The sequence below is a fragment of the Gracilinanus agilis genome, chromosome 1 (genome assembly GCF_016433145.1).
Source record: "Gracilinanus agilis isolate LMUSP501 chromosome 1, AgileGrace, whole genome shotgun sequence".
Taxonomy (NCBI): Eukaryota; Metazoa; Chordata; class Mammalia; order Didelphimorphia; family Didelphidae; genus Gracilinanus; species Gracilinanus agilis.
The window spans coordinates 511,288,221-511,360,309 of NC_058130.1; the positions used below are offsets into that span (position 1 = coordinate 511,288,221).

The following is a 72,089-nucleotide window of genomic DNA, read 5'->3' on the forward strand; positions in this document are numbered from 1 at the left end:
GAAATAAGTTTTGGGAACAGGAGGGCCAAGACAAGTTGTTTGCAAATCAAGGCAAAGTTTATTGATCGCAAGTTCTATTTTATAGAGAGATTTAAACAGGCTAAGGGATTAGGTAAACTTTTCATATACACAATGGATGGTAATGATTTACAAGAATGGTACAATGGATTTAGCTTACCTCATCAAATCTAGACAAGAGTTTTCTATAGGCTAATAAATCAATATGTTAATGTGTAACCATCTAACCCAGATTCCCAGAGAAGGTATACATCAGTAGGTTTGGTAGGAATATACAGTTTTAGCAAAGGTGAAGGAGTAGGAGGGGTTTGAAGCCTCAGGTGAGGAGTGAGCTACATGCCTGACTTTAGTTGAACTATGGCTACCCCAGAGCTTTGATGCTGGGGGCTTTTAGGCTTTCCAGAGCTTTGATCAATGGAGGTCTCTGGCTGTCCTCACACATATTAATAATGGCTTTGGTTTTTCTTGCCTTTTCAAGAGGTAGAAAATGGGAAAGAGGAGGAATTTGGAACTGAGAACAAAATAGAATTTTTTAAAAATGATGATAGTAGGGAGATATGCAGGGAGACTAACTAGAAGACTATTTCAGTTGTCTGGGGGAGAGGTGATGAGGGCTTTATTCATAATAAATAGGTATCAGGCTTCTGAGCAATCTGAAAGCCTTTCGCCTTTAAAAAATTTCTTAATTTACAATCATATTTTATATACATATATGTGGCAGACACATGTAGATACATGTGTATGCAAATCTCTCTCTCTATTCTCATTCCTAATTTCAAATTGAAGCGAACAAGTTAGCATGCTATATATTTGATTTGTCATGGAGGATCATGCATTTAGGCTTCAAAGGACCTTTGAATCTATCAAGTCCAGCTTTCTTATTTTATAGAAACTTAAATCCAGAGGAGTGAAGTGTCTTCACAGTTACTAATAGGAGAGATAGAGTTAAAACTCAGGACCTCTAACTTTCTATGTACCACAATGCACTTTAATAATTCAGTTTCTTTACTTCATCTTCTTCAACAAAAGTTGTGTTAGATATAATTATCTTCATGATGGTCTTTATTTATGTATGCTCATCCTGGGCACTGACTGGAAAGGCAAGTTGACCAAAGATACCATGAAATGTGGTTCCATTTGAATGGTCAACGAAATGAATTTGTCCAACTCTTACTTTTTTCATCCAAGTGAACTTGTGAGCTCCCCTTCCATTCAGTTGCAATTTTTAAAAATGTTATCTTATTTCTAGTAAGCATATAAGTATTGATGAATGAATAAATTAAAAGAGCATTTATGAAATATTTAAAGCAAATATTAAATACTTACAAATATTTGCCGGGCACTGCTTATCTCTGGGTCAATAAATACAAAGCAAGACAGTCCCTGCCTTCAAGGCACGTGCATTCTAATAGAGGAGAACAACACATAATGGAGTGGTGTCTAGGGAAGAATACTTTGGCTTGGAAGGTTACTGAATTGGTTTGTGGCACAATGAGGTAGTCAACCAACAAGTACTTAACAGAATCAATGGTAGTGTTCACTTAATTTCAATTTGCAGAGCAAGGAAAAAAGAGGGAGGACAGCCTCATATAGATAAAGGTTGGAGGGATAAAAAATAGCTGAAGTAAAAAAAGTCTGGTTGGATCTGAGCTCACTAGATAACCAACAGGATACCCTCACTCCCAACTGTGCACAACTTCATAAAGCTACTCTAAACTGTGTCAACTCAATCCAGGTTTTATATTTGGAATATCTATAGCTAAATTAATGTTTCTATGTTGTTGGCTGATGTCCAGATTGTTTTATTTTTTGGATACTTTATACCCTTTTTCACCATTGTTATTATTAGTACTACAGAAATAGAATGGGACTTCCAAGAACAAAAGGACATTTTTTTACTTTTTTCTGTTTGTTTTATGAGCTGCAGTGGCTAAATAACTCATCATTAGTATCCACAAGTGATTACTCTATATGATATTTTCTAGGATTTTAGTGTCTGGACATCAGGCTGAGTCAGGCACCCAGACCATTTTCAAATTCTTTCCTCTTTGACAGAGTCTGACAGATCTTATGTAGACACTGGATCTAATACAATAGGCATCAAAGCAGGGCCTTTGCTAAAGAAAGTCATCATCTATATTTAAAAAGCTACATACAGTATATATATACCTACATACTGTAAAAATAACATACTAAATGAATTGATTATGGATATTAACTGATTAGATACTCTGCTTGCTGTGCTTACAAAGTATCTTCAGTTTATATAAGTAAAATGAAGCTCATAAGTGAACTTCTCTTCAGGGCCAGGCTCACAGATGCTAAGGAGACTCTTGTTATACAAAAACAAACTATTTATTGAGAATATAAGGATATAAAAGGATTTCTAACTTTAAGGGATTCTAACTCCACCCAAATAAATCTCCCTGGTTCTGCAAGGAACCACTTCTCCTGTTTCCACAGGCTATACTGATCTTTCCTGATCTGACTAACCCAAATTTTCCCTATTCTACAATTAACTAACACTATTATCCTTATAAGAAGTATATAATTCTTAACTTTGTCTCCAAGTCATAAAAATAACAAAGGCCAGTTGGTTGAGCCTCAGCAAGAACCAAGTTAGGACTCTAAGGCTTAGCAGACTGGGTCTTTCTTTGGTCTTCTCAGAGATAAAACAATCTATGAAACAGCAATAGACAATCACTAGTGTTTCCCAAGTTGGAAAAGGAAATCACTTAGCTCCTTCAGGCTTTCCCTTTCTTTCCTTCTACCTTCAGACAGTGAGGAGAGAGAGAAAAGAAGATGTCACCTGCTCTCAGCACTCCAAGAGAGCCACTGCCACTCCCCAAGAGCAACTGCTAACTCCCAGAGAGTAATTGCCACAGAAAAACCATTACACCTTCCCTACACACTGTCAGCATTTGAAACTGACACTCTGTCTCAGCTCTGTTTCAAACTCCAATTATTTCTCAAGCCAGCTTCTCCACTTTTTACCTTTAAACAAATATAACAAGACTTAATTTCAAATATCATCCTTATACTACACATTTGCTCAAACTATTCAAATAAAAATATAGATTAAAGAAACTTTGAATACGAAAAACCAGTAAATTTGTCAAGTACAAACTTCTTTATTGGCTAGCATAAAATGAAAAACATTGCTTACACAATCATGCAAAACAAATATGGCCTACTTTTTGAGGTCAAAATTTTTAAATAAATTATATGAACTCAATAAATAAAAGGTCTTTCAGGAAAATAGCATTCAGTAAAGTATTACTAAATACTTGTTAAAGTGATGTTATCTCTTTCAAGGATTTAATTTTATCTTCTTACATGGGTCCAAATATTTTGGAAGACAGTAATGCACAAACATGATAGCCAATTTTATACATGCAACTATGGCAACTATCTTATCAAATGTAGAAGGAAATTCACAAGAATGAAATTTCAAAGAGGGTTTGAACTAAATTTCTTTGCAATTTTCATTTGCTTATGACCAAATAATAGTTTCAAACTACTGGTAAGTGGCAGCATTCTCAGTGTAATTTGGGAATTGGGGAGAATTCTTTCAATGGGAAAGATGAGCAATTTCATTATAAAAACTGCTAGATGAGGCAAGCTCAATCTACATCTGAGGGGAGAAAAAGCAAACTGTTTTCCTAAGAGCTTTGTAAAGTTCAGTTGCCCCAGTGCTATAGATTTTGCAAAATGGCAGTGACAAAGCAGAGATACATTCCTAAGTGTCCTCGTCAAATAAACTGCTGGAGGAAAGCCACATAAGAAAAAAATGGTGATTTGGGAAGAAAGAGAAATGAATTCTCCCAACACTTCTGATGATGCCATTTATATTGTCACTCATCTCTCCAGTATCATGGTTCTAGTAACAATTTCAAATATCTATGTGCACAGTTTTTCAGGTGAGAAATATTTGAAAAGTACCACTACCAGTAAATTTTAATTTTCCTGGAGGTTCTGCTGGGGAGTGGGGTAGGGTGGTGGGTTAAGGTGTCCTAAGTTTGAATACAATTAAAGATGACTCTAGGAAATAGCACAGAGTTCTACTAGTTGACAGATTTGCCTACATCACTACTTCTAGTACTGCTGAGATTTATGTGTTTTTGTTTGGTGTCTAAAATGTAGAATCATAATGGGGAAAAACTATATTTGCTTGAAGGTTAAACTAAATTATTTAATATCATTAATAAACCCAATGCAATTTGTGGAAATGCATATGTAAAAACTTAATGTATTAAAAATGGCTTTTGCATAATCAATCTGCTTCTAAATCAGAATATAGGTATATTTTCATTATATAAATTATAGTAAAAGAAAAATTTCAGTTAAGCTGATCAGAAATTTTTAAATGGCTATTTGTCAACATAGCATCAAAATACCTTAGTGCAAATCTTACCAAATATAATATATATTCAAAAAGGTGGTTTTATTTTGCAAGGGTTGCACACATTTTTAAAAATTGATATGTCACTGGGAGTAACTAATTTTTTATCCAGGAATATGGAACTTATAAACATAAGAAGGCTCAGTTATAAAAAAGTCTAAAAATCCAAATGAACAATTACTGTATTGGACCAAATATTGGCTACTCCTGGATACAGGTTGTATCCCTCCTTTTTTTTTTTTCTTTTCAAAGAAATCTATAGTTGAACATTGGGGGGGAAAGTTACTGGCTGCACTCAGGTTTATATAAGCCATATTTGGAGGGAAAGTGTGGCCTACATTTGGACCAACACAGAATACAAAAAATCCATTCAAAAAAATGGATTTAGGTACGCTGGAGCTGGAAGACAGAACAATAAAACCAAGATTGATCTGGGAAAAAATACTTGTGGTAATTACTATTTTTTTCTGAAGTGCTTTTTTTCTTTTTAAAAATTATGGCACATTATTTATCCCACATTCTACTGCAGAGATAAGAGCAAGATTACTTTAGTTGTTGAAGAATCACAGTGTTAAGTATATCTGCTTCTTGAAGTGTCAAACTTTCATCCGTTAGCTCTTTGTTTGGAAATGTTGTCACAAGAACAAAGCCAAGAGATGCAAATTCAGGGCGAGACTGTATAATAAATTCCCGTATATCCATGATCCTGAAGAAAGGATAAGTTATGATTGAAAAGATTTGTTTATTCTAAAAAGGGTGAGACTACTTGAAAATAGTTATAAACATTCCCCAATAATTTTGTTTATATCACTAATTTTTACCATGTAGATTTTGCTTTTTAAAAAAAAAGCAATTTTCAAACAAGTCTCTTTTAAGTTGATTATAAATTCCCAACTAGTAAAGTTCAAAATTAATAATAAGGGTCATCTTAAGTGATTTTCAGAAAAATTTAGATATTTATCATTCTTATACATTCACTTATCAATAATACCCCTATGTATTCTGGCTCTCAGGGCTTTTTAGAACCAATGGGAAAACATATTTTCTGCCTTGCTCTAGTTTTGTATCAGTATTGAGATGCAGAAAGAAACTTGTCATGTGAAACCTTTTACTTCTTATAATCTTAAGAGCACCTTTATTTTTCATTTTTTCTACTAATACTTATTTCAAAGGTAATATCCAAATTATTTACATTTCTATGTTACTAAAGTAATTTATTATTTTGTATAATTTTAACAAGATAGCATACTATGTGCTTATGTAACTGATGGTCTGATAGTCCTGTATTAGCTTACCTATGGGTGTGGTTGAATCTCTGTATCAAGCGGCTTCCATCTGCTAGTCTGATTTGGATTTTTGTTGTTGGCACTGAATCATCAACGAGAACAACTGCACTGACTATCGACTTTTCTTCCTCTTCTGGGGAAGAAGGTGTACTGACTATTTCAGGTGTAAGACTAGAATAAGGCAGAAAATACAAAGAATTCCAAACCAAATTAGAAGTGGAAACATTTTAAGCTAAAATATAGTTAAATAAAACACTAAAATAATAATAGATAATTCTCAACTTTCCCCTCAACTAATATAGTAACTGATGATTCTCAACATTTTTTCCCCAGTAGAAACTTGTTAGGGACACTGCAACTTTTGAGTTTTTCTCTTTAATTATTCCCAGGGTTTTAAACATGCTTTATGTTAATTGTGAAATTTGGGGTATTTATTTACTTGCTGTCAAAATACTTTTCTTCCTGACTTACTAATCTGAATGTTATCTGAGCAAAGAGAGAAATAATCAGCTATATAAAAAAGCTTCAGAGCTATAAACATCCTTGCCTTATTCTGTTATTTGTATAAACCTTCTAATAACATTTAAAATATACATCTATTATCCAAGTCTATTGCCTCATTATGCTATGTAGATGATCATGAATTTTCAAGCTAATAAGCACAGGCTCTAATACATTTTGTCAGTTGGGAAAATCTTAGTATGGGTCCCATAGCAGCCTCTTCAGAGGAGTTGTCAAGCTAGGCATAGAAAGGTGCAGAAGGGATGATTTTCTTTTTTTGGCCATGGCAACCCATAGAAGAAAAGATAATATGTAATCTAGATGATCCACCAAGTGATGATGGAAGAATGAAAGAAAAGAGGACAGAGGGTGTCTAGGAATTAAAAAGTTCTTAAGACCCTCTCCAAACATTAAATTATTAATTTCTTATGGGATCTTTGTCCTATGAAATTAAGAATTTATAGTTGGAACTGAAATACATTTATATTGATTATTTTTCATATAAAATTTTAAGATTAAACAATTTAGTTACTTAGGACAGTTTAAAACTTCTTAGAAAGGTGAGTAAATGAATTAGTTGATATTGAATTGCTATTCTAATTGGAAAATTGGGGAGTAGATAATAAATTTTGTTCTCCTAATTGCCTGCTTACTTTAATTTGTATATATATGAAGACAACTCTCAGTATAAAGGCACAGCTGGGCAGATATAATGCATAGCAGAAACATTGGTTGAATATAGGGGAAAACAGCAATATTGCTTCATTTGATTTGTCAAATAAAAAAATTTAAACTACAAGTAACCCTTCCACATCTCAGGCATTGGGGGCATGGCACCCTGTGACCTGAAAAATAAAATTTTATGGCCCTCCCTTTGTACCAAAGAAGTCTGATTTTTTTCTTTTTCTTTTATGGGATGTTTACAATACCTTATTATAAAATTTGGGTTAAATATGCATTTCTGAATTTCTAAACTTTTTATGTTTTCTGAGGCTTCTGCAAAACTCCCCCAAGAATCCCATTTAATTTCTTCTCTGGAACCACAATGGGGAAACTGGAGATGGGAAAAGAACAACTATATAACCAAATTCCTTTTATGAAGAAGCTTCATTTCTAGAAGATCTTATTGAGGTATAACTATAGCATAATAGTCATTATTTTTAACTATACTTTTGACTTGGGAGAGTCAATACCTTGAGCCTGGCTAGAAAATTGTTGCATGGTTCAACTTGTGTCATCAGTTTTATAATTAACTAATTTTATTAGGCTTATGTAAATAGGAACATAGGGCAGACATAGTTAAAAATGAGTAAAGGCCTAGAACACTTGGAGGGAGCCAAACCTAGTAGGACTCAATCCAAATACCCTTGATCTTGACTGAAGCCTCGCCTACCTAATTTGTAAAGTCGATGGTGCTTTGGTACACTCTGTCTCTCAATCTTTATGTTTTTAAAGGAATGGCTTTCATTATTCAAGAATGATTTCTCATCACTAATATTTTTATTTTTCCTTTTCATATTCCTTTCCCTCCCAACGTGATGCTAAATATAGAAAAAGTATTTTCTTCTTTCATGTTTTACCTTCCAAGTTTTTGCCCTTCTCCACTAAAAGCCTTGAATCGTAATCTAGGTTTTATGTATTCTTGCTCCTGGTGATCTTCCATATCCAAATTCACCTGTCCACCATGGACTAGTCGCTGAAGCTCCAGAGGAATTTCACTTTGAGGGGGAGGAAAAATGTAACTGATTGTTATTATAACCAAAGTGGGGATGAAGAAGAGGGGAGAAATTTATCTATACAATAACATTAAGTAGAATTTTTCCATAAGGTCGATTATGTATTTATTTCCTAAAGGTAAGTTGATTCGTTACATCATCTTAGATACTACCTTTAATTTTCTGATTTGAAGAACCTTGAACAAGTCACATTTGAATTTTTCATTGATGAGAAAAAAATTATGGTGACATTCCAATTGTTTTAAAAAATTTTGTGATAAAAATAACTTACATGTCACATGTGAGGTCACTTACATTTACACAATGCTCTACTGACCTATGTTTCCCTTTCTCTCACCATTCCTCTCCCCGATTTCTAATGTAGCAGGAAAGGCAATGCTTTTGCTATTCACTTAGCAGTTGAGTAGCTGAATACTGGCAATGACTTGTCTCCACTGCCTGGCTCTGCCCCAGGCCACTACTGCTCCGGATGAGTCTCAGCATCCAAAAGGCTAAAGAACAACCCCCAGCCTTGATTTGATCCCTGCTAGCATCTGAGTGGCTTGTTGATTATTCCAACTTGATAATGGCAGGATTTGTTTGGACTTAGAAAAGTAAGGACTCCTTGCAGCTGTTACATAAGTATTTAAGTACAAGTAAGTAGAATGAGTAAAAAAAAATCAAAAGATCAATTTAAACAGGCAGTACATTGCACTCCATTCACTTCAGTTCATAAGCTTTGGATTCTCGATTTGAATTCCCTTCTAATACTCATAAGTCAAACTTACCTTATGTTTCATTGACAGTACTAACAAAGAGATTATTATTATATTAATATTTATAAAACATCAAATAAATTAATAAATTTTAAAATATAAGAACAGTGTAAATTGTAGATATATTCAGGGCTGATTATAGTACAAATGCAGATCACAGAAAGTTCCTGATAATTTATGGGAAAAGAATATTTCTACTGTTTGAGATCTATTGATAAAATTGTTTTAAAACAATGGCAAGACTTTAACACACATAAAATAAACTTGACTAACAAATTATGAACTCAACTAAGTACTCAATCTAAAAAATTATTTTAAAATATGAAATATTTACTAATGTATACTGATGCTTTTTCAGACTTTCTCATCTTTACCTAACACACTCTTCACTGCCAACATCAGTTAACAACCTGCTGTCTTGTCTGTGATGGCAAGGACATGTTTTATTTTAACTTTCTATCACCTTTAACACCTACCATAGTGCTGTATCTATACTTGGGGCTTAATGATTGTTGAGAAGCATCATGGTGTAATGGAAAGTGTGGTAAGCATCAAGTCAGGAGGGACCTAAGATCATATTCCGCCTCTAACTTTTCCACATTACATGACCACAGGCAAGATACCTAACTTTTCTGTACCTCAGTTTCCTCATCTGTAAAATAGGGATAATCATGCCTACATCACTTTTTTCATGGGATTATAAACTTCGAGTGAGAAAACATATGTAAAATACTTTGTGAACTTTAAGATAATCCATCAGTTATTTTTTTTTACTACATATTCTCCTCAATTACTTTTTCAGTTACTTTAGATTGGGAGTTACAATTTTCTTCTTCAACTGATCATACACTATGATTAATATTTAACACCACATTTACAATCCTAATACCTTAAAATCAAGATTTCTCCATCTCAAACTTTATTAGCTTTTACGTCCATTTTATTTTAGACACCTATGAACACAACTGTACCTCAAATGGCATCATCACTCAAACTGTACTGAATGCTAGGAATATAAAGGCAAAAGTATAGTCTCTCCTCTCAAGGAATTCACATTATTTTTTAACCCTCACCTTCCTTTTTAGAATCAGTACTGTGTATTCATTCCAAGGCTGGAGAGTGGTAAGGGGTAGGCAATGGGGGTTAAGTGACTTGCCCAGGGTCACACAGGAAGTGTCTGAAGTCATATTTGAACCCAGGACCTCCCCTCTCCAGGCCTCCTTCTCAATTTACTAAGCTACCCAGCTGCCCCAACGAGTTCACATTCTAATAAGTTCAATATCTGACAGTAGTTCATTGGAGAGAATGGAAGGAGATATTTTGCACGATTATAGCTAGGAAGAGAATTCTTAATCAAATAAGGCATACAGAGAAATGGTTATAAGAAGCAAACTAGACAATTCTGATTACAAAAATGAAAAAGCTTTTACATGACAAAAAAGCAATTTAATTAGAATAAAAAGGAAAACTGCTAATTGTGGTATAAGTCTTCAAAGCACATATCTTTGATAAAGACTAAACATTAAAACCCCAGGGAGCTGAACCACATATATAAAAATATGAACCATTACCCAAAACATAAAGTGGCCAAAGGATTTAAGAAGGCACACTACCAACAACCATATGAAAGAATGCTCCAAATCACTAAAAATAAGTAAAATACAAACTAAAACAATTCTGGGTTTCACTTTATACCTCTCAGATTAGCCAAGGGAACAAAAAATGAAAATGGTAAATGTTAGAGGGGCTATAGAAGACAGGATCTATGGATTGGTTCAACCATTTTGAAAAAAAAAATTGGAAGTATACTGGAAGTCACTGAACTACATACCATTTAACCTAATGATATCACTATTGGGCACATAGGCCATGAAGGTCAATGACAAGAGAAAATGAAAAAAATATTTAAAAACATCATAATTCTGATCTGTGTAGCTTTTAATTTTGACTTCAAAAGGAATGAGTTATGACTCCTCAAGAAAGACTGAATAGGTTCTGTAAGTGTGGAATGAAATGCACATTAGATGTGGGCAATGTCTTGATTTATTCTGCATAACTATTCTTTGAAAAAAGGGAAGATTCAGAGTGGGAAGGGGTGATGGCATCACTAGGAAGTGACAGATGTTTTTCAAAAGAACATAAAATCATCAGTTAAATTAATATTTTTAGAAAAGTATATACTATCTCCATTTCAAAATTTCACTATATCTTCACACATATTTTCTTCCCTCTTGTCTTAGAGAAGAATCATCCCTTACATTATATATATATTTCCCCTTCTTCACTCAAACCAGGTCAGCTAAGTGGTGCAGTGTGATAGAGTGCTTGGTCTGGACTTAGGAAGACTCCTCTTCCTGGGTTTAAATTTGGTCTCAGACACTTATCAGCTGTGTGCCTGGGAAAATCACTTAACTCTGTTTGCCTCGGGTTCCTCATCTGTAAAACTGAATTGGAGAAGGGAATGGCAAATATTGCAGTATCATTGCCAAGAAAAGACCAAAAAGAATAAAAAAAGAGTCAGACACAACTGAAACAAATGAACAAACAAATCAAACCCTCCCCACCCCCGACCTTTCCATTCCCAATTCAGAATGAAAGAAAAACAAAATTTCAGTTATAAATATATGTAGTCAATCAAAATATATTGATGTAGCAATGCTAAAAAACATGCCTCTTTCTGCACTCTGAAACCTTCACACCTATTAGGAAGTGAACGGTATGTTTTAACATTAGACTTCTGAAGTCATGGCTGGTCACTATGCTGAATTCCTAATTCTTTCAAAGTTGTTTGTCTTTACCATATTTTTTGTTGCTGCTTTTTTATTTGTTTTTTTTAAAATTGTTTTCCTGCTCCTGTTTATTTCACGCTGTACCAGTTCATATAGTTGTTCTCAAGTTTCTCTGAAACCATTTTCTATTTTATTTCTTAGCATACAATAATGTTTCATTACATTTCTATACCATAACTTGTCTGGTCATTCTCCAATTGATGGGTACCCTTCAGATTTCCATTTTTGCCACCTCAAAAAGATGTTTTTTTGTTTGTTTAATGTTTATTGACTGACCATTACCTACAGAATATGTGAAGGACAGTAATGTGTAATCACCTTGAAAAGGCAGGGGTGAAGCCAAGATGGCAGAACAGAGGCAGGGACTCACCTGAGCTCTCTCAAAATCCCTCTTGTTGCCTTAGGAAATTATAAGCTTTTCCTTGTCCAATTCCAGTTCTTAATACATTATTTTCATCTGTGAGTTTCTATATATCTTTTCCCATTTCAGTGATCTTTCTTTTATAATTTTCTCAATTTTCTTGTACTGCTTTTTAATTTTTTTTCCCTAATATTTCCTCAGTCTTTCTCAATTGGTTTTTGAGGTCTTTAAAAAGTTCTTCTAAAAGCTCTTTTTAATCTTGTGGCCATTTACTATTTCTTTGCTGTTTCTGAAGCAGGTGTTTTTACTTTATTGTCCTCTTGAATTTGAGTTGTGATCTTCTCTGTCTCCCATAATAGTTATCAATAGTTAAGATTCTCCTTTGCTTGCTCTTATTTATTTATGTTTAAAATTTTAGCAGCCAGGCCAAAAGATTTAATGACTGGCTTTTTACTGTATTCTCAGTATTCCTACTGTGCTGAGATATCTTATTTTGGGTTTCATGATTTTTTTTTGTGTTTGTTTTACCTGGGTCCTTCCTAGTTTCTTCAGTTTTTATAATCTAGGGTCTGATATAGTCTTGATCCCCTGCTCAAGCTCTAGTCTGTGACTGACCTCAAGTATTCCACCCAGAGCCAGTGTGCAGTTCTGCCACTGTTGCTGCCAGAAGCCAGTCCATGGACCTTTGTGGTGGTGTCCAGGGACTCCACTCTCCTGGGAGGGACCACAGCTGATAAGACCTCCGTCCCTCAGTAACCACTCTCACCAATGCATTGTCCTTCCTCACTCCTCTCCTGCAGCTCTAACCTTGGACAGAGCAAGTATCCAGTCTGTGTTCCTGGGCCTCCAAAATCCCTTGTCCCCTAGCAATGATGCCTGAGCTCTTGCTCTCAGGGCCTAGCACTCCTAGACTTTCATAAAACCATTCCTTCAATTCTCAGCTGTGGGCCAGTGGAGGTCTCCAAATTTTGCAGGTAACAACTGAGATACAGGCAGACACAGGGAGGTTGCTAATCCTGCCCCAGCATTACCTTGTTGATTCCACTCTTTTAGCTTTCTTCCTGTCCCCAAGGCCTAAGGTAGTCAGAAACTTTCCTCCCTAACTGTATAGCTTCACTCCAGACTCCAGGCTGTTTTTGCCACTTTTTGTTTTCATTCTGTGGGATTATTATTATTATTTTTGTGGAGAGTAATACGAGGGCAAGAAAGCTTCATGCCCCACTCCACCATTTTCCCATAATGCATCTTTGGGCCCCTGCCACTATTCTATCCTGTGGAATAGGGGCCAAATTTTTTTGACCTGGCATTACTTCAACTGTGCCAGGGATTTCTTTAGTAGCTCAGTGTTCTCACTTTTTAGGGTAAAGAAAATTTAGTTAAGATTCTCTTGTAGGTTCTCAACCTCTTTGATATAGTGGCTTTGATATACTAGTGGCATCCCAAGGGACATGATAAAAGCTATTGGGCAATAGAAATTCATTCTTGTTTCAGGGGAATATTTTAAACCACTTTAGCCTCTAAAAAAGTGTTTAGTTCTGATATTTTTCCTAAGGCTAAGTATAATTTTTTGCTTTCACAGCACTGTAAAAGCCAGAGTAAAAATCTTACATATGAAATGTTTGATAGTGTGCAACATAACCAAAAGAGTTTCATAAGAGATAAAAACAAATAATTTTGATTATATAAAATTAAAAATTATTTCACAAATGAAACCAAAGCAGCTAAAATTAGTAGAAAGACAAGAATCTGATAAGCCAAATTTATAAGAGTAAGAGCCATTCTCCAATGGCCAAAGGATCTGGACAGGAAGTTTTCAGAGGGTGAAATGAAATCAAAGCTATCAATAGTCCTAAGAAAAACTACTCTAAATCACCAAGAATTAAAGAAATGTAAATTAAAACAACTCTTAGGTACCACTTCATGTCAATCAGATTGCCAAAATGATAGAAAAGGAAAATGACAAATACTAGAGGGGATATAGGACAACAGGTATTCTAATGCACTGTGGTGGAGCTGAGAAAGAATCTAGCTATTCTGTAAAGCAATTTTGAACTCTGTCCAATAAGCAATCACATTTCTCATAGCCTTTGATCCAAGAATACTGCCAAAGAGAAAGAAAAATAATGAAAAGGACCCATTGTTTTTTGTTTTTGTTTATTAAAACTAACCCTTATCTTCTGCCTTAGAATTGATACTAAGTATTGGTTCCAAGGCAGAAGAGCAGTAAGGGCTATGCAACTGGGCTTGTCTAGGACCCATCTATACAAAAATAAAATTTATAACAGCTCTTTTAGATGTGGCAAAGGCCTGGAAACTGAGAGGATGCCCATTAATTGGGGAATGGCTGATCAAGTAATGGTATATTATGTGATGGAATAATACTACACTTTAAAAAATAATAAAGGTCATGGTTTCAGAAAAAAATTGGGAAAACTTAAATGTATTTACAGAAAGTGAAGTGAGCAGAACCAAGAGAAGAATCTACATAGTAACAGCAATTTAGCAAAGATAATCAATTATGAAAGACTTAGTAACTCTAATCAGTACAATGACCTACCATAGCTCCAAAGCACTCACAATGAAAAATACTATCCACTTCCACATAGAGAACTGATGTACTCACAGTGCAGACTGAAGCATATTTTTTTCTCTTTCTTTCTTGGAAAATGGCTAATGTGGAAATCTGTTTTGCAAGACTTTGTATTTGCAATGAGTTTTCTATTTCTTGCCTTCAAAAGGTATGGGGAAGGTTGTGGGGAAGAGGGAAATAATTTGAAACTGAAAACAAAACAAAATAAAATTGAAGGAAAAAATAGGATGTAACACAAATTATATTGCTATCAATAATTAATATTTGATAAGGTCTTTAAAATAACCCCTTTACAAAGTCCCTGACTGCAGAGTATCTGAGTATAGTTTGATTATTTACATTTTTTTTAAAAACTGAAAATACCTAGAGTTTATCCTCTTCTCGCACTAACCTTTTGAAATCTTCTGCCAGTAGTAAATGCCACTTAATAGATTTCTAACATAAGTTGCTGAATTTCAGGCATACATGCACTGAGAGTCACCCTGTCAACAGTAAGCAGGACAGTGGCTTAGTGGATGGGAAGCTACATACTAATCCATTTAGTGAATAGTACTAAATAATGAAGATCAAACACATTTGGCACAAAAGAAACAAAAGTTTCTCTCTTAAAAACAAACCACTTCTTATGAAATAATTTATTGTGAATTTTCAGGAAATGGCAATGATTCTCCCTCCTACTTCCCAAAAGTATTTCTAATAACTCTGGTAGAATTTCTACAGTACATAAGTATTTGAAACACTGACAGCTTTGTAGTGGATAAATTAAGGAGACTAAAATGGACTACGCATTTAGGAATAACTACTGATTAGGGAGAAAAATATGATAATTTTTCTTAGTGTATCAAATGCTTGACATTTCAGTAGCCACTTCTTGAAAACTCTTAAGTACACAACCAAATCACAACGGTATAATTGAAAAAAAAGTCCACATTTTTTCCAATATTGCATAATAGAATATTAATAACAAATATCTTACCCTCTTTTAACAGATTCCAGAAACTGTGCATTTGTTGGATCAGTGTAAGATCTTAATTCTCCATCATCTAAACTGAAGCCATTGCTCCAAAGTTTGAGCAAAATTTGAACCTATAAAGCAAAACTAAATAATTAAACATGTAAAAATAATGCATTTTGACCAAATAACCATTTACATTTCAATTATAGTCATTCTTTTAATCTAAGATAGGACATACTATGATTTATCTCATAATAAAAAGAACATATCAGAAACCTTGCTTTTGCTTGGCAGATTATATAATTAGATTACAGAATGGATACAACCTGCCAAAATCACTTATGGGTCAAAGATCTTGATAAAGTCTTTAGAAGTAAAACTACATAATACTAATAAATTTCTTCAGAAGATTAACATCAACTTTAGTCTTACTAAAAACTTGGATGAGTTATCTAAGAAGGGAAGATATTATTAAAAATGTGTGCTATGTCAAATAAGTGACGCTTTTTAAAACTACTGTACTTTCATCTAATCTGTGCTAAAAGAAACACATACTTTCAAATTCATATACTCATCCCAGGATATCAGAGTTGGAAGGGAACTCAGTATCCATGTAGTATGAGACCAATTTGAAAAAGAATTCCCTATACAATATAACAGGACAGTGGTCATTCAGCCTCTGCTTCAAAATTCCTAGTAATCATTAATCTACACAACTTGAGTGGTCTTATTCCTTTCTTTGATTTTTTTCTTCAAAGAAATTCTTAAAAAACAACAACAAAACAATTAAACCAAAATACATCCCACTCCCAAAAGAAAAAAAAAAACAACCCAAACAATCATTTTGTTGTCCTTTGTTTTCTCCAACAGTCACAGTTCATTCTGAGCTTTAGCATTCCTGACACTATTATCATAGTATAAGACCATGCATTCATGCTTATGCATTACCTTCCACATAAAGCCTTTCCTGATTCCCCAAACTACTGATGCCTTCACTCCTTAACTACCACATATTTGTTCTCCTTATATTTATTCTGCACATGTTGACATACATAGTTGTTCTCTCTCCCGTTGGAATGTTTATTCTATGAACATAGGGATTGTTTCATTTTTAGCAATTGTATCCTTAGTGCCTGGGATAGGACCTGGCATGAAGCAGAAATTTATTAGTTAAGGCACAATACCAGTAGACAGGCCACCTGGTAATGAATTTGTTTGGCCTAGCAACCAATGAAATAAACAAAAAGTGGCTCTTAAAGTTGCCTTTTCTGTAGCCTTTTCCCACATCTTCACTGTTGGCGGCAGAGAGGAAAAAGATGGTAGAGGGTGCTAAAAATCAGTTTTCAGTTTGTCAATAAACTTTATTTTGTCTTTTGGTATTTTGAATGTGAGATGCTTGTCTAATGACCAATAAGGACATATTACTGAAAAAAATCAAATTAAGTTAATCAAGACATTCTTGTTATAAATGAAACCAGAAGAAAGGAGGAAAGTATGGAAAAATAGGACATGTCTCATTGATATAATTTTTTGAAGAGGCATAGATAGGAGTTGATGGAGTGGATTTAACTGTTTTGTCATTCATATATTGCAGCATTATTGATAATATTTACAAAAAGATAACCATGAAAATAACTGCAGCTTACCTAACAAAATAAACATGAAGGATGAAGTTCTAGATTAATTTTGCAAAGAAGGATGATGGACATGGAAGATGAAGAACAATAATGAACATATGAATCATATCATAAAACAAAGAAATGTAGTGTAGAGTAAAAACCAGTTTAATAAAAGCTTGGCGAGATATTCAATTAATCAAAATCATCCCAATGGCATTCAAGGGATGAAAACAGAAGGAAGACCACAAACTAGAAGACTAGAAGTAGAAAAGACTTGCAGAAATCATTTAAGTTTTCCTTATGAAATAGAATTAAAGAGAACAAAAGAAAAGCAAATGGAATGGATCAAATTATACAGGGGAGATACATGCTGAAGGGGATGCAATTATGAGTGTAATGAAGAACCTATATACTAGAAAACAAAAAAGACAGGAGAAATCTTAGACTTTGTTCATACTAAAAAAAGTCAATAGAGAGAATATTAATAACTATTAGACCACATGTCTACTTTCCTTTCTCAAAATCCTTATGGTAGTTATCTATACACAACTGAAGGTATCCTGGGTATTAGTAGGGAACAAGCAAGTTTAAGGAAGTGATAATTCAACAACACACCACATTTATATCCTTGTATTTACTGAATGTTGATAATGAAAAAGTATTTGCATCAGCAGAACAAAATGCTTCATCATAGGGTCATTATAAGAAAAAACAAGTTTTTTTCCCTTTCATATATCAGAATCATTCAAGACTTTTGGAAGATAGAATAAAGGAAATAACTTTCTTCAATGATCATGTGATAATAAACATTTCTTTGTTTTATGACATGATTCATATATTCTTTATTGTTCTTCATCTTCCATGTCTTCATCCTTAGTGTTTGTTAGGTAAGCTGCAGTTATTTTCATGGTTATCTTTTTGTAAATATTATCAATAATGCTGCAATATATGGATGACAAAACAGTTAAATCCACTCCATCAAGTCCTTTCTATGCCTTTCAAAAAAGTATATCAATGAGCCATCTCTCCATTTTGCCATACTTTCCTCCTTTCTTCTGGTTTCATTTATAACAAGAATGTCTCGATTAACTTGATTTGATTTTTTCAGTATTCACTACTGTGAAGGAAGAGATTTAGTGCAAGGTCTGGGTCAAAGAGGGATTCCTTAATGATGGTAAGTTCCTCCACATCCTCCTCTCTGCAGACTTACACAGTACTTATTGTATCAAGCCCCAAAATATTATAGAGCCTCCTAGAAGAGATCTATAATCACTCAAAAGAATTTGGTTTGACCATGTAGGTAAAACCAAGCTGATGAAGAATCTCTTTTTCTCAGGTTACAAAACATATTTGAACAAACAATTTGCAGAGCTTGTTCATCAATATCTACAACTGGAACAGACAGTACAGATACACAATGAATTTGGCTCAGATTTGAACAAGAAGAGAAGAGCCAATTTGGATGGCATTCAGAAAATTTGCAAAGTTCCTTTATTGACTCCAGTTTTTATGTAAGCAAAGGCCCATCTTTTTAATATCTATTGTGATAATTAGATTAAGTCTACACTGCCCATCTTTAGATTTAATTACCAAAGGTGGAAGGTAATAATCCACATGTGCTAGAGTGAGTGACGAATCAGAATCGACTGACAGCCCCCTAGGCGGTCTATGAGAAGCATCTATTGTGATTGGACATGCACATTAGGAGGGAGGCACAGGAAGTGACGCATAAGTGGCCCCTTTAAAAGGAGAAGGTCCTCAGTCAGCTGGGAGCTTCTGGTGAGGAGCTTGGCTGATGAAGGAGCTCTTCTGGTCCGTGAAGGAATGTTGGCTGGAATGTTGAGACCTTGGTGAAACTACTTTAAATATCTTCTTTTGAATTCCACGTGGTGAGTTTAAAGACTGAATCTTCCTGAACCTCTCTTAAGAAACTTCTTTTAATAGACTCTGTGAATGAATTTTTTCTTCATTCACTTCTGGGTCTCTGGTCCTCTAACTCTCAGCTGAGGGTTAATTAGATCTACCTGGATTAATTAGAGGATCGTAGTAAATTACCTACTGGATTAGATTCTTATTTCCTTATTTCCTTTCTCTCTTCTCAATTGTAAACAAACTTCTATAAAAGTCAATTTTGACTTGAGATTATTCTTAATTGAGGATTGATAATAGTTCAATCCTCTGGTGACCATCTTTTAATATATTAAACCCAAAAAACACCCTTTTTCCTCCTTACACTACATTCTACCTAGTGTGGCTTTATGGAAACAAGACAGAGAATAAGATGGTCTCCAGTGAATTAAATGAATAGTATACAAAGGTCAATGATAGGTCTATAGAGACCACCACACATATCCAATTTAGAACTCAAGGAGAATAAGAGTAAAGGAAATCATTGAAGAATAGTTTGACAGAAAAAAAAGAGGATCTGGTCATATAGCAAGAGCAAGGAACGGCAGGTGGTCAAAAAAATGCTTTACTGCTATCCTCACACTGTCAAGAGAATGTAAGCAAAATTACTTGAACACTGAGTGGACTCCCAGTGACAAACTTAATGTGAAAACATGGACAAAGCTTGAACAAGATGGGGTGGTATATATGGGAAGCAATCTGTTTCACTAGAGGGGACTTCCAAATGAGTGTGATCAAAGATTTAATTTTTTAAAACTAGTTTGAATAGAGTTCCTTATGCAAACACACTGTATTCTTTGGATGATCCCCCCCATTTATTCCTTTTTTTTTTTTAAATCCTTACCTTCTGTCTTGGAGTCACTACTGTGTATTGGCTCCAAGGCAGAAGAGTGGTAAGGGTAGGCAATGGGGGTCAAGTGACTTGCCCAGGGTCACATGGCTGGGAAGTGTCTGAGGCCAGATTTGAACCTAGGACCTCCCGTCTCTAGACCTGACTCTCAATCCACTGAGCTACCCAGCTGCCCTCCCCCCATTTATTCCTAATTAGAATTGTTTCTTTTTCTGTCTAGAGTATTTCATTCTTTAGAGTTCCTTATCCCTCCTAAGATGAAATTGCTTAAAGTATTTTAGGTCATCAGATTACACCAATCCCAATTGAGGGGTTGTCCATCAAGTGGGGAATGGGTAAACAAGATGTGGTATATGATAATTATGGAATACTATTGAGCTATTAGAAATGACAAGCAGGATGATTGAAGAAAAATCTGGAAAGACTTTAATGAACTGATACAAAGTGAGCACAACCAGAACATTGTACACAGTGACAGCAATATTTTTTGATGAACAACTGTGAATGACCTAGTTATTTTAAGTAATGCTGGGATCCAAGACAATTCCAGAGATTCAGGGTGAAAAATGCCATATGCCTTCAAAGAAAAAACTGATAGAGGCTGAATGCAGAGTGAAACATAGTATATTTCATTTTCTTTTTTTCTCATTTGAGATCTCTTCCACAAAATGACTAACAGAAAAATGTTTTACATGACTATGCATGTAAAATCTATATTAGATTACTTATTGTCTCAAGGAGGGGGAAGGACAGGAAGGGAAGGAGGGTCAGAAGAAGGGTGAGAATTTGGAACTTGAAAATTAAAAAAAAATTTTTTTTAATTGTTTTTAAATGTAATAGGAGAAAAATATTTAGAAAAAAGATTGCATCAGTTCTTTCTCTGAAACCTTTAAAATATGATCTCCAAAATGTAGGTGAATATCAATCAGACTATTTCCTTTCCTTTTCTCTCACAAACTTTAAGATGAAGTCAATCTCCAAACAAGGGTCTTTTCATTTCATCTGAGCAAACAGTTCTTCCCCGTTAGTGAGACAGCTCCAAGAGATATCTGTGTTTGTTATTCAACTTTTTAGTAGGATGAGGTAATCATCAAGGTAAATAATCACTCTACTTTTGGCAGAGGGCAGTCTAGCAGATGCGCTTGAAAGATGAAACATAAAATATGGATGATCTGGCCCACAGAAGCTATTCTTTGTAGCACCTATAGAAATTCCCTGCTTTGGTCCAATTTACCACATGAAACTCTGGGGGCCTGCTTCTAGTAATTTGTGACTGAAAGACTTATACTATGAGGTGATGGAGAATTTCATAATTTGACTGCTGAGCTAAAAAAGGCAGATGACTGGAGTTTGAAGTGGGATATGTTGAAGAGCCAGAACTTATCAATGAGCCAGAATTCAAGAGATACACTACAGAAGCAGCTTGTCTCTCCATAGTATTTTTTTCTTCATTACTTTGAGGACTGGTTTGAGCTACTTCTGAGGAACTAGGTAGGGGGAGGGATAATGAGCTTCATGCCTTCATCTGACCATGGAAGCCACAATCATGTTACTGCCTCTCTGTATCTGTGCTTTTCTGCATTTTGGTGAACAAGTATCTCAAATTAAAAGTGTCCAGGCAACCTTGAAAATTTGGAAACTTGAAAAGCCTGGAAGAATTGTGGTGCAGCAGCTGTGGTATACAATGTCCAGCATTGGCAATAGCTGATGAAAAGAGAAATGTATGTTTTGAAAGTAAAGAGACATAATGAAGTCAGAAGGGTACAGGAAGAAGTTACTCAAAGAAAGGAAACTGTTGCAGGGAATGTAATACCTCAGAGTAAAGAAAAATAGTGGTTATAGACTTGAGAAAGGAATTGATCCTTGGGGCTCAGATGAGTGGTTTCCCCATAAGAGAGCTCCACTCAAAGAGAATTATGTGAGGATTCTATGAAGGGAGAAAGACCTGCCAGAAATACCAGGAGTTGTGATTTACTCCTCCGTCACATGTATTCCCCACAGAATGCATTCACTGCCATTATACTCTAAGTCTGAATCCACTCTTCTCATGGATGCAGTGTGTATTTGTGGAATAGTAAGGCCTAGATTTATTCAAAGGGAAATGTTCTATGTCAAATATTCTTACTATGTCATTTTAGTAAATACTTTTACTAAGTGCTAATTAAGTTTACTGATTATTTGTTAATGGAAAGCATGCCAGTGAGGGCTCAGATGCTACAGGGTGAGAAGTACAACCCCATGAAAGCATTCTGAGAACTTGAGGATAGTAGATGACCTCTTGGGTTCCAGCTTCAGTGGAAACTGGGGAAATAATGGAGGGGAGGGTATTATAAAAGGAAGTATGTATAAAATTTGTGAAATACAGTATTACCTTAGGAAAATCATTAATATTCCTGAGCCTCAATCTCCTCATTTGTAAAATTAAGGAATTAAACTAGGTTAGTTTTGTTACGATTAAAAATGATAAAGACATATAGTATAAGAGAAATTAATATTTTAATAGCCATGGCCTTGTTGGTGAAATATCTATGACCACACTTGACTACCTTTAAATTTACCACTGGTGCCCATCCTCTTTCTCTCATATGCTAGCCAGCTAACCAGGAAACCCAAGAGAGCTTCTCTAGGCCCTCCTCTGAATTTAAGCTGCCCTATGCATGGAGACTTTGACGTCCCCACGCCCAAAAACCAGAAACCGGAAACCCATTGGAATCACGGGAAATGTAGTCTCACAGTCCCCACGTGTCCATAGGGAATTTGTAACATACTTTTAGATGTCATCTCCCCAATTCCAAACATATACCTTTGAGGTCCTTTTCAGTTCTAGATCTATGACCCAAAGTTGGGAAGTTCATAACCTAATGAGAGCCAACTCCATTTCTGGATAGTGTTGTGAGGATTATTTAGGTATTAGTTTATATATATAGTTAATGTGGACCTAGTGGAAAGGGCTGGAGAATTTTTTTTTATTTGTACAGTCTTCCTTATTTCTGCCTCTGTTATTTTTACCTATTAGCTTTAGTTTTATACTCTGCAGCTACATAAAATATTTAATCCTTTTTGAGGATGACAGTCCTTCACATAATTTTCCCATGATAAGATTAACATTCCAATAACAGCTGGTATTCAAGGCTGTGGAATGATAGCTTAAAAAATAAAGGAGGGGGCAGCACCTGAATTGAGAGTCAGGCCTAGAGACGGGAGGTCCTAGGTTCAAATTTGATCTCAGACACTTCCCAGCCGTGTGACCCTGGGCAAGTCACTTGATCCCCATTTCCTAGACCTTATCACTCTTCTGCCTTGGAACCAATACACAGTATTGATTCCAAGACAGAAAGTAAGGGTTTAAAAAATAAATAAATAAAATAAAGGACCCCCAAATCAATAGATACCCTAAGATTATGAAGTAGTTTAAGCCTTTAGCTTTACAAATGGATTCAATCAATAATGAATAAATAAATAACATAAAACTTAGATAATATAGGGGTAACAAATAATTTTAAATTATAAATATTTGAAAAATTTGAAAAAGAATAAGAAGACTGAGTTGGAGGTAAGGATTAAAAATAAAGTTTCTTGGAAGAGTGTGGTACAATGTAAAGTTTACTATGTTTGTAGTTAAAGTACCTAAATTCTAGTTCTGACTTTTCTACTTATTCCCCTTTACTTTGAGCACTGATCCTCGGTGGCCTAAGTTTCCTTATCTGTAAAACAAAGGAGCATAAGATGATCTAGTGACTAGAAGACCATTAAAACTTCTTCCAGTTCTAAGCTATGATTCTAAGAAAAATTATAAGTACTATAAATATTTAAAAATATATAGAACCAACCAAAAAACCAACCAAAATGAAACAAAATCTTTCACCTAAAGTAACACCATGATTTTCCTTAATATCATAAACTACTGTTAACTAGAAGTAAATTAAATTTTTAAAAATAAATTTAAAATATTTCACTTACATCTTGTAGCTGATTTTCTCCATAGACATATTCTGATCTCTTTCGAGAGGAGTCACCCAATCGATATCCACCACCCAAAAATGACTAAAAAATTAAATTTACACGTAAGCTAAAACTTTATTTAGTTTCAATGTTAATTAACATAATTTTAAACACCATTTAAGAATTAGATTAATAAATTAATGTGATGAGGCAAAAGTTAATTTTTCTGTGGAGAAAAACCAAGAGACTTTCAGTTTAAGTGATCTTGAACATAGAAAAGGAAAAAGTAATGACTTTATAATGAATATATACCTCAAAATTTTAAATAGATATCACAGAAAAACTCCAATTTTACATGTGGTTTTACATGTTATATTGGGGAATAGGCACTGAATTTATCTTTAAAAAATACTTTTATTTGAATGTGATGGTTCAGCTGTATCTGTAGTTTTTTCTAATATAAGGCAATTTAATTTATGAGTTAAAAATTCATCTACTTTATATTCATAATTCATATTCATAAAGATTGTTACTGATGAATACTAAATACTCTCTTCTCCAGACCACATAGTTCCACTTATAGTTATACTCAATACTGACGAAAAGTTATTTAAAATTCTTAATAGAATATGTTTCATTGTGATCTTTAGTAGTAGTGAACTGAAAACTAGGTTAACCATCATTTAGAGTTATAAGTTATACATACAAAAAGATAATAAGCAACCTTCTTCAAAATGCCCAGAATGTCCCACTCTTAATCATTATGAAATCTCCGTAGACAATTGGACAGAATAAAAAATCTTTAAGACTAAAAAAGGTCAATTCTGGGCAGCTGGGTAGCTCAGTGGAGTGAGAGTCAGGCCTAGAGACAGGAGGTCCTAGGTTCAAACCCGGCCTCAGCCACTTCCCAGCTGTGTGACCCTGGGCAAGTCACTTGATCCCCATTGCCCACCCTTACCAATCTTCCACCTATGAGACAATACACCGAAGTACAAGGGTTAAAAAAAAAAAAAAAAAAAAAAAGGTCAATTCTATTTTATCCTAAAGAATAAAGAAATTAAGGTCTAATTAAAAATGTGCTATTTGCCACTTACTTTTGATTTATTACCATCACCTGAAGCTCTTGTGGTTTCATTCAGAGGAACTGCTCCATGTTCTTTTGCTTCTTTGAAAAGTTCATTCACAATTTTTCCAGTTGTCTTGGAAGGTCCTGATATATGTAGCCCACTGTAATCATGTTCACCTGAGTATAACCTTTAAATATTATTCATGAATAGAAACTATTAACAACAGAAGTAAATTACTTTTTAATGAAAAATATTTAATTTTCATTATATTATCACATGTTAAGTTATAACCAATCAGGATGCCTCTGTAAAATAAGAGCAACTTCATCTTGGAATCTTATAAAGCATAATAATATTTATCAAAGCTTGTGAGGAAAATAACAAGAACAATGAATTCTTTTCTGAGTTTACTAAATAGTTAGAGAGCTGGCAAAGGACACAAATTTATAGAGAATAGAACATACTAACAGAAAAGGTAAAATTGTGGAATCTTTGGTATTGTACCTGTTTTTTTGCTTTTATCCAGATCTTTGTTGTCAAGCTTGGGTAGGAGACTATGTATGCATGCAGACGTGTAAAAATATAAGAAAGTTATGAGAGCCAAAGCAAAAATTCAGATTATCAGAAATAAGCCAAATACTAAGGCAAGATTAAATGAAGATTTAAAGATTAAAGTTAATTCATGATTAAACCCAATATGAGGAACTACAGAAAGCATTAAATTTCAAAAAGGCCAATATTCTATTGAATAGCTAAGAAACATAATATTTACAACTCTCCAAAATATATATACTATCTGTGGGAAGAGTGGACAAAGGATACAATGGTAGTATGATGTACATACAGAATACATGAGATCAAGGCAATTCATAATTCTAATACTAGAAGGCCTTGCTGTACCTTTCTTACCTTGTTTAGTCCTCATGCTGTTTAACTCTCAATTACCAGGGTTAATTCTTCTCTTTCAGGTCCTTAGCTACCACTTATCTTTGCTTCAGAGGTTCTGTTTACTGAAAGTTAAAAGCTGCTTTCTCATTCAGATTACTGCCTTTCTATATCTATGGCTGTCTGAAGAGCATGTCTCTGCCTCAAATTTTTTCAAGATAACTCTTCATCTGTCAGACAGCGAAATAACTTTTGGACTAGACAAAGACTACAGCCAGTGGGAGAATTTCTGAGGGATGGGAGGGAAGAAAAGAAATCTCTTCCTCCCACCTCAGAGACTAGATTCTGTCTTGACAGATGACTCTTGCAAAACTACTCAGACTGCCCCATCTCCAGCTGGCCCTTTTGACTCAATTAGAAAGAATTTTTATTGGTGCTAATGCCTTGTTACAACATTAATATCTTGTCATTTGTGATTATATCAATTAAGCAGTAATAGGAGACTGAAACTACAAAATCTTTTGTGCTTTAGGCTTGACAAAATATTGATTCACTAGTGAGGAAATTTAGCTTCTGGTTCAAGAAGTATAAATGAAATTCTTCCTTTCTTCTCTATTTTCTTCTCTCTTAGAAGCTTGTTTAGATATTATTTCTGTTTTATAATTTCCCTTAAACTATGAAAAGTTTTAAAAATAGTCCTCAAACATTGACTTCATCATGTATTTTGAAACTATATTTTTTTATTATATTATTATAGTTTTTCTTTTTGGTGGTTGTTTGATGAATTTGTATGGCAAAAGCTTTGTTCAATCAAGTCAGTATTTTTTCTAAAGAAAAGACTCAAACACCTCTTTTCTTGAATATCCAGCTTTTTTCTTTGATAATTAAGTTTAGATTTGTAGCCTATGTTATTTGGGGATGAAACTGCTCTTTGCTTTTCAGAATACAGTAGGATCTCATTTTACCCAACTAATATGTTCCAAACCCTTTATGTAAGCTGAAAATCACACATAATAGGGAGCCCCATTATTTAATAAGTATTTCTTATACAAACGCATCTAGGTATTTTGAAACTGTTCTTAAGCTTATCAGAGTTACCAACATCACTACTCTTGTACCTTGGAGCCATTATTAATAACTAAATATCGTTAACAAAACAAAGAAAAGCATTGCTCTGAGGCAGATGTGAGGACTTGGGAAAGAGACTGCTGCAATGTTTGACACAAAACAATGTAATGAAATACATGAAGGCTTCTAAGAGTGAGAATGAGTGAGATTGGGCTAATTTATGCCACTTGGAAAAATGGCTTGGATTTAGTGCATAATTAAGAATTTTTATTTTGTGTATTTTTCTGCCTTTTTTGAAACTGTCAGTTGTATATACCTGAATTGAATTTGTGTAAAAAAAGGTCCTATTTTATATAAAATTTTTAAATGTGATTTCTGGCAAATGAGTAATCATTTTGTATGACTTGACCTAATTTTCCTTAATGTTTAAAGGGCTTCCTGGCTGCCAATAACATTTGTTGTTTGACACTGTATTTCTGAAATTTAACCCTGTATTTCTTAAGTTTGACCCCACTATTTCTTATATCATACAATTTTCCCTTGTATTATAGGATATTATCAGTCAACATTTATTAAAAGCCTACTATGTGTCAGGCACTGGGCTAAGCACAGGGGATAAAAAAAAGGCAAAAGAAAGTTCCTGCTCACATGGAGCTTACACTCTAATAGAGACAACATCCAAACAAATATATACAGAGCAAAGTATAGACAAAATAAATAGGAAATAACAGAATGAAAGTAATGAAATTAAAAGCTAATGGGGAAGCCTTCCTCTAGAAAGTGGGATTTTAGTTGAGACTTAGAAGAAGCCAGGGAAGTCAACAGTTGGAGTAGAAGGAGTGTTCTAAGCATGTGAGACAGCCAGAGAAAATGATTGGGCTGAGAGATGGAGTGTCTTGTATACAGAAAGTTTGGGAGGCCACTGTCACTGGATTGAAGAGAACCTCTTTTAGAGTAAGGTATAAGAAGATTGGAAAGATAAATAGGAGCTGTTCTACAAAGGGCTTTGAATAACAAATAGAGCACTCTATATTTGCTCCTGGAAGCAACAGGAAACCACTGCAGTTTATGGAGTAGAACTCTTTATTCTGGAGGATGGATTGGAGTGGGAAGAGGTTGTAGGCAGACAGACCCACCAGTAGGTTATTTTGATTATTTAGGAGTGAAGTGTTGAGGGCCTGTACTAGAGTGGTATCAGTGAAGGAGAGAAGGGGACATATTGGAGAAATGTTGCAAGGGTGAAATTCATAGACTGAATCAGGGGACAGAGTGGGATTGAGAAGTCTGGGTGAATCACTTTTCATGCAGCATGGTATATCAGATAAGGGCTAGACTTAGAATCAGAAGTGAGGAATCCAGGATGACTTAGGTTGCAAGCATGAGAGACTGAGGGGATAGTGGTGCCCTCTACAGTCATGTGTTCTTCCAATGGTATCTTTCAGTTTTGTTCCTCCGATTTTCTTTCTATTTCTCTATTTTTAAAATTTCAAATCTAGGGTTTTCTTCAGGAAATCTGCTATTTTGAAAAGGTTCTCTCTTGTTTACTTTAAATCTACTATCTTCTTTGACTTTTTTGTTTCTTCTTTGAGATAGATCATTAATTTCTTCTTTCCTGATAGCCATAATTTGTTGTAAAATTTCCCTTGCATAAGAGATTTCTTGAACTTATTCTTTCATACTATAATATTTATTTATTGTACACAATTATTTTCTAATTTATTTACTATTTTCCTTCTTTATCAATTTGTTTATTCTTTTTTCCCCCTATGGGCTCCCTAATAAGTTCCTTGCTTTTTGCTACTAATGCTTTTTTTTCTATTTGGCCCAAAATATACAAAATTACCAATTTTGAAAAACAGAGAAAGGAGGAAAATTCAAGAATTATGGAGCCTCTTAGGAAAAAAATAATTAGCTCCTGACATTTATATAACAGCACTTTAAAGCCTGAAAAACATTTTGTATACATTGTCTTATTTTTTAGAAGAGTATGTTAATTGTTTATGCAGCCCACAAAACAAGTTGTTTACAAACCAATAACAGCCTTATTGTTGTTTCCATATACAGAGATTTCTTTATTGCATCTCTAGTGTAAAATATAGACTCTCACTACTAAAAGGACCTAATGGAAGACACAGTACAAAGGGAAGAAATAAGATGTGGCTGGGCCCTGGGAATACTACTTCATAAAGATCTTCAGATGAAGATGGGAAGGTGGGGAATGGTAAGGTGAGGTACAGAAATAGCTCAGCCTATGAGGTCCTGTGTCTGAACAAACCTCATAATTCTGGAAGGCCTATCAAGGTAGAGGCAGGCCTGGGTTCCTCTCCATTCAAATCTTTAAGATCCCCATGTTCTTAGGATCATATAATAAATAAATATTTCCAAGACAGGGAAGGAAGTAGTAGTGTAGGAGAACCTGGACTGTGATCATAGCCTGAGAAGTATACATTTGGTCCTCATACAACTCTCTGCCTGCCTTGAATTGTTAAGAAGAGGACATGGTTATTGTCACCTCATCTCTTAAATGAGAAACAGCCAGAAGATTCCATACTTTCTATGCCACAGATGGTCAAAGGAGAATCCATAGCTTCTACATCTATGAGTCCATCTATGCTATAACAAAGGAATTATGCAACTCAGAAAAGAGATTCCCAATCAATTTAAAGGTAGAAGGAATGACTTGTATTTGTGAGGCATCCAGAGAGGAACTCTAATGGGTCAGAAAAATGAAAGGTTGAGTTGCTCTTTTACAGTTTAGAGTCACAGTATGACAGACTGGACTATCTCTACCCTCTTAACAGTTCAAAAATGAGACTATGAAAACTGAATATAGGCCTGCAGTGATAATGGGCTTCATTTATGCATTTCCAACTCATACAGAGTTAACTGGTTTACTTTTCTCACCCTTCTTACATATTCTCCATTCTTAGAAATAAACAGTTATAGACTCATAAATGGTCTATATCTAAATTTATTTTTTTAATAATATAATTTAAATTAAATTGCCTGGGCAGGGAACTAAAACTACCATCTAACTATCCTCATCCAAATTCTTCTGGAAGACCCATCCAGTGTCAAATATTTGGCTGTTCCTGTCCCTGTGACTAAGGAGACCAAGACTATTTGGGCTGATGAACAAATAAGGTTCTCATCTAGCTTTGGTATTTTGGTTCCCTCCATAGTTCCTGCTGTGAAAGTTAAGCCAGTTTACAAGTAACAAGGCCAAGATGTCTTCTCATTCACTGCAGCCCAATTCTATTTCTAATTCAATCACACTTCTATAGTCCATTATTCTAAAAGACAGTCCCAGATAGGTAAGTATATGACACTACTACCAATTCAGAGGCTATTCTCCTCTGATATTTAAGGGAAGACCTCTCTTTTCATCTGCTTAGATTTTTGATTTTTTTTTGAGGGGGGATTAGGGCTTCAGAAGCTGTCGCTTCTATGGAGGAAATGTTTTACCTTGAGGAGCAACATGAAATTAAAAGCTATTTCTAGAATTACTATAGTCCTGCTTCCTCTTCAGTACTGAAAAGATAGCAAAAGAGTTCATACTGAAATTATGGTGGGATGAGGTTTTCAGAGCTTCTCAGTAAGGTAAGATATCTTGCTGCGAATTTTTATTTATGCTTGTTCACAAAACCTCTGTCAAGTATGATTGTGATATTCCATAATGCAGGTGGATGGATCCCTAGACATCCCTTCTCAATTGCATCGATTTATACTTTTTTACCTGGCTTTGTTTCCTCCGTATTGCCTGTTCAGAGATTCTCAAAAGGATTAAGAGTCCACTATAGTCTAGCACTGTCTAATTATAAATTTTCAGAGGGTGTTGGGTTTCATCTACTTCATCAGAATAACTTGGTACTATGAAACCACTCAGTAGAACTCCACATTTCCTAGAAAGGGGGTATAGTTGACAAAGGAAAAGACAGACTCAGTATAGATACCAGAAATGTCATATAAACTGAGCCCAAAAGAGTCCCATATAATGTAAGAACACGGATGGATTTTCCCAGTAAAATATTCAGAGGGCTGCTTCACAGCTTAAGAAACCATCCAACAGGATCATGAAGCTTTCTACAATGACATTACAAATTCCCATTACAAATAGGATAAAGTTGAAGAGGCCAAATTCTGGAGTTTTGGTGGAGAGGGTAGGTATCAGGTATTGCAGAGTAAGTACTCGGTGGTTCACACCCGTTTGCCTGCATCTCTCCATGGGACTAGATGACCTTTTTATAACTCATAAGACCAGCATCAGGGCCAAGCTCAAGTCTTGTTGGGGCAGCCAGTCCTCAGTACTTTACCAAAGGCTCAGGATTTCTCCTCTAGAACTTACATATTTTCATATGATGTCTCATTACAACAACCTTTAGAAGATAATATCTTCACTTGAGAGATTAAGAAACTGAATGTCAGAGAGGTTAAAGGGTTAAAACTAGATCCCACTCCTCATTCCAAATCGAATATTCACTCTGTAGCACTATGCTATAATGAAAAGAAGGCATTTCAGGAAATTAGATTGAAAAATTTCCTGAAAATACTGATTGGAAGGGGTAGACAATAAATTGACGGAAATCATACCTTGGAAGGGATAGAGTAGAAATAAGGTGAGTGGTCTGGAAGGTGTTGATGTTCTCAGGGCTTTGGGGCTCACTTGCTCATTGTGGCAGTTGACTGGACACTGTTGTTGGTACAGGAAGAGATGTTTAGTGCCTCCTCCAAAGAGTAGCTTTCTTTATACATCTTCAAAGGTCAAGTGTGGAAGCAGGGTTGGTGGCTTCAGGACGGGGCACTGCTATTTATGAGGCTCTTGGACTTAGTATCCCACATTATCTTCATCAGATTCTGAGAAGAGGTAGAAGTCAAGATTGTTTGATCCATCTGGCACATGGCACCTCCAGAGTGTCCGCTTCAGGGTGCCTTACTGCTTTGATTAGACTAATTTGCCTGGCATGTTGGTGGTAGCTCGTCACTGGTTGTTGTTGGTGAGGATGGTAGGTTCCTTCTTCACAGGGTCACAATCCTGGTTAATGCTGGAAGGACCAGGTTGGAAGCAGGGCCAGCAGATTGGAAAAACTGCTGTTGCTGAGGATTTGGCAACCACTTATCTCTTTGTAGCCCTTGACTGCTGGTGTAGTATGGGTAATAAATGCTTTAATTGATAGATATACTTTATGAATATGGAAAGAAATTATTCTCTCAATTAAATTACTGCAGGGGAATTAAAACAGTAATAATTTTTGGTTAATTACTAAATGAAGCTTTTGGAGAATATATTAATTTGGGTAACACATATCAAGTGACAAAAAAACAAAATCAGCACAATAAGAAGGGAACAATCCCCAAGTAAGAATGATATCTGGAATGAGAAGGAAGGCAAAGGAGTCAAATTTTTATAATACTTATAGTGCCTGGCACACAACAAGTGCTTAATAAATGTTGTTGACTGATTGACATAAAAAAGAAAAGGGGCTATTGAATGTACTAAAAAACAATTTAATAATATATTTCCTTTAGGAAGCAATGCTAAAAAACAACTGAAAATTTCAGGTAATAGAATGACTCACATGTATCATACTTAAATGAAAAATTACTTGGAATTTACTTTTTTAGTCTAGATTTCTAAAATTTTTACAAACCAAAGATTAATAATAGAAGATTGCAGAACTTAAAGAACACTTACCTTTGAGGTGGTGTTCTTGGGCTTTTAAATACTTTAGCTTTGGGTTTGTCAGATTGAAATGATGATCTGCACTTAACTTCATCTTCGTATAACTCTGCTAAGGCCAACTAGAAGAAAGAAAAAGGTTGCTGTGAAAATAAGTAAAATTAAAAATAAACTTTTCTGGTCACATAAAAAGTCAGACACACATACGAAATATAGCTATTACTAATGAAGTGGTAAAGATTCTTTCTTAATCAGAATATGAGTAACTGATATTACTTATAAAGAAGGAGGGGGACATTTTTCTTTAATATAATAAATTTAAATATATATGTACATATGTATATAAGGGCTTTAAAACCAAATTGAGGAGTTTAAATTTCAATTTAGAGGTAATAGGGAACTACTGGAGTTTTACTAAGTAAAGGAGTGATCAAAACTGTGCTATTTGAAAGATAAATTGAAATGGAGACACACTTGAGACAGGAAGACCACATAGAAGGCTATTACAATAGTAGAGGGGAAAGGCAAGCATACTGTGTTCTATTTGGACTAGACTAAGTGTTCCCCAAACCTGACAAGTCACCTCCTACTTCATGCATTCATGAATTCACTCTTTCCTCATCACATTTTTCAAAATGGTTCTCACTTTAGCTCTGGTGCCACCATCATTTTGTCTTTATCTTTCCTATGTCCCTACCATTCCCAACACCTTGCATAATATTTATTGATGTATATATCTTCCTTCTTTTCCAACCAAACAGCAAACAAGCTCTTTGAGGGGAGAAACTGTCACTTTAAAAAATAATTATAGCTCTAGCATTTGTACTTATATTTAACTTGCTTAACAAATATTTGTAGAGTGGATGGATCCAAATATTTACAAATGGAAGTAAAGATAAATTTGTTTTTGAAATTGAAATTCAAAGAGAGATTTTATACACAGACACATACATACGTGTATATATAAAGTAAAAACTGAAAATAGAACTCTGGTGCTGGAAGAAACCTTTGAGATTATCTAGTTTAACTTTTTCCTTACTTGAAGAAAACGAATGCCCAAAGAAATGAAGAGATTTGCCCAAATTCATACACCTAGTTAGTTAGAAAGAAAGGCTGTATTTAAACATCTTCAATCTCTTATTCCTTTGCCTGGTTGGAAACACCAGGAGTAACCTTATCCCAGATATGCTTCATCATCCTAGCCTAGGAAATGCATTCCCTTCCTCTACCCAATCAAATTAAGCATGATTACTTGGTGGTAGGGGGAAGACAAGATTTAGGTATCCAAGGGTTCTTTCCAAAGATAAAAACCTTCTCTAGGAAGGGCTCAGGTAAGATTCCAAAATCCTTTTAGTAACCTTTTCCTTTATATACTCTCTACCTCAGCTACATATTGGGATGGTCACTTTAGAGCTTGCCTTTAAACAACAGAGTTTTACTTCCCTAATTATAAACTTTGACATTTCCCTATTGGACCATAATTTCCTATCATTTCACTTCTTTTGCTTTACCTTTTCTTCACCTCTTTGCCTACATCAAAACTTCCATTACCTCTACTTCTCAGTACTTTCTCTGTTCATTGCCCTTCCTCTGACTTTACTCCCTATCTAACCTGAACTGAATGGATAGCCATTCCAACTATGCACTGTCCAGTACTTTTTTTTGTAAACATTTATTAATATTTGTTTTCATCATGGTTACATGATTCATGCTCCTACTTTCCCCTTCACCCCCTGCACCCCCCACCCATGGCTGACGCACATTTCCACTGGTTTTATCATGTGTCATTGATCAAGACCTATTACCAAATTGTTGATAGTTGCATTGGTGTGGTAGTTTCGAGTCTACATCCTCAATCATGTCCATCTCAACCCATGCGTTCAAGCAATTGTTTTTCTTATGTTTCCTCTCCTGCAGTCCTTCCTCTGAATGTGGGTAGCGTTCTTTACCATAAATCCCTCAGAGCTGTCCTGTGTCATCACATTGCTGCTAGTACAGAAGTCCATTGCATTCGATTTTACCATAGTATATCAGTCTCTGTGTACAGTGTTCTTCTGGCTCTGCTCCTTTTGCTCTGCATCAATTCCTGGAGGTCTTTCCAGTTCACCTGGAACTCCTCCAGTTTATTATTCCTTTGAGGGCAATAGTATTCCATCACCAGCATATACCACAATTTGTTCAGCCATTCCCCAATTGAAGGGCATACCCTCCTTTTCCAGTTTTTTGCCACCACAAAAAGCACAGCTATAAATATCTTTGTACATGTCTGTTTATCTATGATCTCTTTGGGGTACAGACCCAACAATGGTATGGTTGGATCAAAGGGCAGGCATTTTTTTATAGCCCTTTGAGCATAGTTCCAAATTGCCAGCCAGAATGGTTGGATCAGTTCACAACTCCACCAGCAATGCATTAATGTCCTAATTTTGCCACATCTCCTCCAGCATTCATTACTCTCCCCTGTTATCATTTTAGCCAATCTGCTAGGTGTAAGGTGATGCCTCAGAGTTGTTTTGATTTGCATTTCTCTAATTATTAGAGATTTAGATGGCAGCAGAGTAAAAAGCAGCTCTTAACCTCTCCTAACCGAAACATACAGCACTCCTCAAGGGTACATAAAAACAAATCCAGACAAACAGAGGGACCCCACAACAGGGCGCAGCATGGAAGGTATATGGAATCGGGGCATTTTCATGCAATAAAGGAGTGAAACAGCTCTCACTAAATCGCAGGCTGAGCAACCCCAACCCCCCCCCCACACCACCTACAATGCCAAAGCCAGTGCAAAAGAAATAGCGCAAGTTTGGGGCACCCATTGAGTCATTGGCAGCTCCAGGGCCTGTTCCTGAGAGCAGCAAGACTTAGGACCCCAAAAGGCTAAAGAACGCACATGGACTTTGAACATGGATACGGAGCACAGGCGCAGGTGGAGGCAGACACAGGTGTGAGCAAAGGCTCTGAAACCCTGAGTGGAGAACCAGTGCAGACGGGTATACGACTGTGGAAGCAGCGCCCTGAGACCTGTAAAGGAACCTCCTGCAGAGGATCAAGCAAGGGGGTCCACCAGGGGGCTTGACCTTGAGAACAACCAGACCTGAGACCTCAGGAGCCTAAAGAACACAGACAGACACTAAGCGCGAGGATAAAGCTGAGAAGGGGCTGGGCTAACAATGGCAACCCAGAATCAGGAAGCCCAGAAGAGAAAGATTAACAATAATAAGAAGAAATCTTTAACACTCGATGACTTTTACACAGAGAAAATCCAGACAACTGAGCAAACAGAAGAGGAGAACAAACAAGCAATCACATCCAAACCCTCCCAAAATAATGAAAACTGGTCACAAGCTCTTGAAGAGTTCAAATCTGAGATGACGAGAAAGTTGGAAAAGATTTGGCTAGAGAAATGGGAAATAGCTCAAAAGGAAATCAGGCAAGAAAATAATAGTTTAAAAGGCAGAATTTTGCATTTGGAAAGTGAGGCTCAGAAATCAAATGAACTGATAAGCAAATTGAACAAATAAAACAAAGTCAAAAGACTGAAAAAATAGAAGGAAACATGAAATATCTCAATGAGAAAGTGACAGACCAAGAAAACTGGTCTAGAAGAGACAATTTGAGAATCATTGGTCTCCCTGAAAAAGCAGAAATTAATAGAAATTTGGACTTCATACTAAAAGAAATTATTCAGCAAAATTGCCCTGAAGTTCTACAACAAGAGGGCAATATAGACATTGAAAGGATCCATAGATCACCCTCTACACTAGACCCAGAAAAGACAACGCCCAGGAATATAATAGCCAAATTCAAGAGCTTCCAAGTAAAAGAAAAAGTCTTACAAGAAGCCAGAAAGAGACAATTCAAATATCAAGGAGCACCAATCAGGATCACACAGGATCTGGCAGCCTCAACGCTAAAAGACCGCAAGGCTTGGAATATGATATTCAGAAAGGCAAGAGAGCTGGGCCTTCAAGCACGGATCAACTACCCATCAAAATTGACTATATACTTCCAGGGGAAAGTATGGACATTCAACAATCTAATGTCCAATACTTTTTAATCCATTGTCTTCTTGTCCTATCACCTTCTGTTCAGTTGTTCATCAGTGGTGTCCAACTTTTTGTAATCCCATTTGGAGTTTTCTTGGCAAAGATACTGGAATGGTTTGCCATTTCCTTCTCCAGCTCATTTTACAGATGAAGAAATAGGCAAAAAAGATAAAATAACTTGCCCAAGGACCATCTGGCTAGTATGTGTCTGAGGCCAGATATGAACTCAGGAAGATAAGTCTTTCTAATTCCAGGTCTGGCACTCTATCCACTGTACCACCTAGATTACCTATCAATCATTCCTGTCTTTTAAAACCCCAATCAAGGATTATTCCCACCAGCCACCTCTTTAACTCAGACTCTCAAAGTACAGAATGAAGCTGGAAGAAACCTCACAGTTGTGCTGACTGAATTCATTATAAATTGAAACTTGATCCAATCTTAACTGGATCCTCACTATAGCAAGGCAATTCTGTCATTCCTCCCTAAATGAATTCCTATCTCACACCCCACAGAAACTCTACCAAACCTTTTCTTTCTTCCTTAAGCTTTCACAAACCCACCTAGTTGAGATTTATGCCTCTTATTTTACTGAAAAAAAAAATAAAAACAAAAAACAACTGAGGCCATTTGGCAGAGTTCCTTCTTCTCCCACTTTCTTCACCTCAAAGTCCCTTGGTATCATCTTCACTCTCTCCTGTTTTTCTCCAGTCGCAAAGAAATGGCTCTTCCTCTTGCTAAGGACAATACCTCTACATGGACACTTAAATCCATCCCCTCCCTACTTTTCTAGCAGTCTGCCTCTTCAATCACTGGCTCCTACCCAAATAGTCATTCTAACCTTTTCAACAAAATTCTTCCTATTGCCTTCAAACATTCTCAAGCCTCCCAGATCCTTAAAAAGATCTTCACTAAACCTGATCTTTCTCCTGAAACTATCATCCTGTGTCTTTTCTACACTTTTCAGTCAAGCTATGTGAAAAAGTTGCTTAGGCTTGCTGCCTCTACTTCCTCTCCTTTCAATTATTCCTCTGCAATCTTGGCTTTCAATCAAAATGGCCCATCTCTGACTTACCAAATTTGATGACTTTATTTTAGTCCTAATTCTTCTCAATGTATCTATCAAATTTGACCCTGGAAACCATTTTCTCTTATTTATCTTTCTTCTCTGGATTTTTGTGACTATTTTTTTCTCATGAGCACTTTTATCTTGTTTAGTTAAGAACTTTTATCTTAACCACAATGAGAAAAGATGTTACTCACTCTTCTCTATTTAAAAAAATGATATAACTTTTAATATTCATATCATATATACATTTGGAGCTTACTTGGGCACATGATTTAAGATGCTAATATAAGCCTGATTTGGACAAGGTGTTTTCCAATTTTCCCCTGCAATTTTTGTGTGGAAGGCAATCCTTCCACCAGTAATTTTGTTCTTGGTTTTAATACTGGACTTTTATTTACCTTTGTAAAAAAGATGGTGGAGCACAAGGGATGTTAAAATATAATCTAAATGGTTGTGGGTACACACACTGGGTTGAAGGAGAGACAGGACCAGGATAGGGAGACCAGAAGATCCTTGACAATCACATCAACTATATCTATGAAATACTGCTGCAATTCAAAGCTAACATTTTTTGTCATATTTCTGAAATAAAGCATTTTGAATACATGCTTAAAATCATCTATACATATAATAGATGTTTGACTTTAGAAAAGGGAGGGTACTTAAAAAGTAATTAGTTGTGTATAAAGGCATACCCCCTTTGAATAAGGTTACATAATTCCATGAACTTTGTTATAGTTTTTCCTAATTCAGTAAAAAAGTTTTTTGGCAGTTTGATAAATATGGCAGTAAATAGGGTAAATTAATTTGGGTAGAATGGTCATTTTTATTATGTTAGCTCATCCTACCCATGAGCAATCAATGTTTTTCCATTTGTTTAGATCTATCTAACCCTACTGAGAAAGTCAGAAGTGATAAATCAAGGGGAGCAGGGGAGTGGGGAGGTCATAAAAGGGAGGGGAGAAGAAGGGGGAGGGAATTCACTAGGCCTTAAAAATAAATAGAGGGGAATAATAAGGGAAGGGGTAGAAAGGGAAGTAAATCAAGGGAGGAGACAAGGGTTACTGGCATATAATTCTAGGCAAAACTATTACAGAGGATTAGTAGCTTCATTGGTACAATGTTACATATATATATTGTTTGAAAAGTTTTTTGTAGTTGTGTTCGTATAATTCCTGTGTTTGTTTTGGTAGAAAGATTCTTAAGTATTTTATATTGTCTAGGGTGATTTTAAATGGTGTTTCTCTTTCTACCTCTTGCTGCTGTGATGTGTTGGAAATATATAGAAATGCTGATGATTTATGTGCATTTATTTTGTATCCTGCAACTTTGCTAAAGTTGTTGATTATTTCTACTAGGTTTTTAGTTGATTCTCTAGGATTTTTTAAGTAGAACATCATATCATCTGCAAAGAGTGATAGCTTAGTCTCCTCCTTGCCTATATTAATACCTTCAATTTCTTTTTCTTCTCTAATTGCTACTGCTAGTGTTTCTAGTACAATGTTAAATAATTGAGGTGATAATGGGCATCCTTGTTTCACATCTGATCTTACTGGGAAGGCTTCTAATTTATCCCCATTGCAGATGATGCTTGTTGATGGTTTTAGATATAGACTTTATTATTTTTAGGAAAGGTCCTTTTATTTCTATACTTTCTAGTATTTTCAATAGGAATGGGTGTTGTATTTTGTCAAAGGCTTTTTCAGCATCTATTGAGATAATCATGTGGTTTTTGTTTGTTTGCTTGTTGATATGGTCAATTATGTGAATGATTTTCCTTATGTTGAACCATCCTTGCATTTCTGGTATAAATCCCACCTGATCATAATGAATAACCCTCATGATCACTTACTGGAATCTCTTTGCTAGTATTCTGTTTAAGATTTTTGCATCTATGTTCATTAAGGAGATTGGTCTGTAGTTTTCTTTCTCTATTTTTGATCTACCTGGCTTTGGGATCAGTACCATATTTGTATCATAAAAGGAGTTTGGTAGAATTCCTTCTTTGCTTATTATGTAAAAGACATCATAATTTTCAAAGAATCAAAATTGTGGCACATAGGGCAATGGAAAGGAGAATTACTGTATATATTATAGTATACCAATATTATGAAAATATTAGTGAACTGTAAGAAATGTAGAATATGAGGAAATTAGAGAAATCTGGGAAAATTTGTAAGAACTGATATAGAGCAAAGAAAGTAGAATATGCAGAATGATTATATACTATATGTTTTAAGGCCCGGTTGCTAAATCAGTTTTGCTTAATTTTTTAATATAAGAAAGATTATTATGGGAGAAAGGTGTTGCTGGGGAGTAACTACTATAAAAAAAAAACTATCCAGGGAATGTATGGATGTATTATTGGGAAAGTAAGAGTGCCAGTTAAATAGTGAAAGTGAGCAATAACTATAGGTAGGCAGACCAAAAACTATACAACTATTGGGAAAAAAATTAAAAGGTCTTCAATGAGCTGGATAGGCACTCTATGGCAGGCCTATGGAGGATGTAAGCAAGAATTGCACAAGATGAAAAGGTATGGATGAGTTGAAAAGAATAACCATATTAATGAGATCATAAATCCACTAAAGAATTTTTTCACTTAAGAATTGAAGCATAATTATTATTAGAATGGATGACTGATCTGGCCTGAATATGTTCTTTCCTTAAGGATTTTCAAAGAAAATAACCATGCATTTATTAAAATATGTCTAAAGTAGAGCAAGTAAAGAACTGAATTTTACTATACTGTATGCTTTCCTGAACATGCTGGCATTTGTATTTACCAACTCTATAATATTAAATTGTTTCTCTCAAGGATAATTTTGGTTTTCAAGTCTCATGTTTATACTACTTTCACTTCCTTTCTCTAAGTTTGTCAGCTTGGTAAACAGATCTAGGAAGGGTCAACGTCTGTAACTGAGCTAATTAATTTCAACAGTGGGCTTTGAACCCAGATCTTCTGCCCTACACTACACTCTACTATTCTGTCCACTACATCTCTGCCTTACTGGCTTCAAATCCCATCCAAAATGCCATCTTCTACAAGAAGTCTTTTGCAACTACTCTTATTTTTACTATCTTCCTTCTTTTAATTATTTCCTGTTTTTCCTGTATATAGCTTGTTTGTACACATTTGCTTGTTGTCTCCATTAGATCCTGAGCTCTTTCGAGGGAAGAACCATCTTTTGCCTCTAGGACTTAGTACAATGCTTGGCACACAGTAGAACTTGATAAATATTTACTGACTGATCATGCTACCTCTCAAGGAAAAGGAATCAAGTCATAAGCATCACCTACTAAAATGGAAGAAACAAGCCTGAGATAGGAAAGCCACTCACTTATTCAAATTTCAGCTCTTTAAAACAGTGCAAATGGGCAGCTGGGTGGCTAAGTGGGTTGAGAGTTAGGCCTAGAGACTAGAGGTCCTGGGTTCAAATCAAACACTTTCTAGCTGTGTGACCCTGGGGGCAAGTCACTTAACCCCCATTGCCTAGCCCTTACTGTTCTTCTGCTTTGGAACCAATACACAGTATTGATTCTAAGACGGACGGTAAGGGTTTTTAAAACAAAACAAAACAAAATAAAAACAGTCCAAGGTTGTACAAAAACCAAGAAACTTTTAAAAAGTACTCATGTTTTTATGTGTACAACTTCTACATGAAGATTTTCTTCTGGATAAAATTTGTGAAACACCTGTGAGGCCATGAAATCAGGGCCACAAAATATTCCCAAAGAACAGCTGCTGCTAATCTGGTTTCAACAATGGCATATGATGATAAAATATGCTGGGAATGGAGGAGGAGAAGGAGGAATGGGAAGAGAAAGGTGGTTGGAGTGATGAGAAAATAAGGTCCGGGATATAATTTTCATGAAGTTTTAACTTCCACAGAGTGATAATGTCCTTCATTCATCCTGACACACTGATTTTTAATACCGTGATAGTGCCTTTCAGGAGTGACAAAGGCTCAGGGTGCTAGGGAAGAGACTCTGGTCAGTACTTCCTCACTTGCTTCTAATAATGCATCCGAACCACCATCACGACTCCATCCTTAACCCTTTTTTTGGCAGAGGCGGGATAGGAAGGAGAAGCGCAATGAAAGGAATGGACCAGAGACAAGGACGGGTTCTATGGGTTGGGAAAGTGTGAGTGTGGGGATGGGGAGAGGTGGGGGTGGGGATGTGGGGGTAGATTTCAGAGGAAGCTTCAGCTCGTACCCCCGCCCCGTGCAAAAGAGGGAGGGGACACCAGATGATGGGGGAAAAGGAAGGAGGTCGGGCGGGAGCCCCCAGCTCTCCTCTCCTCTGCCGCGAGGCTGCCCCGGGCACTCCCTTCCTTCCCTACCTGCAAATCGCGGGCGGTGGGAGGCCTGGGCCCAGCACGCGACCCCGAGGGTCTCTTCTCCTGGCGATGCCCACCTGGGGTCGGCGGGGCCGAGACCGGGGCCGAGACCGGGGCCGCGACCGGGGCAGCCGCAGTCTCCTCCTCACCCCGGTCTTCGCCCGGGTGAGCTACACCGCCCTCCGCCATCTTCCGCTGGGACAGAAGCTGCCGCAGTCGGTGCCACCGCCGCCGCCGCCGCCACGGGTCAGGCTCGCCTTCCTAGAGGCTCCGGGGACTTCCGGGGGAGCGCGTTACCCGGGCAACCGCCGCCGCCCCGGCGAGAGGACGCACCTGCTCCCAGTGCGGGGTAGGGGACCCTCCTACCCTGACACCCCCTTCCCCTCCCTCCTAGTGGAGGAGCTGAGGCCTGAAGGAATCTAAAGCGACCGCTTCTTCTCCCAGGACTGGTTTCCCCGCTTTTTTCCTAGGTGGAGGGAGGGGACAGAGGGAGCGTAGTACAAGGCTCAGGCTACCCCTTTCAAGAATGGCTGGGAGGACACCCAGCAGCCCCTGACGTCACCGCACCTGCCTCCTGGCCCCGCCCCCTCCGGTCTCCTGTCCTGCTTCAAGCGGCCGCCAAACGGGTTTAACCCGGAGAAGAGGGGCGAAGAATCGGGCAGATGAAGATTAGAAATTTCGGGGTTTGTGGATCATTTTCCTTCTTAAGCAAAACTCCTGCTTCTGACACATACTAGCCCTGTGATTTTGGATAAATTACTTAACCTGTGTATGTAGCCTAGCAAACTCCCTAAGATTGTAAGTTACAAAGTTACTGATGTTCCTCAGTGAAAGGAATTTCTATACTAGTTACTGTTACCATTCTTATTCGCACTCTACATATAAGGAAACTGAGGCTCGGAAGCTGTGACCTCACCCCCACCCCGCCCCCATTGTTTCTGTGCTATCACAGCTGCCATCTGTAGGACAACAAGAGAAAGTGCAAGACTATCTTTTCTGAATCTTAGATGATTGGCTTCTTTCCCTCAGGTTTCCAAAATTAGCATGTTTTCTCGTGGATCGTTCCATTATTGAATCAGGAAAAAGGTCAGCTTTTTTCCGTGTGTTGAGTCCATGATAAAAAGAACCGTGGGACTCTCATAGTGTTCTTCCACTTAACCTAGTAGCAACTGTGTTAAGACAATACCAGGTATGGAGGAGGCAGTGAAATATCTGAATCTGTCACTTGTTTTCTCTGTTGAAGTCTAGGACTGTGGGGACATTCTTGGCCTGACATTTCTAAAGTTAGGTTATGGGAAAATTAGAGTATCCTTATTAATATTTTATTTGAATCATAGTTTCATGGAATTTCAGGACTGGAAGGTACATTAGAGTGCATGTTCTAATTTCTATAGTTTTTGATTTATGTTTTCATTATGGTAGCTTAGAATGATGGCAAAAGCACTAGTTTGGGAATTAATAGACTTGAATTTGTTTCTTAATTGTTAACCTTTTACCAACTGTAGGGCCTTAGACAAATAGTTATTAATGTATCTTGTCTCAATAATAGCAACAACAATAACAACAATAAGAGCATTTATATAGTGCTTTAATGATGGAAAAACACTTTACATGTGTTATTTCAACTGATCTTCACAAAACCCTGTAAGGTATATGCTGTTACCATTTGACATGAAGAAAACGAGGTAGAGAAATATAAAGTGACTTGCCCAATATAAAGTGACAGCTAAGTCAGTACCAGAGATGGGATTTTATCTCAGGTCTGCCCTGCCTTCAACTCTATTACCCTTAGAGACGGCATGGTTTCTGTGTCTATAAAATGGACATAATACACTAAATCATAGGATTATTATGAGGACCAAATAAGATAATATTTCTGAAGTACTATGTAAATATGATACTTTGGTGGATCCATGAATATGTGTGTGGACTCATATTTACATAATTGAAGACCACTCCATTCACCCAGAATGATATTGTTTGTGTTTTCCTATTTATCCTGTATGTAGAATCTCCGTAACTAGCTGGAGGTCTTTCTCTTGTTTATTTAACATCTTATTTAACATTGACAGTTTAATTGTACTTTGCCATGCAAAGGGCTCTTAGAGGTACAAGAAAGGCAATCACCATTTAGCAGCAAAAGCTAGATTGCTCAATAGAGAGAATTTGGATTTGAAGTCAGGATACTAACTTGAGTTCAAATCCTGCCTTAGATACTTGCCAACTCTATGGCTCTGGGTAAATGACTTAACTTCTCAGACTCCATTACCTAATCTGTAAAATAATTGAATCAATTTTACCAAGTGGTTGTGCAGATTAAATGAGATAATATTTGAAAAGTGTTTTACAAACCTTAAAATGCTATATAAATGCTAGGGGTTATTACAAGCTCTCTAAATGGGCTATTAGCGACCCTACTGAGGAAGTAAAAGTTATTCTAATGAGATTTATGGAAGGATTATTTTTTTATAGGCAGTCAGCACAAGTTGCCTATGTGAGTGAACAAAGATGGGGGAATGGTGTGGTTTTTCTATTTTGCATAATGTATCAGATCTCTAGACTAGCCTTTTGGGGCTACACAGGTGCCTATGATCTTAAATCAGCTTATGTAGCTTGTCACTCTGAAAGATTGCTTTCCAACTTCCCTTTTTAATACAGAAAAGGCCTCATATCTGATGTATGACAATAATGTTTCAGTACTTTTCCTCACTTTCCAGAGACTCTGGGACAGTGACTGATGAGGCAACAAGATGTTACCCTTTACCACCATTCTTAGATCTGTAACTTGGGATCTAGCAGTCAGTATTTTATTGTGTGCCAACCATTGTGCTAGATCCTGGGGATATGAAAGAGAAATAGTCTTATGATTTCTTAGTAATATGACCTTCTGCCTGAAAAAGAAAAAAATCTGTTTTGCAAGTAGATCTTTAAAAAATCATTCTCTTTTAAGTAATTAAATAAAAAACTAAAGATTTTCACTCTCCTTTAGGGTCTTTTCAGCATTAACCTTGTGATAAAAACCCACCAGATGCTGCATAACAATATACAACAACAAAACCACATATAAGGTACTCCTCTTCTGAATGATAGCAGAACCAGTATAACAGTTCTCAGAGAAGAAAAGACTTTTGTATGGTTTTTGTCACCCTATTCTTTCACTTAGAAGCAAACTAGATAACTAGAGACCATAAGTGAAAATAGCTGCTGAATGTCTTGAATTATAATTTAATAGTGCCTTTCCAATTGGCAATCAGCAAAATCAACAAACATTTGTTGCCAAGATTTGTTGTCATTTTCATATTTTAATAGAGTAGTTGAAGTGCAGAAGTTATTAATATAATGATGATTCATGTTTATATAACACTACACAAGGATTTGCCAGGCATTTTCCTCATAATAATCTTGTGAAGTAGGTAGAATAAATTCTATTAATCTCAGTTTACAGATGAAGAAACTGAGGCTCTTAGAAATAAAGTGACTTAAAATCATTTACCCAGGATCTGAGACAAATTTAAACCTACAAAGTCTTTGTGAACTGTAAGCTTATTGTCTTAATATCGCAACATGCTAACCAAACAAAAAATAGTAATTGCATTTTTAGACTTCACAAATTTGCATTTATTGATTGTTTTTTAGGACTTACACAACAACCCTGCAACTTCAACTTGGTCTTCATGACCACAAAATTGTAGCAATAGATAATCTTTTTGTTCTTCCTTGATGTTACCGTATTCCCCATGGGAGCCTGAACCTTCAACTGTCTCCTCAAACCCCCTTGTGTCACCTCCTTTTGTTAGTCCCTTTCAATCTCCCTCAACTGTAAGGAGAAAGTAACTCTGATGAACTCTCTCATTTCCCCTGCTCACTATATAACTTGACTGTCTCTGCAGTCTCTCTTCCTTTCTAGTCTGGGAGAACTCTTACAAGGATAACTCCACTTATGATCTCATACATTTCTACCTCCTCCTGGAGTTTGCTTCGCTAATGATTAACTGTCTCTCTGCATGTGTCTCTATTTCTCCATTTTCAATGCTTTATAACAAGTATAATGCCTCTTTTGTGTCTCATGTAGCTCTTCTTTAAAAAACAACAATATTCATTTGATCTTGATATCCCCTCAAATTATCATCCCATAGAAAGCCTTTTCACAACCAGATTCCTGGGAAAAGTCATCTATGCTGTTGCTTCTTCCTTATATGCCACTCACTTCTCAGCTCCCTAGTAATCTGCCTTCCCAACCAAAACTGATTTCAGATGACCAACACTCTCCTAAATACTTTTTTTCTATAGCTGTTGATACTGTCAATCATTCCTCCTTATAAATATTCTTTCCTCCTTTGGATTTCATGACACAGATTGACCTTGGCTCCCTTCTTACTTGTCTGACCACTTCTTCTTAGGCTCCTTTGCCTTCCTTTTTATTCATTCATTGATTCATTCATTTGGCAAGTGTTTAATATATGTTTGTTGATTGAAAAGAACAAAAGGTAGAATATATACTTTCATTCATCCTTCAGAAAAATACATTTTTTGCCAGTAATGATTTTAGTTCCCTAGAACTAAGTAGTCTTTTTTTCTCTTTCAAAAACTTTTCTTGAAAAAAAAAGATTCTGAATTTAAAGAACATCCACAAAAAACATTTATACAAAAAAGGACCAAAAAAGAGAAGTATGTGTGAAACTGCAAATCTCTATTATATACAACTGGTCTTTTGGGGGAAAAAAAGTATATAACAAATTAAACACATTACTTTCACAGTTATTTTGCTTGTCTGTTTTCTGTGAATTAAAAAAAATGATTCAATGATCCTCTTGTCTTTCCTTCCTTTTTTTTGACAATGTTATTGCTAGCTCTTCTCTCCTCTGTAACTACCTCCCAGATAAAGAAAAAAAAAACCTCACAGTTATTATAGCAAATAAGCATAGTCAAGCAAAAGCAACAACAACAAAAACTACTTATTTGCCATGTGAACCTTGATTCCATCACCCCTCTATTAGGAAGAGGGTAAAATGCTTCTTTATCAGTTTTTAAAAACTATTTTCCTTTACAATGTTGTTACTATCTGAATTATACTAATGGTTCTAATGTTGAATTATATAGTTAGAATAGATGCCAACGAAATGGGAGATGTTCTAAAACAATTTTTTTTTAAACCCTTGTAATTTGGTGTATTGTCTCATAGGTAGAAGATTGGTAAGGGTGGGCAATGGGGGTCAAGTGACTTGCCCAGGGTCACACAGCTGGGAAGTGGCTGAGGCCGGGTTTGAACCTAGGACCTCCTGTCTCTAGGCCTGGGTCTCACTCCACTGAGCTACCCAGCTGCCCCCATCTAAAACAATTTTTAAGATAATAGTTATTAAATAGGATGAAGGGTTCATCCTTATAGAAAAGTACTTTTCTCATTACTTGTAATCCCTCATGGTTTCCTTATCCAGTTTTAAGAATGACAAACAAATTTTACCTACTGAGTGTATACTGGAAATGACATTTTCTTTTCAGAGAGGTTTAACGGAGTTTTAGACATCTGGGAATGGAAATTTGGCACTTTTCACTGTCGCTTTAATTTGCATAACATTAATATCGCCACTGTTTTCTTCACACATTTTTAGAGAAGTTAATTACAACTTGGCATCTCTTTTTTCCTACTTGAAAAATTAAGCTATGTGTTTTTTAGTTCTTTAGATACTTTAAAATGATCTCATTTATATTTTCCCAGACAGAGAAAAAAAGAAAGAAAAGGACATGTTTTATGAAATGAAAATCTGCTGTATACATTTGTAGCAATAATTTTGAAAGAGGGACCTTGGGGGCATGTGGGTGGCTCAGTGGATTGAGAGCCAGGCATAGAGACCGGAAGTCCTGGGTTCAAATGTGACCTCAGACACTTCCTAGCTGTGTGACCCTGAGCAATTCACTTGACCCCCGTTGCCTAGCTGTTCTTCTGCCTTAGAACCAATACACAGTATTGATTCCAAGATGGAAGGTAAAGGTTTAAGGGGAAAAAAAAGAAAAGAAAAAGGGACCTTAACTGGGATATAACTAACTCCTAATTATCTATGATAATGGAGGAGAACATTAGCACAGATGGCTGAAAATAGTGAATAATCCATCTTGGACTACTCTTAATTAAAGAATTGTACCTTATATCCAAATTCCCAAAAAAAGGCAGGCTATGAGAGAAAGAGCCAGAAGAAGAAAAAGGTTTTTTTTTTTTTTTTAAATAAAAGGATTTTTAAATTTGAAAAGACCTTATTTATAACCTAGCATGGGCTACTGTTTGACTTCCCTGCATCAAGTTTGACCATCTCACTTCAATCCATATTCCACTCAGCTATCAAAGTGATCTTCCTTAGCACAGTTCTGTTATTCCACTATTTAGTAAACTCCCAAAACTTCCTATTACTTATCAGATCAAATATGAAATCCTCTGTCCTTCAAAGTCTTTCATAACCCAGCTTTCTCTTACTTTTCCAGTTTTTTTATACCTTATTTTTACTTAACCCTACCCTCAACTCTAATTGGACTCTAGTCACTGATCAGCAAGCTTTTTTGCTGTTCCTCAAAACTCTTATCTCATGACTCCACACATTTTCACTGTCTGTCCCCAGTGCTTGGAATACTTCCTAGCTTCCCTCGCTTCCTTCAAATCCTAGTTAAAATCTCACCTTCTGAAAGAAGCCTTTTCTCTGATCCCTCTTAATGGTAGTGCTTTTCTATTGCTGATTATATCTAATTTATTCTGTATGTCAGTGGGGCCCCTGTATCAATGGGGGAATTACATTCCAAGATTTATTGTGAGTGGCTGAAACTTTGTATATAAGTATACACCTGAAGACTCCCAATATATATGTACTCTTTCTCTGCTTCCTGCCCCTCCACTTGGTGCTCTGTAGTTTCCCACCCCACTACAAAAAAAAAAAAAAAAAAAAAAAAAGATGAAAATGATAGCAGAAGAGACTACCACTGGTGACAGATTACTGTTGCAGACAGACTTCGGCACTTCAAGGGCAGACCTCCAGTGCTTTGGCTTGATTGGTGATAATTGAAACTTTGGAAAGTAAAACCTCTAAAAAGAGGCCCTACTGGTTCTCTTTGCACATAGTTGTTTGTTTATATGTTGTATCCCCTAGACCAGTGCTTCCCAAACTTTTTTGGCCTACTGCCCCCTTTACAGAAAAAATATTACTTAGCCCCCTGGAAATTAAATTTTTAAAAATTTTAATAGCAATTAATAGGAAAGATAAATGCACCTGTGGCCATCACTGCTTCCCTGGATCGCTGTAGCACCCACCAGGGGGCGGCAGCGTCCACTTTGGGAATCACTGCCCTAGACTGTGAACTCTTTTAGAGAAGGGACTTTTTTGAGTTTTTGGTCTTTGTGTACCCAAGACTTAAAATGATGTCTGGCACATAATTAGCTCTTAATAAATGCTTGTTCACCTAATTTGTCCAAGTTAATAAGTCTACCTAATAAGTCCAAGAAAGATTAAATGATTTACTAAGGGTCACAGGACTGGTTAGCTAAGTTAGTTAATGGCAGTTAAGACCTAGGTCTTCATGGTTTTGTCATTATTCTTGTCACTTGAAGGAAAAATAAAAGGTTAAGATAGGTAGGAAAAAATTCTCTTTATGATACCTATCCTTAATTTTTTGGTTTTCTTTTTGTATTTTTTTCAGGTTAAGTAAAGCCAAACAACCTCTTTTGTATTTGTACAGAATGTTCTCATTTTGGGATACCATTTTCAACAGTGCTAAGACATCCAGATTTCTTTGGAAAATAATTCATTAATGTAGCCAAGAGTAACAAAAGAGCACTGACCCAGGGTTGCTGGTATACTTCCCTCCCCCCCCCCCCTCAAGAATACTCAGTTTCTGTCCTGCATGGAAACTGAATCCTTTCTGTTATAGAAAGTAGTAAAGTAATCTGTGAGGGTCTCGAGGCAATTTGGGTGTGAGGAAGGATAAAGGGGATATAGGTGATTATAAGGTGATTGGAGAGGAATGAAGGTAAGGGAAGGTATATAGGAGATAAGGGAAATGGGATATGTAGGAGAGGGCAACTCAAACAGGTTTATTCACAGAGGCTAGAGACAGAGGATATTGGGAAGATAGGCTGAACCCTTCCAGGCAAGGAAAGGTATCTCTATAGGTACAAAGGAGTTTGGCCCAGTCAGAAATGTTTAGGTTTGGGTGGAGGATTTTCTCTTATTAATTTCTAAAATCCCTCAGGGGGGAGTTGAAAGGGATCCTTCCTGCCAGTCAAAATGATGACTGCAGGAAGTCTTGGGTAGGTACTTCCTCCCAAGATGGATGCCTGCAGTTCCCCTCAAGAAATAAAAGAAAATGATTCCTTCTCTCTTTAGCCCTTGCCTTAATCTTTGATACAATGACACCAGAGGCTTTGAGTAGGTAACAAGGGGATTTATTAATCTCAGGTTAATCAGAGGGAAAGAGGTTCAGGGTTTTCTAACTGCTGCTAGGGAGAGGGGTGATGGTGGGGAATGGGTCGCAGAGAGGTTTAGACTGAGAGAGCCTGCTCTCCCAGTCAGGAAGATTTGACTGCCTTTTAAGTAAAGTTTTTATCAAATCACTAAAACTAGGGGTAACTTATTTGAGGATACTCTACTTGTCTATAGAAACTAAACCCACAATGTCCAATCGCCAAGCCCTCCATTCCACCCAGGGCCCAAAGGAAATTCAGGGGAAGGGGAGGGATTTAGATGGAGAGATCAGGGAGAGGTCCAGAGAAATGAGATAGGTCTAAATTTCCCCAAGACAAAATAAGCACAGGCCAAGGCCAAAGCAATTAGGCCAAAGCCAAGCCAAAGCAAAAGCCTCCAGCCACAGTGAAAGCCAGAAGGCTTTAAAAGCCCTGTCAGTTGGAACTTCACCTCTATTTATAGCTTCAAGTTCTAACTGACTTTCTGAAGATTCTAAGATCTTTAGCTGACTTTTTGTGACCATTTGAAATTACAGAAGCAAAAGTTTCTGTTAGCCACCTCGCATTACATTTCCTAGAAGATCCTGGCCTCTAATGAGAGCTCTTTAGATTTTATATTCTCTGGATCTTTATTCCCCCATCCTGGAACCATGGGGAAATCACTTAAAGTTTAGGTTTTACCCAAGTTAGGGTGTCTCTAAAGAGGATCATAATGTTAATCTATAATGTAGGTTAGGTCTTGGAAAGTTTTTTATTTTCTCCATGCCCCCCAAAAAAAAATACTTTGAACACCAAATACTCATATGCAAGCATTGACAAAGACAAAATATGAAGCTGTAACCCATAACACCTATATTACTCTCTTGGAAAGCTGATACTTAAAACTAAATCATGAGACTTAGTGAGACTGCTAAACAGTCATTTCACCTTCACCTTGATTTTGCACCAGCTACCTAACTCCCTCAACTTCTATATCTCCTGAAAAGCCAGTGAATGGCTCGGGCTCATTCTCTTGTGCTTGATCATTTTCTTCAAAAAAGATAGTTGCTGAAAGCTTCTCCTGTTTCTGTTCTGACTGAGGGACCCAAAATTAGCCAACTTCTGAACTCATGAATATAATTCAGAGCCCAGAACCACCCATCTCAAGTTTACTGTTTGATCACCTGTCCAGGGAAGGAAACAAAGCAGAACAAATGGCCAGAAGCTTGAAACTCCTGACTTATACCCCTTTGGGCACAAAGTATGTTCTCCAATACGATTAACTCTATTACATGAGCTTTAGCTTTGTTATTAGAAGAATAAAGGAAGGGATTGTAAAGAGAAAAAGTATTTAATTTTTTTCCCTGACCTGGGACTCCACCAAGGCATTGTATCAATTAGATACAAATTGGATTCTTCTACTATCTCTCCCCCCAAACTCCATGCCCTATGCAATCAGCTCAACTACTCTTACCTAGTCTCATTTCATTGTAGTGCCCCTCTTCCATAGCCCTCTGCTTGCACCCTTGGTAATCCTCATTCCATTTCTAATAAAATCTCCTTGTTCAATTTTTTCCTCCAGCTCTTGCTTCTAAAGTCTGACTCTCCCTTAAAGATACTTTGCAACAGGGCAGCTAAATGGTGCAGTAGATAGAGCACCAAGCCTGGAGTCGACATCTTTCTGAATGTGAATTTGACTTCAGACACCTATTAACTATGTGACCCTGGGCAAGTCACTTAACCATATTTGCCTTAGTTCCCTCATCTATAAAATGAGGTAGAGAAGAAAATGGCAAATTACTACAGTATCTTTGCCAAGTAAACCTCAAATGAGGTCACAAAAAAGGTCATATGACAACATTAAAAACCAACCATTTCATGCTATCCTGAATGCTAAGCAGAATGGCCTACAAAAAAACAAAGTGATTTGTACCTATTGAGAATACACAATAAAGACATCAATACACTAGAAGGGGCAGGTGTTGATGTTCCTTTTGGACTTGCTTAGCCTTTTTGATCTGGCTCAAATTTATCTATACATCATTTAGGGATCATTGTAGAAGTTGAGCAGAACCTCAGATCTCTAGCCCCTATAGAGAGCTTGTGTTATTTGGGAGGAATAGAATATATATGTGTATGTGCATATATACATATGTAAATACATATAAATGAAATATATATGTATACATATATATATATATATATTTATATACCTGTATGCCTATTTCTCTTTGAAATAGACTTTGAAGAGCAAACTATGAAGAAACTAATAGAACTTACATGAAATTTCCTAAAAACAAGTCAGATAGTTGGTTATGACCAAGAACCTCAGACCTGAAATGTGTAAATGGGAATACCAAATACACACAAGGATGTTAAACATAAAAGGAACTACTCTCACAAACCCACAAGTGATAGGACACCAGATAACCTACACAAGGGATGTGGGAAATGGGTAATGGGCAAAGTACACACTCAGGTTGGTAATGGCAGTTGACAGTTTACTGGTCACCAGCCTAGCCGGGGAAATTTCAGGTTTTGGAAGGTATCTAACAGTTGGCTCTTTTTGGAGGAAGACACAGGAAGTAAATAAAAACAGTTTAATAATGAGTTTTAGGGTTGGAGATATAGGGAAAGGTCACACTAAATTTAGGTATCTATGGACAGACTCCAGGGACCAGAAAGGTGGGACAAACTCTACTCTTTGCTAACAAAGGCTGTCAGGTCCAGCTTGGCTGATTAGAAGGGGAAATGGATGTCTCACAACTGGGTCCTCCTCTGCTCCAGCAATGATCTAAAGTTTTCTAGGAACACAGGTCCACAGCAAATATAATCCACAAAGAGATGAAGACAGGGAGCTGAACCATTCTGGATGTCCACTATCCAGAGTTAAGTTCACTGCTTAAACCCGAACTTCAACAGGATAGATGTTTCTTGTAGGAGACAAATCTATTTTCCTGGACTCTTCATTGGAGACAGTTAAAACCAGCATCTAACTGTCTTGGCCATACCAGAGTCTCTCTCAGGAAAAGACTTCTTTCCTTCTCACTATTTCATGATTGGAACTCTCTAGCACTTGCCTCACAGGCCTGGCTGCTACTTTATACTAAATGTCTAAAATCCTAAGGATTTATATTTATATCTTTATATCCTATCTTATAAATATTGCCTATAACAGACCTCAAGTTTGCACGAAGAGGAAAGTGGACAAAAATTTTTTAATCCCAGCCTGGACATTTCTGTTAACTTTTACTTCAGGTTTTGTTGGGTATAGTAACTCTTAGCAGCAGACTATGCACTAAAAAAACTTTAGTCCTACCTTACAAGAGAGATACCTACTAGCCACCCCAGCAAATGACAACAGAGAGCAGCAGGTGGTAACGAAAAGCATTTTGATAATATTAAGACCAGGGCTAGTCTATATCCAGTACAGGCAAGAGGATAAGAAGCAAAGATTCAACATTCAGGACATCAGTAGGAGTTCAGGTGGGAAATACTTAATCTATACCTAAGTCTAGTGCATTTCTGACGGAGTTGTGTACTGATCCAACCATTCTAAAGGACAATTTGGAATTATGCCCAAAGGGCTATAAAAGAATGCATATCATTTGGTCTAGTAATACCATTACTGTGTCTATATCCCAAAGAAATAAAGAAAAAGGGGAAAGGACCTGTTTGTACAAAAATATTTATAGCTGCTTTTTTTTTGGTGGTGGCAAAGAATTGGAAACTAAAGTGATGTCCTTTAGTTGGGGAATGGCTAAATAAATTGTCATATATGATGATGATGGAATACTATTGTGCTATAAAGAATGATGAGCAGGATGATTTCAGAAAGAGCTGGAAAACCTATGTAAACTGATCCAGAGTGAAATAAGCAGAACCAGGAGAACACTGTATATATATAGAACCTCCAATACTGTGGAATAATCTAATATGATAGACTATGCTACTAATGGCAATACAAAAAATCCAGGACAATTCCGAGGACTTAGAATTGAAAAAGAATGCTATCTACCTCCAGAGAAAGAACTGTTGGAGTAGAAATGCAGATAAAACAAGATTCATCAAGTGTTTATTTGGGTATATGTTTTGGGGTTTTTGTTCTATAAGATTATTCATTTACAAAAATGAATAATATGGAAAATGTTTTCATGATTATACATGTATAACCCAGATTGGAAGATGGGAGGGAGACAATATGGATGTTATAACTTTGGAAAACTTATGTGTAAATTTGTAACTAAAATTAAAATTTTAGAAATTAAAAAAATATGTTCATGTTGATTACCTATCTTACTCCTGGCTTACAAAACTCTTCAGCCTACCCAACTCTAATGAATTTTCTTTACCCCAATTCAGCTACATATTTTTATACTCACACCAAATTCATCATCTTACAGGAATGCAACGCCTTCAAAATTCTGCAGTTTGAAATTCTTATCTCTGGCTACCACCTCCAATCCTAGTTCAACCCTCTAGTTTTAAAAATAAGGAAACTGGGGGACATTTGGGTAGCTTCAGTGGGCTGAGAGCCAGGCCCAGAGCCAAGAGGCCCTAGGTTCAAATCTGGCCTCAGACACTTCCTAGCTGTGTGACCTTGGGCAAGTCACTTAACCCCCATTGCCTAGCCCTCACTACTCTTTTGCCATGGAACCAATACATAGTATTGATTCTAAGATGGAAGGTAAGCATTTAAAAAAAATAAGGAAACTGAGACCCAAAGAAATTAAACAATTTGTTCAATATGAGATGCATATTGCTGAGAGGGGTTCAAGCTTCAGAGAGGGGTTTAGGCTACATCACAAAATTCCATAGTGCCCCCAAGAACTCTAAGAGAGGGGACAGTTAAAGGCAGTCGGAGTTCTGGTATAAAAAAGGCAGGTCACCCTTTGCTGGTCTTGGGTTCTGGATCTTGAGTCTGGGGGCTGTCTCTGCAATCTGGATGACTGAGCTGAGCCATTCAGTTCCTACTGCCAAGCTGTTTTACTTTGGTTAGACATTCAATAATATCACAGTCTACCATAGTTTAGCTATCTTGATTTAGAAGGAGAATATTTATAGAGTTAGAAAGCATATCAGCCATTCAAAATACCTTACCCCCTTTGGGGGGAGGGGCTGCTTTTGACATAACTGTTAGAGAGTTTCCCCTACCCTTATCAATCCTAATCCATCTCCCATCTTTCCCTTTCCCACTTATCATTAAACCTTTATCAATTGGGAACAGTGCCTAGATATATATTTTGGGGATATACTAACAACATCCTTAAGCCAAGTTCCTTCTACATGTAGCCCTGAAGTTAATCCTAATTCTGTGAGCCAGAGAGCTTCTAAGACATCAAGCTTCACCAGTCCTATCCTGTGGGGAAATAATTCAAAGAAAGTTATGATCTTTAGGAGTTTAGCCTTTCCTTTCTTACTGTCTTGGCCCAGGAGTTAACAAATCAGTTTGTCCACCATTACCAAACTATAACTGCCTAGTGGGAGTGGGGAAGTGAAAGAGCACTTTCACAAGATCCTGCCCCTCCATTCCAGTCAAGCCTGCTTGTGTGTGTGTCCCACCAAAGATCAAAGGATCTGTGAGGGTACATTGCCACAGGCACCTGACATCTTACTGTTTCCCTAATTCAACACATTTCCTACTCAAAATATATCAAACCTTTTCCTCTCTCAAGTTCTCAATTTCTAGTAACCCTCTAGTTCTGATGCTTATTGTAGATAAGAGTGTCCATCTTCGCTGAAAAGATTGAGACTGATAGGAACTTTTTCAACTTCCATCCTTACTTCTCAGTTCTTTTCAACAGCATCACTCACTCCTTTTTCCTTTCATTTCTTTATGAAATATATATTTATTCCATTTTATCTCTTTTCCCATTTCTCTTAGCATTATCCTCTTTTTTACCCCTAGTTTTTTTGACATATGATCCTATACAGTTTATCACTGTACCCTCTAAGTATACTTCTTTTAGCTACCCTGATGATAATAATTTTTAAGAGTTACCAATATTACCTTTTCATATAGGAGTACACATCATTTGAACTTATTGGGTCCCTTAAAATTTTTGTTTTTTCCTTAATTTCCTTTTGATGATTCTCTTGAGTTCTGAATTTGGGCATTAAAATTTCTGTTTAAGTCTGGTCTTTTCTTTAGGAATGCTTGGAAATCTTCTATTTCATTAAATGACCATACTTTTCCCTGTAAGAATATGGCCAATTTTGCTTGGTAGTTGATTCTTGGTTAGACCCAGTTCTCTTGCTTTCCAGAATATAATATTCCATGCCTTCTGGTCCTTCAGGATGGATGCAGCCAGGTCCTGTGTAATCCTGACTCTGGCTCCTTGATATCTGAATGGTTTCCTTTTAGCAGTTTGTAGTATCTTTTCCTTGGTCTGGAATTTTTTGAACTTGTCTATAACTTTCCTGGGCATTGTTAATTGGAGATTTATTGTAGGAGGTAATCTGTGGATTCTTTCAATCTCTATTTTACCCTCTTGTTCAAGAATGTCAGGACAGTTTTCTTGGATAATTTCCTGTAAAATGATTTCTAGGCCTTTTCTTTTGTTATGATTTTCTGGTTGTTCAATAATTCTTAAATTGTCTCATGGATCTATTTTCTAAGTCTGTTGTTTTATCAATGAGGTGAAAAAATTTTCCTCAATTTTTTCATTCTTTTTATCTTGTTTTATAGACTTTTGCTGCCTTGTGAAGTCATTTGCTTCTAGTTGTTGGATTTTAATTTTTAAAGACTGAATTTCATCTCTGGCTTTTTTGGTCATCCTTCTCTTTTTGGTCTGTTTTTCTTTGTAGGCTATCTCACTTTTTTTTGCCTCGTTTTCAAGCTGGTCAATTCTGGCTTTCCAGACACTATTTTCTTGTTTTAGTTCATGTGCCTCTGTTTCCAGATGATTTATTTTGCCTTTTTAAGTTCTTTTCCCAATTGTCTTCAGCCTCTCTTAATTGTTTTTCGAATTGTGTTTTGAGTTCTTCCAAAGCTTGTGTCCAATTTGCTGAAGTTCCTGAGGTTTTTCTTGGTGTTCCTTGATCCTCCTCTGTTCCATTTGTTCTTAGTTCATTACCTGAATAGAAGCTGGTGATTGTAATTATTTTCTTTTTCTGTTGTTTATTCATTTTTTTCTTCTTCCTCCCTCCTTATTGACAGTATTCTTGTTCCTCTGTTTATTTGCTGGATCTGTGAGTTTGGGCTTTTTTGCACTGAAGGGATTTCTTCTTTGTTCTGCTAATTAACTGGATTAGGCTAATGGAGCTGGCCAGTTGTATTAATGTACCCTGAGGCCAGATCTTCCTCAGCTGCCAGAAGAAACTGAAGGTGAAAATGAAGGTGTTAGAGGCTGAAGGTAGTTACCCTTGTCCTCTCCTCTTCATTTCTGTCACCTGCCTCCCTGCCTGGTCAGAGCCCTGAGCTTCCAGTGATGGTGTGCCAGAAACCTCTGGGTCTTGGAAAATTCCTTTAGCCTTAGAATTCATATCTCGAAAGTACCCTCAGCCTCAGGAAGTCTTGTTCTTATTTTATGAGTTGGATTTTGGTCAAGTAAGATTAATATTAATACAAGAGGACAGACTTTTAGTCAAACAAAATGTCATGGAGTAATGGACCCAAGTCCCACATAGTAAAAAAATAAATAAAAGGAAATAAAAAATTATCATAACAACAGAATAAAAGCTAACTCTTACATAGGGCCTACTATAGGCCAGGCATTTTGCTAAGCACTTTATAATTACTTTCTCATTTGATTTCATAATAGCCCTGGAAGGTAGGTACCATTATTAATGCCATTTTACAAATGAAGAAACTGAGGCAAAAAAAGTTAAATTACTTGCCCAGGGGGACACAGCAAATGTCTAAGATCACATCTGCACTCAGGTCTTCCTGACTCCAGGTCTAACACTCTATATACTGTATCACTTAGCTACCTTTTGAATGCTTAGTACTTGGTATGGTGCCTGGCCCATAGTAAACTTTTTAATAAATGCTTATTGATTGACTGCTTTCTTGTCACTGACTCAGCATCCTCAGTTTCCTTTTAGATTCAGTACTACTTTGTGTAGTTCTTACCACTTTTAAAAAGTGGCAGCTGGTGGTATAATAGAGCATTACATTTGGAGTCAGGAAGATTGGAGTTCAAATCCAGTCTTGGGTACTTAATAACTATGTGATCCTTGACTGTCTCAGTTTCCTCAAATGTAAAATAGAGATAATCAAAACTACCTTAAAAGGTTATTGTAAGGATCAGATAGTACTTAGAAAAATTGTTGGTACAGAGCAGGAGCTTAATAAATTGCTCATTTATTTCCTCTATCTACTAAGTATGCATTTTGTGTACTTATTTATATTCTTGTTATTTTCACCTTTTGAAAATGTAAGCTCCTAGAGGGCAAGTACCATCTTTTCTTTTGTATTGGAAGTATGCTTTGCACAGTTCATGGCACATAAAGAAATCATAAATAAATGCTTATTGACTGATTGATGGAATTTGCTAACATATGTTCAATTTATAGATCTGTAATTTAGAATTCTGTTCCTCTATAAAATCTAGTGGTATATACTCAAAGTATGCCTTTGTTGCAGAGTTTAGTCTGTGTAGTATTCTAAGTCCTGTTATGTTCTTTTACTCAGTTTTGTGATAATCTTTCAATTTATCTTATCTGTACAGTTATATCTACTCACCCTTATCTACCCCTTGTTATAAATAAAAATTAATCTGGAGGTTTATTACCAGATTTGTAAGCATTTATGAGTAAAGAGAGAGAAAGATATATATATATATAGAGAGAGAGAGTGATAGGTTTCAGCCTTTCTAACTTTAGGGAATAAATCTGATTTTCCATTTAGCTGGCTCAGGTGGAGACTTGCCAATGATCAGGAGATAAGGAAAAACTCAGAGAGAAATGCCAGCCTGGAGAGAAATGGCAACCTGGAAGCCAAGAGAGTGACTCCCCTTCTTGCTCTCACTTTTCAAATCCTCTTCCTCCTCCTCCCTTTCCTTGGCCAATGGCTTTCAAATGTCATGCTGTCTGCCCTTCCACGGAGTCGTTGCACTGATTATGCCACTCTGCCAGGGGACCCGGGCATCCAGCCATCTGACAGGCCATGAATCTATGGCTCCTATGCCCCACCACTAGGGTGCTCAGGATCCAAGTCCCCTAAATAATTTACTTCACACACCCTTGAATGAATATACTTGGTTGTTTAATAATGGAACATACTGCCTTACATATAAATCCTTTCTGAGCAAAAACTAACTGGCTGAATACCTTTGTTTCTGCAAGCTTCCTGGTAACAAATTTCTTATGTTTACTTGATTGGGTCTATTTTGGATGAGGGAATAAATACTTGGCCTGCAGCCTCAGCCAAAGTTTCTCCTTAGCTCCCATTTGCCATTGAAGCCCAATACTCAGGGGAAAGAACTGAGCATCTGAGATGAGGTTCATAGAGCTGTGAGATTAAAGTGCTTATTTAAAGGGTAAAGCTAATTATGTAGATATTTCTGTACAAATGGCACTTGCTGAAATATTTAATTTTCTATTGGCTATACCTTAATTGGGCAAAAATTGTGCTGTTTTTGTTGGATTTGATTTTAGCAAGCACATAAGAGAAGAGCAGGCCTTTTATCATTGCAAAATGGTAGTGGGTCAAACCGCACTTTAGAAATTACTTAAGCATACAGTGAAGAGCAGGGACAGGTAGGTGGCACAATTGATAGAGTGCCAGACCTAAACTCAAGAAGACTCTTCTTCCTGAGTTCAAATCTGACCTCAGACACTTATTAGCTGTGGAATCCTGGGTAAATCACTTAACCTTGCTTACCTCAGTTTCTTCATTTGTAACATGAACTGGAGAGGAAGTGGCAAACCACTCTTGTGTCCCTGCTAAGAAAATACCAAATGGGGTCATGAAGAATTGGATACCAATGAAGAATGATTGATTGAATAGCTATGAACATTCAGATAGAACAACTCTTTTAAAAGACCCATATGGGTTATTTAGATTAGAAAAGGGAAGGTCTAGGGAAGCTGGGAGGTAGATCTCCGAAAAAGGCACTGAGAGAGAACTCAGGGCCAAGAGAGTCTCCAGGGTTGAGAGAGCATAGTGGGGAGAGAGAGAGAGAGAGAGAGAGAGAGAGAGAGAGAGAGAGAGAGAGAGAGAGAGAGCGCCAAAACTCTCTCTTTTATACTTTCTCCGACACCTCCCACAAAGGAAGTGGGAGGTGTAGGGGGAAGTTGTAGCAGGGAGTAGTCCTGGGAGACATAATCACATAATCTCCCAGGGCTTAGAATATTTTTAAACAATACAACATAATAATAATAGGAATAGTATTAAGAGCCTTTACAATGATGAAAGTGCTTCCACTTTTTCTCTTTGTACACTTCTCATTTTTCTTTTTGCCATATACTCTAGAGCTGTGTTGGCAAAGATGTGGCGGGAGCCCCAGGGTGGCTGCTCTGTTCCCCTTCTCTACTGCACCTGAGGACAATGTTCACATGCCCAGCAGCCCAATGTGAGCACTTCCTCCCTCCCCTGTCTAGGGTAATGCAGGGGGGTGGCTCACAGGTGGCTTGAAGGTGCAGTTTGGGCTCGTGATCTCTAAAAATTGGCCAACTCTGCTCTAGAGGATGTGACCAGAGGAAACTGGGCTCTTGATGTGGCAGTGTTATAACTAAGTGACCCAAGAAGGGAAAGGAGATAGGGGGACTTGACTAATTCATAACCATTTTACTGGAATTTCTTAATCATTTCAGCAAATTGTTCCCAACTGGGAATACATTTTACATATTTTCCATGTTAATTACCTTTGTTAGGCAATTGTTCAAAGCCTATATAACCCTTATTGACTGGACATCCAATGTCTCTAGCCACAGATTAGATGTGTTTGGCAGATCTTTCACTTCTGTATTTTGTGCTCACAAATTAAAGTCAGATCTTCAGCTTGGGAATATGGGCCAGGACTTGTTATTTTGTACATAATACTTTAATAAAGACTTATATACCCATCAAAGACTACAATCAAGCTTTATTGATTATTCAACAATATAAACATTAAACCCTGTAGGAACCACCAGTCTGATTCCTAAAGCTCTAAGTAAGAAAACATGTCTTGTATGGATGTTCATCACAAGGTTCTCTCTTTACTTAGCTGGAGGCTGTAGATCTCCATCTGAGGTGGCATTTTGGCAAGATTGTCATCTAACTTTGTGGGGAAAATAGGATTCTGGCATTTGCAAGTATGTCTGTCCTAGTCTGATGGCTGATTACCTAACTTTATAATGAAAGGAAACTATCAAAGTTGATGTTATTAGCAAGTGATTAACAGTTGTTATTTTTGCCAGATTTGTGACATATGCATAGTTATTAGCAAGTGTTTATCAGTCTTCATTAGAAGTTATTTACCAATGTGGGTCATTCATATCACTGCCAAACCATACCACTTAAGTCTTATAGAAAAACAACTTATATAACAACTAGTCTATAGCAGAGGATCCATGTTTACCTGGCAATTTGCCTTTACTTAAGCTAATTAGGGGACTGAAATACTCTTTAGATTTATAGTTCTTAATGCATGCAATCAAACTTCATTAATCAAAGAATGCAAATAGTATCCTCCTCTAAATGCAAATCAACAACTTGATTTTTAGAAGTTCTAATAAGCTTCTTTCATAGTCAACTCAAGACAAGGTTTCCTGGTCAGGCCTTAGATAAACAGGCGGATGTCTAGTGCCTTAGGTTGGTTTTTTATTCTTTTAGCTATAGATATTCTTAAGTTGTTTACCACATAATTTTGTTGGTAGTCTATTACATGAATAAAGTCATTTGTAATACTTAAAAAATTATTGTTCTGCCTTAACACATATGTTTGATGGGTATTTAAGAATACAGACATGTTATTTGCTATATTTTGCCATGCAGGTATTTGTCTTATTATTGAAAAACAACTTACTCAAAATAGCTCAATTACAAAAATAGAATCAGTTATGCTGAATTGACAAACTCATTCCTACTATATTAGAAGTACTACTCTATCAAAGTAGTGTGACATTCTCACTACATGATCACAAAATGGTAGCTAAAAATAAAATAGAATTGCTTTTCCTAAGTTAACACATTTATTCCTATTATAGGGACCTTAAGAGTCTTCTAGTTCATGGAATGACCTCCAGGAATTGATGCAGAGTGAAAGGAGCAGAGCCAGAAGAACATCGTACACAGAGACTGATACACTGTGGTAAAATTGAATGTAATGGATTTCTGTACTAGCAGCAATGCAATGATCCAGGACAATTCTGAGGGATTTATGGAAAAGAGCGCTACCCACATTCAGAGGAAGAACTGCAGGAGTGGAAACACAGAAGAAAAACAATCACTTGAACACTTGGGTTGATGAGGACATGATTGGGGATGTAGACTTGAAACGACCACCCCAATGTAACTATCAATAATATGGAAATAGGTCTTGATCAATGATACATGTTAAAAGCAGTGGAAATGCATATCGGCTGGGGGGCCAGTTAGGGTTAGTGGGGTGGAGGGGAGAGTAAGAACATGAATCATGTAATCATGGAAAAATTTTCTAAATAAAAATTAAAAAAAAAAAAAGAGTCTTCTAGTTCAGCTTACTAATTTTCCATGTAACTCCAAAGTCCTTTGTCACTGGATTCTCTCCTCATTTTGGCAAATCAATTTCCTCTGTCTCCATGAGGGGTGGGACTGAGTTGGTGAGAGCAGAGAGGGAGAGCATCAGTCTCTTCAAGAATTCAAGTTTTTCTGGCTTCTAGCTTCAAGAGAGAAGATGGATAATACCAACCCCATCTCATTCATCTTCAGAAGTGTCCAAAGTTATTCGCAAAGTGCCCAAAGTGACTGAAGAAACCTAAAAAGACTCCCAAAGAAATTGAAATTCTTCTCTTTCCAATTCTTGCCGACTCCATTAATCTCTACCAATAAAGTATCCCATACCAATGGGCTCTGAGACTGGGGTTACAAACAGTTGAAAAAACTCAGGTAGAAGTTAATAACTTGCTCAAAGTTACACAGGTAGAAAGCATCAGAAGCAAGATATGAACTCAATCAATCATCAAAAAAATTTTATTTTTGCTATGTGCCAGGCACTATAATAAGCACTGGGTATACCAAGAAAGGCAAAAACAAGATCCTTGCCCTCAATGGCTTATATGCTAATAGGAGAGAAATTATGCAATACATGTCTGATAGATATAATATGAATGGAAAGTGTTCTGTTGTTCTATTGTGCCTCTTTGTGATTCTTTTTGGGGTTTTCTTGGCAAAAACTTTGGTGTGGTTTGCCATTTTCTTCTCCAGCTCATTTTACAGAGGCAAAACTGAGGCAAACAGGGTTAAGAGGCTTGCCCAGGGTCCCAGAGCTATTAAGTGTCTAACATCGGATTTGAAATCAGGGATATGAGCCTTCCTGACTCCAAGCCTGGTACTTTATCCACTGTGCTACCTAGCTGCCCCAAAGAAGGTAATCTTTCCCAGTTACATTTTAAATCTGTTTTGGGGAGCCTTCATCCTAGAGTACTTAATGAATTGGGTAAAGTCGTCACAGAAATGATAACTAGCATTATTTTTGCAGACTCAGAGCACTGGTGAGATGCTGAAGACTAGAAAAGAGCATATACTTAGAATGCTTTTCTTTCAAAAAAAGATAATGAATGTTGCCCCTGGAAATATTCATTAGCTAAGCTTTTATTCTTGGAAAAATTCTGGACCTATTGGCTTGGTATAAGTGATTCTACTTTCTAAAAGCTAGAAACTAAAAGTCGCTGAAATATTCCACATGTTTATTTGGGAATTTTTGCCCTCCCAGTTCATAGAATCCTTCATATTTCATATGGAAACATTTTACATAGATAGATTTGATTGGGGTTGTTTATGGATTTGATAATAGTTTATTAAGGGTATGACAGTAAAATGAATGAGTTCTTTGCACTAGAGTCTAGTTAGATACTTTCATATTAGTTTCTTTGTCTTTTACTTATAAATGTTTTTTTCTTCACAAATGACAAAATTACATTAAGATATTCTAGGATGGGAGAGTAACCTAAGCAAAGACACAAAGGTGGTAATGACTGAGATGTATGTGTTTTTTTTTTTTTCTGTAGAGACAAGACTGTGGGCTTGGATTTGGGAGATATGAATATGTATCCCTGGTTCAGAGTTCATGAGCTAGTAGGAGGGAAAGGGACTGGGAAAGGCCTCCTACTGAATTTATTTCCTCTGATTCCATAAAAATAGTAAACCACAATTATCTTCTCCTCTGAGGAAGCCCAAGACACCTTGTCTAAAGTCTAGACACGAATAGAGTATAAGGAGACAACTGATGCAAAGTGAGGAAGCCAAGATTCCATACTCAGTGCCTGGTGCTTCCTTGCTTGCTAAAGTTACAGGGTCCTCTGAAGAGTCTCAGGGGAATCTGAGTTTTCTGTGTCGAGTCAATGACAAGTCTAATAGCTGATGGTGTAAAGACCGATCCGCTGTAGTTAAAAAAAAAATCATTAGTGAAAAATCTCTGAAAAAAAACAACCCATCTTTGCTGGCTCCTCCTGGGAATGAATGGGGAGTGCAGCTGAACTTCCAGGCTTTCAATTTAATGGTTTCTGGAAGATTCATGTATGGAGTGAAAGAAGGCTCACCCATGTTAACTTGTTTTAATTAATTTCAGTTCTTCTGATTAGAAAGACTATATGCCAGCATGATTTCATAGGAACCTTAAGAGAAACACAGAAAGGACAGCCCAAAGGGACTAATTTATATAATAGGATTAAAGCTGAGAAGTTAACTTGATTAGATTATCTATACAAACCCCTAAAGAGAGAAAAGGAGACTTAAATTCACCATAGGATGGAACACAGGAATGTGGAAAGTTGGTAGGTCACACTAAGCCTTATCTCCTTAGTAAGGGGATGGAAAAAATGGAACTTCAAAGTTACCACTAGATTGTCCTCTTATGTTGTTTGTTGGATATGACAAGCTGGGCTGTTGGGTATGACAAGCTGGGCTGAGTGCCTTATTGTCAGTATGTTCTTTGGTATTAGATGCTGAGCAGGACCAGGCATTGATCATAGCATGCCCACTCCTTCTCTCGTGCATGTTCTCTGTCTGTCCCCCATGTCTGAAATGCCCTTCCTCTTCTGCTCTAATGACCTCCCAGTTCCAAATAAAATCCCACCTTTCTAATGGAATCCTTACCAAACCCTTCTTAATTCTAGTCACTTAGCTCTGTTAATTATTTCTTCTTTGTTCTGTACATAGCTTGTTTGTTTTGGAAGAATTAACAAACTCAACAACAACAGCTTGTTTGTATACATTTGTTTTCTTGTGGCGCCCCTATTAAGATCCTTAAGGGCAGGGACTGTCTTTTGCCTCTTTTTGTATCCCCAACTTAATATGGTGTCTGGAACACAGTAAGTGCACAATAAAGATTTTTTGATTGATTGATGGTATCACAGGACAATCCACAATATAGGCAAAATAAATTTAAAATAATATATATTTTTAATTACAGTATTTCTACAGATGACTTTAGCTACAACCCTAAATTGGGCTTTCCCTTTTGCTGAAAGGGGTTTTATTTTCCCTTTCCCTAGCTATTCTGAGTTTCTCTTCACAGAAAGGACCTTTATCAAGGACAATGACTATATCTATATACATATGTGTGTATGTATACATATATACAATATACACATGTACATATATATATATATATGTGTGTGTGTGTGTAATGTATCTGAAAACTAAATATCTTGGTTTTATACCATGGAAAAAGCATTGACTCTGGAGGCAAAAGAAGTAGGTTCAAATCTGTGATAATGAGATTAAATCTACCTTGCCCATTCTCAAATCTAATCACCAAAAGTGTAAAGGACTCCACTTAACTCACAAGTTGGGAGGTCTGTGACCCAGGTGTGCTAAAGTGAATGATGAATCAGAATTTACTGACTGCCTCCTGGGCAGTCCTAAGAAAAGCATCTGTTGTGATTAGGAGGAAGGCACAGGAAGTGAAGCAAAAGAAGCCCCTTTTATGGAGAGTTCAGTGAGTTCAGTTTCTCTCTTCTTGTTCGTGTCTTGGTTCTGAAGGAACTCTTCTTGTTCCTGACTTGGACCTGGAGGAGCACTGAACCTGAGACCCTGAGACCTTGGTGAGACTGTTCTTAAATTGTTCCCTTAGAACTATACCTGGCAAGTAAAGAAGGCTGATACCTTAGCCTCCGGAGGAGCCCTTGATTGGGAGAAGCCCTCATGACTAAACCCTTTGTTAATTGAATTTTAGGCTCTCCAGCTGGGCCTCTGGAGCCCTGCCGGAGTAAAGCCCAGACTTGAATACAAATCTAGTTCATTAAGTTAGATCTCTTACTCTACCCTCTTCTCATCTCTCTACTTCCACTCTCTCCTATATTTTGTAAATAAATTACTAAAATCATTTTAGGAATTGGTATTTATTCAGTTCCTTGGCAACCACACCTTTAAATGTTAATATCCAGTCCAACCATAACCTATTTCCCTTTTTACAAATCCCACTCCTGATGATACTCTATGTGTGACTTCGGACAAATCCCTGGACCTCAGCTTCCTTATCTATAAAAACAAAGAATTGAATTAGATGGCTCGAGGTCTCTTCCAACTTTATCTAGATTAATCATCCTATTATATTATCATTACATTTTATTTAATAGTTCTCTATTTAAATTTATTTCTATAATAGATGTTGCATAGTCATATACTCATATATGTCTTGCATGCTTCTTGATAGGTTAGTTATGAGGATCAATTGAAATAAAATATATAAAGTCCTCTGCAAACCACAAATGCTTTATTCTTATTGTTTTTATTATCTCAATCAATCTCTTTGCTAGTTTTCTGGAGTTTTCTAAGCTTACCAGAATTTTGGTCTGTTCCTTGTTGATGATTATACCATAACTCTTTGGAATCAACATGTATACATGAGTAAATATAAAATATAATCAACATAACAAGAGGAGGGAGAATACTTGTGGGAATTAGGAAAGGTCTTTTGTAGAAGTTGACCTGGGTGATCCATAATAGGACAGAAAGTTCCAACAGTCAGAGGTGAGAAAGTAGAGAATTCTACATAGAGGAGACAATCCGTGCAATCCCAGCATTAGGAAGTGGAAAGTTGAGTATGGGAGAAGAGCAAAAAGGTTAATTTCATTAAAATGACTGAGTGTTCTGGGAGCAATGTGTAATCAACCTGGAAAGATTGTCTGGGACCTTTATGTAGAGGGCTCTAAATGCTTTGTATTTTATTCTGGTGGCAATAGGGAACCACCAAATTGAACTGACTGTATTCAAAAGATATCTGGGGTCTTTTTAGGATAAAGCAGGGAAGGCACTCATTTAAGCCTTCAGGTCTTGGTAGGGCTATTTTCCTGAAACTATCTTGTACTATTTTATTTGTCAGATACCAGAGTGGTGAGATGGACACAGTAGCTGGACAAAGCAACATAGTAGATGTATCTTTATAACTTTCATATGTGTACCACACGGCATATTATCGAAAGGTAGTTAACAATAAAATGGGGAGCTGTGCTTCCATTCCCTTATGATCCAGAACCAGACTAGTTCATCTGGTGAAAGAATGAGATCTCAGGGACTAGACTTAGTTTTCTCACTGAGAATGAATAGCAAGGAGTCCATTCATACTCTATCAATAAGTTTTCCTGTTTAGGAGAGCTCTGGTCTCTTGGTCCTCATGGCCAAACACCTCCTAAAACTATGACCTTTATGCATATTTTTGGATATGGCCAATACAAGAATTTGTTTTTCTTAACTATACATATTTGTAGAGTTGGAGAAAAAATATTGATAATAATATTATAGTTCTCTGTAATTTAGGCTCAAGTTGGTCTGAAATAATTTAACTTAATGTAATCCTATCCAAGGCTCTAGCTAGGAGAGATGTCCAAAGTGGGTATAGTCATACAGGCTCTCTCACATGATTCTGCTTCAATAAGATTTTTGGGTAACATTTTTAGAAATTTTGAACAAAAAAAACCATATTTTAAAAAAACAGCCTGGTTTCACATGTCAGAATTAGATAACTAAATCATTTATCCCATATCTCCTGGACTACTCTCTCATTCTTAGAGTTAAAGGGACCTCTTTCTTTCTATAAAAACTTTAATTCTTTTTTCAGAGAACAAGGATGGTTAGTTACTAGCCTGCCAAACATTTTAGGAAGTAGTAAGATTGAGTTATCACTCTTACATTTCCATGAGAAAAGCCTTTTTTATTTTAGCTATTGCTCACATTTTCAAGGAGCTTTCCTCTGGAATCCAGAAAGACTTTTTAAATAAAACTATTGTTATATGTTACATATAACTATTAATATTTCTAAAGAAACTAAAAAGGTCAATTTTAAAAGACTTTCATGGCAAAAAAGGATTTGTTTTTCAAAAGAGGGAAACATAGGAGGGAGAGAAAAATAGATTTTTTGATCATGGAAAAAAATTAAACAAAAAAACCCTCTCCTTTAGTGGGGTTAGAGAGAAAGGAGAGTCCTACTGGGAAATGTGGGCTGACAAGAGACTATCTTGGAGTTGAGGACAAACTGAATTAAATATAAGCAATGTCAGAATCAGTGATGTAAGTTTTTACTTTTAACAGTTGTGGTAGAAAGGTTCTCAATACAGCTAAAGTTAGCTGTGAGAAAATTCCAGAACATTAGGATGCAGAAAGAATCACCAACATTAGCAGAGTTCTCTTTTAAGCAGTGCTCTTGAAGGTTCAAGTTAGAATGGAGAAGGCTGAGATGAATATATAAGTTCTGACACTTCAAAAGAAAATTAAACATGCAAGTTGACAGTCTAGGAGGGCAAGAGGAAAAAAGTGACAGTCATCATAAATTGCCTTCCAGCTCCTCTGACAATGACTATTTCTGTTTTTTTTTTTATTTTTATCATTTTTGCAAAACACAAAAGATAGCCAGTGGTTATTCTGATAAAGATATGGGGCTATTTAGTGTGCTACAAACTCAATATGATTCAGCACAGTAATATGTCAGCCAAGAAAAACAATGCATTCTTAGGATATCAAGAGATAGTGTCCCTAGGAAAGTGATAATCCCTCTGTACTCTGTCCTGGTCAGACCAACCAGAAGTATTGTGCTTAATTCTAGGTACAGAATATTAGAAAGGGCACTAATGAGCTGCTGTGCCTCTAGAGTTGAACATCTAGGACAGTGATGGCAAACCTTTTAGAGACCTAAGCTGTACCCTCATGCCACATGTGAGGCTCTCCTTTACCCTAGATAGGGAAGGGAGGAAGTGTTCCTATTGGGCTTCTGGGCAAAGGGGCAGGTGATAAGAGACATGTCTCAGGCTTGGTTTAGAAGGGAAAGGGTACAGCTCCCTCTGGCATGTGTGCCATAGGTTCACCAACATGGATCTAACATGTCGATAAAATATGAGGATCATTGAAAAGAAGCTAGAATGCTTACCCTAGAGAAGAGAACATTAGGGAGACATGATGACTATCTTCAAGTATTTTCATGGGTATCAGTTTGAAGAGGTATTATATTTGTGCTTAACTCCTGTTATAAGAGAATTAGGGAAAGTTTAGTAAGAGGCATAAACTAGCTGAAGTGCTGACAGAGAAGGTTCCAAGCATGGAATGATGGAGTGAGACTGCTTTTCTGAGAGACTCTCTCTGGATGCAACTGCTGGCATTTAGGAATTTTCCTTAGCTGCTGGAGGAGAAGAGCCCAGAAAATAACTGTCTCCTATAAATCCATCTATCCTGGGAAAGATCAAGTTGAGCAGTGATTCTGGTTTGATTGGTGGACATATCAAACCAATTCAGCTCCTTGACTTTACCCCTTTTGTGGACTTACTTGCTGTGACTCCTGTAGGCTGTGAACAATGCTGGAACAGAAGTGATCCCTTGCAGTGAGACTCTCATTCCCTATGACCTTACAGGCTGAATCTGTCAGCCTGAACTTAGAGCTAGTGTAGTTTTGTCCCACTCTCTTTGCCTGAGCTTATCCATTAGGAATTAGTTTAGTCTGTCCATCCCCTAACCCTTAAGCTTTAATAAACAGGTTTTCTTTACTTCTGTGCCTTTCTCCAAACCCAAGAAATAACCCACAGAAAGATAGCATTCAACCCTTGTCTTTTCCCTGGCTAGACTGACCAGTAAAACTGCCAACTGTCATTTCCAACTTAATGTGATTTCTCCCAATTCCCACATCCCTTGAATATCCCTTGTTGTCCTGTGTCACTCCTGTCACTTGTGGGTGTGTGGGTATGCCCTAATTGTGAATATTGCTCTGTGTTGGCAGTTTACCTATTTCACTCCAAAATGCAAACACGAGAACAATGATTGGTAGTGCCAAAAAGGTAAATTTAGGCTTACTGTGTAGAAAAATATTCCTAACAATCAAAGTAACCCAAAATGGAATGAGCTGTCCTACCCACTAGTTAGTTTTCTCTTTATTGGAGTTTCAAGAAAAGATTTGATAATTTGTGATTGGGCAAGCTGTAAAGGAGATTACTTTGAAATTTTGTTTTAATTTCAAACTAAGCTTTATTGCAGGAGGGTGAGAGATGAAAAAACAGCACTCATTATACCCTGCTCTCTAGCTCCTCTGACAATGTTTTTCCATTTTTATCTTTTTTTATCCTTACCTCTTAATAAAGAAACACAATCAATATGTCAATACAGCAGAGGTCAGTAAACTTTTTTTTTTTTTGGGTAAAGGGCAAGATAATAAGTATTTTAGGTTTTGTGATCTAGAGGCAAAAATCAAGGATATTATGTAAGTGCTCACTTAAGAGACAAAACAAATTTCTACAAATTTTTATTGACAAAATTCAAAATGTAATGATAATTGAGTATAATTTTTTTGTAATACAGGCACACTAATGAGAATAATGGAATTTTTTTTTGGAGATAACATTTTACTTAATTGAAATTCAAAATTAACGTTCCTTATTATCAAAATTGATTGCAAGTGTTCGTCAGTTAATGCTGATCAGTAATGTGATTTTATGTATTCTATCTTTGAAAATGTCTTTATACACAGATAGGTACTGCCAAATATTTATATTAGTTTGTGAACATGATTAATTGAGTATATTCATTTTTTGGAAGGCATTTATAGAATTCTATTAGATTCTTCTCTTGATATTTTGCCTTCATTCTATTATAGATTATTCACTTCTAATTGAAGGTTTCACAGTTGAGAGTTGGGGGATAGATGAACACCAAATGTGGAACACAGTCTTGAAATAAAGGACTTGGGAACCTTCACACAGGTACTAATCTTCCTTGAACAACTTGTACACTCCAGCCAAAGATCATACATAAAGGAATAAATGTGGCTGTATTCCAATAAAACTTATGTACTGACCTTGGGCTAGTTACTTGAATTGCTAATTTGTTTATGGAATTGTTAATTTAATATGGGGGGAAATTAGGTGGCTTAGTAGATAGAAAGTCAGGCGTGGAGCCAGGAGATCCTGACTTTGAATCCAACCTCAGATACTTCTAAGCTGAGGGATCCTAGAAGTTGCTTAACCCCAATTACCTAGCCTTTATCATTCTGCTTTGGAACTAAATACTCAGTATTGATTCCAAGAGAGAAGATAAGGGTTAAAAAAAAGAGTAACTATGGGAATATTAATATGGGAATGGGATCCTAAGAGAGTCTCTTTAGGTCAAGTGGAGATAGGCACACTTGATTCTTTGGATATTTGCTGGAAAAGACCATGATGGAGGCAAGCAGGGAATAATGCTTCATAATTCTTTATTAA

The 72,089-nt window shown here is 36.5% G+C and overlaps 1 protein-coding gene across 1 annotated transcript; it reads right to left on the minus strand.

Annotated features, from left to right (window-relative positions):
• Positions 1–4,465: 4,465 nt before the first annotated feature.
• On the minus strand, positions 4,466–42,055 carry UBXN2B (UBX domain protein 2B). Its single transcript, XM_044666234.1, has 8 exons — positions 41,870–42,055; positions 32,425–32,531; positions 24,807–24,966; positions 23,731–23,814; positions 15,415–15,524; positions 7,788–7,925; positions 5,716–5,877; positions 4,466–5,126 (listed from the first exon to the last, which is right to left on the minus strand). The coding sequence occupies exons 1-8, from the start codon at positions 42,053–42,055 to the stop codon at positions 4,964–4,966; spliced, it is 1,110 nt and encodes a 369-aa protein (XP_044522169.1). The 3' UTR covers positions 4,466–4,963.
• Between the last annotated feature and the right edge of the window lie 30,034 nt (positions 42,056–72,089).

Bases quoted from the DNA above. Each gene is read 5' to 3' on its own strand.
- UBXN2B (XM_044666234.1), bottom strand. From the start codon at position 42,055: ATGGCGGAGGGCGGTGTAGCTCACCCGGGCGAAGACCGGGGTGAGGAG. The intron at 5,878-7,787 runs GTAAAACATGAA...GCCTTATTCTAG, and splicing joins GAAGGGCAAAAACTTGGAAG to TCTTACACCTGAAATAGTCA. The intron at 5,127-5,715 runs GTAAGCTAATAC...TCCTTTCTTCAG, and splicing joins AGATTCAACCACACCCATAG to GATCATGGATATACGGGAAT.